The following is a 72,089-nucleotide window of genomic DNA, read 5'->3' on the forward strand; positions in this document are numbered from 1 at the left end:
CTCTCTGGTTAAGCTTGTACTGAACTATGTAAGGGTGTGTATGAACCATGGTGTATATATAGCAGTTGCTTGTTACCATGTTGTTCGGATATTCATTTCCGCATTCCGTGTGTTCAGTACATTCTTAATCCATAGCTAGTATTGATATGATATTGGTCTAAGCTGTGAGTTTGTTTGTTAGGATGGTGTTCACCAGGTTGAACCATGCCCCTACTCATGAGCAAGGCGAGGGTAGTCAAGCGTCGCAGGAAGACCTGCCTCACCCGCCCTCTCTAGCGGAAGTTATGCTTGAGGCAGAGAGGAACAAAAGGGAGACCAACCGACTGTTAGAGCGTATTGAGCAGAATATGGCTCGTCAGCCTAGGAATGTTGGAGTGTCCCTCAATGACTTCGTGAAGCTGAATCCTCCAAAGTTCCATCACTCTGTTGATCCCCTCGACGCTGATGACTGGTTGTGCAGCATCTCACGCAAGATTCGCTGTGCGAATGTTTCTGAGGCCGACAAGGTGACCTTCGCGACGTATTTCCTGGAAGGACCCGCCAATCTGTGGTGGGAGAACTTTGAAGCTATGCGTCCTGCTGAACCAGCAGCTACATGGGCAGACTTCAGTGCAGCCTTCCGTCTACACCATATTCCAGAGGGCCTGATGGACAGAAAGAGAGAGGAGTTATGTTCTTTCACCCAGGGCAAGTTGACCGTGGATACCTATAGTCGCCAGTTCGGTAACCTCGCCCGCTATGCAACAGAGGAGGTGTCTACTGACGTCAAGAAGCAAGCAAGATTCCATAAGGGTCTAAGCCCTGAGCTTCGTCGTGATCTGCGCCTCCACGAGTGTGCAAGTTTCCAAGCCCTGGTCAACAAGGCGATCAGTGCCGAGACTGGCCATACCGACTTTGAGCCACAAGGAAGCACTCCCGTGACTTTGGCTCGTCATTTGGTTCCGCGTTTCCAAAATGCAGGTTGTGGGTTCCGAACAGTTCTCTGCCGCCAAGATATACTCCGAGGCCATCCTACATGGCGCCTCGGACGAACCAGACCAACCCTCCAGCAAAAACTTACGGTGGTCCAGCTAGCAATGCTGCACCACGTGCCAACCAAGTGATATGCTACAAGTGTGGAGAACCAGGGCACTATTCCCGTGAGTGTCCTCAGAATGTGGGTGCCAAGCAACCCGGAAAGTCCGTCGGGCAAGGCAAGTCGGGCAAAGCTTACTATGTAAAGCCAACTCCTGCACGTGGCCGTGTGAACTATGTCTCTGCAGAAGAAGCTGCAGAGGATCCCGACGTCATACTGGGTACGCTTCTTGTTAATCATCACCCAGCGTCTGTTCTCTTTGACACTGGGTCTTCTCATTCCTTCATTTCAGAAAGTTATGCACAGTTGCATAACATGTCTTTTTGTGATATGCCAATTCCATTGGTTGTCCAAACTCCTGGTAGTAAATGGCAAACCTCTAGGATAACCTATGACAATGAAATTCTAGTAGACAGGCTAGTTTTTCTAGCCTCATTGATAGCCCTGAAATCTTCGGATATTAATATCATCTTGGGTATGGACTGGATGTCAGCTCACTATGCCAAGATTGATACTCATACTAGAAATGTTCAGCTTACCCATCCCTCGGGTGAGATAGTCAATGTCTCTACTCGAGTTGCCAAATGCCAACTCTATTCCCTAAATGCCAACCCTCTTCTGGAACTTGAAGACATTCCGGTAGTCCGTAACTTCCCGGATGTTTTTCCAGAGGAACTGCCAGGAATTCCACCAGAGAGAGATGTAGAGTTTGTGATAGATCTTGTTCCGGGAACTGTTCCAATAGCCAGAAGACCATATAAGATGGCACCCTTGGAGCTAGCCGAACTTAAGAAGCAACTAGATGAGGCCTTGAATAAAGGTTTCATTCGTCCTAGCTCTTCTCCTTGGGCTTGCCCCGTCCTCTTCGTCAAGAAGAAAGACGGAACGGATCGGGTGGTTGTAGATTACCAACCAGTTAATCTGGTCACCATAAAGAACAAGTATCCGCTCCCCAGGATCAACGACTTGTACGATCAGCTCGCTGGATCCTCAGTCTTCTCCAAAATGGATTTGAGGTTGGGATACCATCAAATCAAGATCAAGAACGGGGACATTCCAAAAACGGCCTTTGTTACTCGTTAAAGCCAATACGAGTACACCGTCATGTCCTTGTGTTTAACCAATGCTCCGGCCACCTTCTCTCGTCTGATGAATTCAATCTTCATGGAGTATTTGGATAAATTCGTCGTGGTATACCTCGATGATATTCTCATTTACTCGAAGAACGAACAAGAACATGTCGAGCATCTAAGGCTGGTGTTGATGAAACTTCGAGAGCATCGCCTTTATGCCAAGTTTTCAAAATGTGAATTTTGGTTACCAGAAGTGACCTATCTAGGTCACGTAATCTCTGGTAAGGGTATTGTTGTCAATCCCGAGAGAGTTCAGGCCGTCCTTGATTAGACTCAACCTGAATCGGTTAAGCAAGTTAGGAGTTTTCTTGGTCTAGCGAGCTATTGTCGCCGCTTTGTCGAGAATTTCTCCAAGGTTGCAAAGCCTCTAACTGAACTCCTCAAGAAGGATAAAAATTTCGAGTGGAAACCACAGTGTGAGCATAGTTTTCAGGAACTGAAAAGACGCCTGACTTCCGCACCTGTGTTGCTACCACCAGATTTTTCTAAGGACTTTGTTATCTATTGCGACGCCTCGCGACAAGGATTAGGTTGCATTCTCATGCAAGATCATCATGTGATCGCATACGCATCTCGACAATTGCATCCACATGAGGATAATTATCCCACATATGATCTTGAGCTTGCAGCTGTGGTCCATGCACTAAAAACCTGGCGACATTACCTTCTGGGTAATCATTGCGAAATATTCACTGATCACCAACGTCTGAAATATATCTTCACCCAGCCGGATTTGAATCTCAGGCAAAGACGATGGGTTGAGTTGATCTCGGATTATGACTTAGGGATAACTTACACCCCGGGGAAGGCCAATGTTATGGCTGATGCACTAAGTCGTAAATCTTATTGTAACAACTTGATGTTACAACAAGGTCAACCACATCTCTATGAGGAATTTCGGAAGTTGAATCTTCATATTGTTCCTCAAGGATTCCTTTCTACCCTGGTGGCAAAGCCTACTCTTAAGGATCAAATCATAGCCGTGCAGGCTTATGATAAGGGTATATCCCGGATCAAGGAGAATATTGCTAGCGGTAACGCTAGGGATTTCTCCATCAATGAGAATATTGCTAGTGGTTCCTAAGAGCAAACGTCTGCGGCCATTGATCCTTAAGGAGGCTCATGATTCTCCTCTCACCATTCATCCCGGTAGTACTAAGATGTATCAGGACCTACGCCAGAGGTTCTGGTGGACTAGGATGAAGAGAGAAATTGTTGAGTTCGTTGCTAACTGCGACGTTTGTCGTCAAGTTAAGGCAGAACATCAAAGGCCTGCTGGCACCCTTCAACCTTTAGCTATTCCTGAATGGAAATGGGATAAAGTTAGTATGGATTTCATTACCGGATTTCCCAAGACCAAGAAAGGAAATAATGCTATCTTCGTGGCCATTGACCGTCTTTCCAAAGTAGCTCATTTTCTTCCAGTTCGTGAGAGTATAACAGCTAGCCAGCTAGCAGAATTATATATCTCTCGAATAGTGTCTCTCCATGGTGTTCCCCTGGAGATTAACTCAGACCGTGGGAGTATCTTTACTTCTCGATTCTGGGAAAGTTTTCATAATGCTATGGGGACTCACTTATCATTTAGCACTGCTTTCCATCCTCAATCAAGTGGTCAAGTAGAAAGAGTGAATCAAATCCTAGAAGATATGCTCCGAGCTTGTGTTATATCGTTCGGTATGAATTGGGAGAAGTGCCTTCCATTCGCCGAATTCGCTTATAACAATAGTTATCAATCAAGCTTGGGCAAAGCTCCTTTTGAAGTTCTCTATGGATGAAGATGTCGAACACCTCTTAATTGGTCAGAAGCCGGAGAGAGGCAACTCTTTGGCCTGGATATGATCCAGGATGCAGAAGAGCAGGTTCGCATTATTCGTGAAAAGTTGAAAAGAGCCCAGTCTCGTCAAAAGAGCCAATATGATCGTCATCATAAGGCTGTAACCTTTGAAGTTGACGAGAAGGCTTACCTTCGGGTTACACCTTTGAAGGGTACCCATCGATTCGGTATCAAGGGCAAGTTGGCTCCTCGTTACATTGGTCCTTTTCGCATTCTTGCCAAACGAGAAGAAGTTGCCTACCAGTTGGAACTTCCTCTGCATCTTTCCAAGGTTCATGATGTCTTCCACGTCTCGCAACTCAGGCGTTGCTTTTCGGATCCTATCCGTGAAGTGGACCACGAAACGCTTGATCTCCAAGATAACCTTTCATACCGAGAATACCCCGTGCGTATTCTTGACCAAGCAGAGCGTACTACTAGACGTCGGAACATTAAGTTTCTTAAAGTTCAATGGTCAAATCATTCTGAGAAAGAGGCAACATGGGAAAGAGAGGATGGTCTTCGACAAGAGTATCCCGCGCTATTCCCGACGACTTCTAAATCTCGGGACGAGATTCTTTTGAGTGGGGGTGAGTTGTCACATCCCTGGAACCCTAACCAAGGTTTAGCATTGTGCTCATATTTTCTTTGCATTGCGTCCAAGAAAATTGCAACAATATCAAAGTAAGTGGTGAAGGAAAACTCAAAAACCCTAGCCACTTCTCAAATTCAAAGGAATTATAAACTTATTCAAATCAATGAACCCAAAATGGCCTCAAGAAAAGTTCAACTTTTCTGATAACTCTTGAAAACAAATAAGCAATGAAGGAAACCATTTCCTTAATACCTTTGGCATTTTAAATAAATGCAAAATACTACTCGTTTCAAGTTTTAAATTTGAATTCAAAGATATATAGCTTTCAAAAATACTGAAAACTTTATGGGTGATTGGAAATATCCCAACTAACACCCCAGCATTTTTCAAACTATTCATAGTTTGATTGTGAAGCCAAAATAAATGGAAAACAATGTCAATAAATAAAATAGAAACAAAATAGAAGAAATAAGAGAAAAGAAAAGCATACCTGCTATCTGTCGCCGGCCCAGCCCACGAGGGGCTCCCTGGTCATCTTCCTCCTCCTGCCAGTAGGCAGAGGGGAAGATGAGCACGGCGGCCAGCCCCGGTCACCTCCTGCCTACCTGCTCGCCGCTGGAGGCCTCCAGGAGCGCCAGCGCGACACCCGGTGCCTTCTTCTCCTCCTCCTCCCCTCTGCCTTATCTCCTCCTCTCTTCCTCTCGTTCCCCTCCCCCTCTCGGATCTCTCTCTCCCAGGAGCTCCGGTCGCCGCCGATTCATCGCCTCCCAGTCCTCCCCGACCCTGTCGTCAGCCTCAGAAGAACCGCCGTGAGCCCCTCTTCCCATTCCCCCTCTTCCCGATGCCATTCCCCTCCTCTAACCCCGTTAGCCGCCGGAGCCCGAAGGTCCTCGTCGTCGGCCATGTCGTTGTCGTCGTTGTGGTACCCCGTTCGCGAGACCGAGCTCAGAAATGAGCTCCTGGAGCTGTGTAGATGCCGTAGAGCCCCTCTCCCAGCTCGCTAGTGTCCCACAACGCCACTCCCAACGGTGCTCGAGCCGCAGCCACCGCTGACCTCGTCACTGGCGTGGATTCCGGTGACCACTTGGTCCAGCTCCTTCCCCTTTGGATGCGGTGCTTCGCTAGCTAGCCGTAGAACTAAACCATGCCCAAAACTGATGCATGTAACGCGAGTTTGATCAACTCGGGCGAGAACTCGCCACTGTTTTGGTCGTCGCCGGCGAAATTCCGGTGAGGTCCGACGTGGTCAGACTAATTAACCCACTAACACCCCCCCCCCCTAGCCGCTGATAGTGGTCCCCAGGGTGGGTCAAACCCCAGTTAGGGGCTGGTCAACTCGGGGATTAGCCCGTGGTCACTAACCAGTGGACCCCACTGGTCAGGTTTGACCTGGCCCAGCCCCTGTTGACCAGAGACGTCACTGTGACGCAATAAAGGATTTTCTAATATAAAAATAATTCCAGAAAGGTCTAAAACTTCTAAAAATCATAGAAAATAATCTGTAAGTCCAATGAAAATAATTTATATATGAAAAAGTATCAGAAAAATTCAAGGAATCTGAATATGTCATTTTCAAACATGTTTGAAAATGTTATTGAACCCAAACATATAGATTAATGAATAAGTTAACTCTTATAAATACTTTGTAGATGGAATTTGGAAATTATTCAAATTCCACTTCAAATGATATGATCAAACATTGTCCAAATCACAAACCAGCAACCTAACATGTCATTTCCAGGCATATTAAAAGCAAGTTGATCTGAGCATCATGTCGAATCAATTGAAATGGTATCTGAGAATACCTCGTTTGAAGTGATATTTGAATTTGATTCAAATCAACTTCAAACCTAATAAATGTTGGCCATAATAGTATACCACTATGCATCCTCATGCCATGCTCATGCATCATCTTGTTGCATATGCTTGTTATTGATTGTTGTCACTCTTTTCGGTAGGATCCGCTCCTCCGGATTCCATCGAATATCCGACTGACGGATATTGTCCCTCCTCTGAGCAACAAGGCAAGCAACCATTTTGATCATCCCGATAAATCCCATGTTCTCGCTCCTGCACTTACTTATTGCATTAGGATCAAATGCTTCAAATGCTTTTGCCACGTTAGTTGAACCCACTTCCTTTGCATGACCTATCCTTGTCACAGTAAATAGCTGAACCTTGCAACCTAGCATACCTGGTAGTTGCTTGAGCCATGATGTGCCTTATCCTGCTATGCATGCTATGCTTAGAGTTGTGTATGGTCTGTCATCTGGGAGATGAACAGAATTGTGAGAATGTGTTCAGTAAGTAAAGGTTGTGTGTTGAACCTGATTTGGTAAAGGTACCGGTGAAAGGCTGTGTAGGAGTACATGGCAGGTTTTTTCATTGGAACCGTCCTTAGGAACTGAGTTCCGTGTATGTAATCCAAGAGTATATACTACCACACGTTGGGATACTTAATTGACCCTCTCGAGTTATTAATCGCTTAATACTCGGTCCAGGAGTTGCAAGTAGTTTCTGGTGTTTATAGTCATGCTGGAGGCCGTGCATAGCGCTGACCTGAGAGGTGGGCTGTGATGCGGTTGGCAGTGGCACGGTGTACCAAGTGGCACCCGGATGGTGGGCTTGGGAACCCTGTGCACATCGTTTGAGGCCATGGCGGAAACATCAGCCGGACTTCCGTGCGGGTTACTCTCAGATAGGCGATAAACCTGGACTAGGTACTAGTGTGGTTAACGGTCGTGGCCGACTCCCTCGCTGGGCTTCCGCTTGAAGGTTGCCGAGGTGCATGACGTGCACATGGTGATAAGTGGCAAGAGCGTGTGTAACGAAGTACACCCCTGCAGGGTTATGATCTATTCGAATAGCCGCGTCCGCGGATATGGACTACTTGGAGACATATGTTGTTCATAGATAACTTCAATGGCTACTCATAAAATTGTCAAGATAAGTGTGAGTGTCGTGGATGGCATTTTCGTATGGAGACAGAATGATTCCACGATAGAGTATTGTTGTGGTGATAGTGGACTCGTGTGCGAGAAATCAAGTTGTCAAAAATTGTTTTAAAATGCAAGTTGTCTAGCCACGAGTCAAATGCTGGCTTTCCGCATGAAACCCCACAATTCCTTATTGATACATTGCATGAGTAGATAGTTATCCTAAAGTCTTGCTCAGTACCTCCGTACTCATGTTTGTTTAATAATTGTTGCTCAGGTTGTTAATGACCCTAATGGAGGGTTCTTCCTAGACATCGACGACGACGAGTAGCTGGTGTCCCAGCTACGATCTGGCCCTAGGTTGGGTCTGTAGTATAGTCAGGCCATGTGCCTTCTAGTCTCACATGTCTGTACTCAGACAGTTTAATCACTTCCGCTGGCTTGTAACTGAATGACTGCTATGATGGGTCGTGAGACCCTTACTGTGTAATATTATGTGTGTGGCTCTTCCGAGCCTCTTAAATAAAGCTTGTATGTTTATGGTTATGTTGTGATGCCATCGATGTATCTATACATATCGGTATGCCATGCGTACGTGTGTCGTACTTGATATGTATGGGGTTCGATTACCTAGCCGTAAACTTTAGTAGCACTCCTTAAAGGGAAATGCCCCTTTGTGATCCAACGAGCCATGGTAGCTCGCTACTGCTCCGGACACATTGGTTGACTGGTGTGTGTCCTTCTTAGCTGTTGTGTCTGTCCCCTTTGGGGAAATGTCACGCGATGTAATGGAGTCCTTGTAGCTTGCTACGACTCGTCTACATTCGCTGGTGACCGACACCTGCTTTGCTGGGTCATGTATGTCTGTCCCTGTGCGGAACTGCCACTTTGGTTTATGACTAGACATGTCGATCCGGGTTCTTTGTCATTGGAATGCTAGCGACACAATTGCATACGTGAGTCAAAAGGCGCAAACGGTCCCGGCTAAGGTAAGGCTGCAGCCGTGGGGTTAACCATGCGTGAGACCGCAAAGGGATGCGATGTGTTACAGGCTGGATTCCTATGGCTTAGGATCGGGGTCGCGACAGCAGGAGGCCCACAGGGGGGCCACAAGCCATGTAGCCGGGGGCCAGGGGGCCGTGGCTACAAGGCTTGTGGCCCCCCTGGAGCTCCCCCGCCCTAGCTCTTTGGCCTATATATTCCCTAAAATCCCAGAAAAAATAAGGGCGTCCACGAAACCACTTTTCCACCGCCGCAAGCTTCCGTTTCCGCGAGATCTCATCTGGAGATCCTTCCCGGTGCCCTGCCGGAGGGGACTTTGGAGGTGGAGGGCTTCTACATCAACAGCATTGCCTCTCCAATGACTCGTGAGTAGTCTACTTCAGACCTACGGGTCCGTAGTTAGTAGCTAGATGGCTTCTTCTCTCTCTTGGATCTTCAATACAAAGTTCTCCATGATCTTCATGGAGATCTATCTGATGTAATCCTCTTTGGCGGTGTGTTTGTCGAGATCCGATGAATTGTGGATTTGTGATCAGATTATCTATGAATTATATTTGAGTCTTTGTTTATTTCTTATATGCATGATTTGATATCCTGGTAAGTCTCTCTGAGTTTTGGGTTTTTTTTGGCCAACTAGATCTATGATTCTTGCAATGGGAGAAGTGCTTGGTTTTGGGTTCATACTGTGCGGTGACCTTTCCAAGTGACAGAAGGGGCAGCAAGGCATGCATCATCCATCTTGCTTAAGGCGTTACTCTTTTCTTATGAACTCAATACACTAGATGCATGCTGGATAGCGGTCGACGTGTGGAGTAATAGTAGTAGATGCAGAAAGTATCGGTCTACTTGTTTTGGACGTGATGCCTATATGTATGATCATTGCCATAGATAACGTCATGAATTTGCGATGTTCTATCAATTGCTCGACAGTAATTCATTCACCCACCATCTACTTGCTTTCATGAGAAAAACCACTAGTGAACACTACGGCCCCCGGGTCTACTCACAATTATTATCTCAGCTTTTACTTTTACTTTGCTTTGTTTACTTTTTGCTTTCAGTTCTCACTTTGCAAACAATCTATAAGGGATTGACAACCCCTTCATAGCGTTGGGTGCAAGCTCTTTGTGTTTGTGCAGGTACTTGTGACTTGACACGATCCTCCTACTGGATTGATACCTTGGTTCTCAAACTGAGGGAAATACTTACCGCCGTTGTGCTACATCACCCTTTCCTCTTCAAGGGAACACCAACGCAAGGCTCCAAGGCCGCGGGGGAATCCTTTGCATACTTGCCAAGGAAATCCCTATAGGCGTCGCCAGCAGCAGAAAGATTTCTGGCACCATTGCCGGGGAGAGATCAAGTCAAGATCTATCCAAGTAAGTGACACAAACTCATCTCTTGCATTTACCTTTTTTGCCAGTTGCCTCTCGTTTTCCTCTCCCCCACTTCACAATTTGCCTTTTTCGTTTGCCCTTTTCTTCATTTTCCTTTTTCGTTCGCCTTTTTCTTTCGCTTGCTTTCTGTTCGCTTGTGTTGCCATGTGCCTTCAATATGCTTGCATCTTCACTTGCTGAAAATCTATTGATATGGATCCTCATCCACTTGCTAATCTCTTTAAGAGATCCACTTATGTGGAACCAATTGCTAGTGAGTTGAGTGCACTTGACTTTCTCTATGGAGTTTTGCTTGAGATGCGTGAATCTGAAAATCGTGATGAGGAAATTTATGAAGTGATTCACTTGACTTTCTCTATGGAGTTTTGCTTGAGATGCGTGAATCTGAAAATCGTGATGAGGAAATTTATGAAGTGATTCACAAGGGCTCTTTGAATTAAAAGCATGATTGCAATGGTTCAACTATAAATCCTATTAGTGTCAATCATGCTAAAAATATGCAAAACCCTAAGCTTGGGGATGCTAGTTTTGCTATGTCCCCTACTTGTTGCAATGATCATCATTGGGGTGATGATTTTTTTTATGATCTTGAAAATTTGTTTAAGCCTCGTGATGAGTATGATATTTGCAACAATATTGAAAGTGGGATTGGAGAAGTCATCACTTTATTTGATGATAATCCCACTATTTTTGAAGAGTGTAAACTTTGCATGCATGTGGATCATGAAAAGAATATCCTATGTGATAGTTACATTGTTGAATTCGAATATGATCCCACATGTCATTATTATGAGAGAGTAAAATATGGTGGTAGAAACTTTCATATCACTAAATCACCTCTCGTTATGTTGAGATTGCTATTGTCTCTTTCTTCTTCCTTGGATATGGTAACTATTGGTTGTCTTGAAAATCTGTTTTCCTATAAAATGCCTATGCATAGGAAGTATGTTAGACTTAGATGTGATTTTCACATGCTTTATGATGCTCTCGTTGTGCTTCAATTCTTGTCTTTTGTGTGAGCATCATTGAATTATCAATGCCTAGCTAAGGGCGTTAAACAATAGCGCTTGTTGGGAGGCAACCCAACGAATCTATCCTTTTTCTTTCTGTTTTGTGTTTTCCACACTTTCATAATTCTGTTATGATTGTGTTTTTTGTGTTTCTTTTGCGTTCGTGCCAAGTGAAACCATTATGATTAGTCTTGGGGATGATCGTTTGATCATGCTGGAAAAGACAGAAACTTTCTGCTCACGAAAGGAATTTTCGTTTTGTTTTCTGCGAAAGCTTTTGAGTTGATTCTTTTTTCTTCTGATTGCTACGCAAATTCTTCAGACTGTCATAACTGTTCAGAATTTTTGAAGTACCAGAAGTATATGAAGTATACATATTGCTACGGACTGGTCTACTGTTAACAGATTCTATTTTTGTTGAGTTGGTTGCTTATTTTGATGAAACTATGGATAGTATCGAGGGGTATTAGCCATGGAAGATTGAAAATACAGTAACCCAACATGAACATAAGTAGAATTTAAGTTTGCTAAAGTACCTAAGGAAGTGGTGATTTGCTTTCTTATACTAATGATATCACGAGTTTCTGTTTAAGTTTCGTGTTGTGAAGTTTTCAAGTTTTGGGTGAAGTTCTTATGGACAAAGAGATAAAGAGTGGCAAGAGCTCAAGATTGGGGATGCCCAAGGCACCCCAAGTTGATTCAAGGATGCCGAAAAAGCCTAAGCTTGGGGATGCCCCGGGAGGGCATCCCCTCTTTCGTCTTCAATCCATCGGTAACGTTACTTGGGGCTATATTTTTATTCACCACATGTTATGTGTTTTGCTTGGAGCGTCTTGTATCGTAGGAGTCATTTATTTTTGTTGTGTCACAATATTCCTTGATGCACACCTAGAGAGAGAGACATGCACTCACCGTGATTTTGTCGAGCTTCACTTATATCCTTTGGTTAGGCAATTCAGCTCACATGTGTTTCACTTATATCTTTTGAGCTAGTTGATTTTGCTCTATGTGTTTCACTTCTATCTTTTAGAGCACGGAAGTGCGTGGCATGGTAGTTGATCTATGCTATGAAAGTAGTCTCAAAAGGGGTAGTTATCCAAAGGGATATGAAAACTTCCACCTTCATGTGCATTGAGTAGTTAGAGAAGTTTGATTCATCTCAATTAGTTTTGAGTTGTGGTTGTGCTAATATTGAAGTTATACTAGTAAGGTGTTGTGGATCTAGAAATACTTGTGTTGAAGTTAGTCATTCTCGTAGCATGCACGTATGGTGAACCGCTATGTGATGAAGTCTGAGCATGATTAGTTTATTGATTGTCATCCTTTGTGTAGCGGTCGGGATCGCACGATGGTTTATACCTACCAACCCTTCCCCTAGGAGTATGCGTTGAATGCTTTGTTTCAATTACTACTAAAACTTTTGCAACAAGTATATGAGTTCTTCATGACTAATGTTGAGTCCATGGTTTAGATGAACTTTCACCTTCCACCATCACTATCTTCTTTAGTGTCGTGCAACTTTTGCCGGTGAATAAAACCACCATTAGCCTCCCTCAAAACAGCCACCATACCTACCTACTATGGCATTTTCAAAGCCATTCCGAGATATATTGCCATGCAACTACCACCATGACATGGGCCACCACTTCTACATTGCCATTGCAAGATCATAAGATAGCTAGCATGATGTTTCCATTGATGTCTATGCCATGCTAGATCATTGTCACGGTGCACTACCGAAGGCATTCCATATAGAGTCATCATTTCTCTAAGTTTTGACTTGTAAGTGTGATGATCATCATTGATGAAGCATTGTCCCATGTGATAAAAGAGGCCAAAGATGCCCACCAAAAAAAAGAGGCCAAAGAGCCCACTAAAAAAATGATGAGAGAAAAAGAGAGAAGGGACAATGCTACTATCTTTCCACACTTGTGCAGATTAAGCACCATGATCTTCATGATTGAGAGTCTCTCGCTTTGTCACCACCATATATCTATTGATGAGCATCTCCATAGCTCATTGATATGCCTAGTCAATGTGACCATCTTCTCCTTGTTTGTCTTGCAACCTCCACCACACTCCACACCATTATAGTGCTAAAACCATGGTTCACGCTCATGTATTGCGTGAGAGTTGAAAAAGTTTGAGAAAGTAAAGGTGTGAAAACAATTACTTGGCCAATACTGGGGTTGTGCATGATTTAGATTCGTTGTGCAAGGATGATAGAGCATAGCCAGACTATATGATTTTGTAGGGATAACTTTCTTTTGGCCTTGTTATTTTGAAAGTTCATGATTACCTTGCTAGTTTGCTTGAATTATTATTGTCTCCACATCAATAGCAAACTATTGTTTTGAATCTAATGGATCTGAACATTCACGTCACATAAGAGGAGTTACAAAGAACATCTATGCTAGGTAGCATGAAAGCATCAAAAATTCATTCTTTATCACTTCCCTACTCGAGGACGAGCATGAGTTAAGCTTGGGGATGCTTGATACGTCTCAAACGTATCTATAATTTTTGATGGTTTCATGCTGTTATCTTGTCAACTTTGGATGTTTTTTTTACCTTTTATATCTTTTTTGGGACTAACTTATTAATTCAGTGCCAAGTGCCAGTTCCTGTTTTTTCTGTGTTTTTTACTCTTTTTAGATCTGATTTTGGAACGGAGTCCAAGCGGAATAAAATCCCCAAAATAATTTTTTCTAGAACGGAAGAAGATCGGGAGACTTGAGGGCCAAGGCAGGGGGCCCATAGGGAGCCCACAATCCATGTTGCCGCGGCCAGGGGGCCCACGGCAAACCAAGCTTGTGGCCTCCCTGGCGCTTATATAGAGTGTACTGCACCAGTGGGGGAGGGCGGCTTATATAGAGTGTGCTGCCCTCCACAACGGTTCGGTGCACATGGGTGGAGTAGTGGCGAATAAATGCCCACGTTACAGGTAACGTATGTCTTAAATGCTAATAGACCGTTTCCCTCCAGGGGGGTTACGATGCGCAGAGTGGAATCCAGTCGGTTAGTTTGATATACTCCGAATGCTCATCTCCGACTGGATGGTGGAGGATTCATTACCGACTGGATGATGGGATATCCTTAATTCAGTCGGAACTGACTAAGGGTCTTATCCCTTATGAAGGGTAGTCCTTGGGTAGGACTTATAGGGCAGGCTTATTTGTCGACTGCTACCAACAGATGTGTGTATCCCCCTTGGCCTGTCCTGAATGGACCGACTGTATCTAATCCCCATACTGCAAATGGCCAAACAAGAGTGATTGTCTTCAACGCAGATGTTGGCTTGTGGGACTTGTTGGAGTAGAACTGACAGCCTTCACATTGGTCGACCATATCTTTAGCCATTTCGTTCGCCTGCAGCCAGAAGAAGCCAGCTCTGAATGCTTTGGCGACGATTGCTCTTGAAGAGGCGTGATGATCGCAGGTTCCCGAATGAATTTCTTCCAGGATCAACTGTCCCTCCTCAGGGGAGATGCAACGTTGAAGGACGCCTGAAATGCTTTCCTTGTACAACTGGCCGTCAATGACAGTGAACGACTTTGACCTGCGGACGATCTGTCTGGCTTGGACTTCGTCTTCCGGTAATTCTTGCCCCAGGATGTACGCAATGAATGGCACATTCCACTCGGGGATGACAGCAAGAATCTCCATGATCAAATCAACCACGGCAGGTACTTCGACTTCAGTTGGGTCTGTCAAGCTCTTTAGTTGTACGGGTTCCGCTAGGAACACCGAATGAACACTTGGCTGGGTTGAGCTTGATATCGTACGTACGAAGGTTGGCGAATGTTTCTGCCAAGTCAATCAGCAGGTCGGAACCTTTGCGTGACTTGACTACGATATCATCCATATACGCCTCCACATTTCGACCGATCTGGTCGAGAAGGCATTTTTGGATCATGCGCATAAAGGTTGCTCCTGCATTCTTCAAATCAAATGGCATAGTGATGTAGCAGAAGCACCCGAATGGGGTGATGAAGGCTGTTTTTAATTCATCGGGGCCATACAGACGGATCTGATGATAGCCCGAGTAGGCATCAAGAAATGACAAACGCTCGCAACCCGCAGTCGAATCGACAATTTGATTGATGCGGGGGAGCGGAAAATGGTCTTTCGAGCAGACCTTATTGAGATGCTTGAAGTCGATGCACATTCGGAGCGACTTGTCCTTCTTGGGCACCATGACAACATTGGCGAGCCACTCGGAGTGGTGAACCTCGTGAATGAAGTTGGCTGCCAAAAGCTTGGCCACCTCTTCCCCGATTGCCTTCCTCTTGTGCGCGGCGGACCGGTGCAGGCGTTCTCGGACAGGTCGGGCAGCGGGATCCACGTGCAGTCGGTGCTCAGCCAACTCCCTGGGTACACCTGGCATGTCAGAAGGCTTCCATGCGAAGATGTCCCAGTTCTCACGGAGGAATTGGATGAGCTCGGCTTCCTATTTAGGATCGAGGGTGGTGGAGATGTTCGTCAGGGCAGCGGTGTCGTCCGTCGGGTGGATGCTGACCTTCTTCGTCTCTCCCGCCGACTGGAATACGGACTCCGAAGCTGGTTTCTTCGAACGCATCAAGTCAGCGGGGTCGACTGTTTTCTTGTACTCGTCAAGCTCGAGGACGGCCATCTGTTGATCGGCGATTCTTGATCCCTGCTGCAGACACTCCTCGGCCCGCTGTCGATTGCCTGTGATGGTGATCACACCTTTCGGGCCTGGCATCTTCAGCTTCAGGTATACGTAACATGGACGGGCCATGAAACGCGCATACGCCGGGCGGCCCAGAATTGCGTGGTAAGCGCTCTGGAAGTCTACCACCTTGAACGTCAGCTTTTCCTTGCGGAAGTTCTTGTCGGAGCCGAAAACGACATCCAACGCGATCTGGCCGAGTGACTTGGCCTTTCGTCCAGGGACGACTCCGTGGAACTGCATGCTGCTCTCGCTGAGTTTGGACATCGGAATACCCATCCCCTTGAGAGTGTCGGCGTACATGATGTTCAAACCACTGCCGCCGTCCATGAGGACTTTGCGCAGTCGGACTCCTTCTACCACCGGGTCGACGACCAGAGCTTGCCTCCCTGGGGTGGGCACGTGTGCTGGATGATCCAACTGGTCAAAGGTGATCACAGTCTGAGACCATTTGAGGAACGTGGGGTTGGTCGGCGTGGCCATGTTCACCTCCCTGTTCACCAGCTTCAGTCGACTCTTGCTCTCAACTTCAGCAAAAATCATCAGTGTTGCATGGACTTGGGGGAACGGATCCTCCTTGTCCTCCTCATCTTGCTCATTGCCCTTTTCACTCGGTTGCCCTTCGCCAAACCCCTGGATCAGGAGGCGACATTGCCGAGTGGTATGCTTCGGATATATGGCGTTGCCCTCTTCATCCATCTTCGTGTGAATCGGGCATGGCTAGTCCAGGATGGGGTTGTTGAACTGCTTCTTCTTGGGGGTGAACTGAGTCTTCCCCTTGCCCTTGAACTTGGCATTGGTAACAGCTGCGGCTTCTGCCTGCGGAGTGGACGGGGCTTTCTGCTTCTGTTTCCGAGTGTTATTCCCATCTCCGTTGGCGACTGTTTTGTGCTTGCCGCTGCGGATGCGGTCTTCTTCTTCGCCATTTGCATAGCATGCCGCTATCTCCATCATCTTGCTCATGGAGATATCGCCTGTTCGACCGAACTTCAGGTACAAATCTCTATACTGCACGCCTGCCTTGAAGGCGCAGACTGCTTGGTGCTCTGTGACGTTCTCCACCGTGTGGTAGAGGGTCGTCCAACGCTGAATGAAATCGCACAGGGGCTCATTCTGCTTCTGGACGCAGTGCTGGAGCTGCACGAGGCCAGCAGGGCGTTTGCACGTCCCTTCGAAGGTCCTGATGAATACTCGGGCCAGATCTGCCCAGCTGTAGATGCTTGAGGGGGCCAATTGATTCAACCACGCTCGCACCAAGCCGTCGAGCATCAGAGGGAGGTGCTTCATGGCGACGTGGTCGTCCCCTCCTCCGATCTGGACTGCCACTCGGTAGTCATCTAGCCACATTTCTGGCTTGGACTCTCCTGTAAACTTGCTGATCCCCGTCGCCAATCGGAAGTTGGGAGGGATGTCAGCCGAACGGATTGCTCGACTGAAACACTCGGGACCAGAAACGATGGTCCTGCTTCCACTCGGATGGTCAATATCGCGACCATCGCGGTGGGCTCGGCCCCTGTCGACCCTCCGCTGGGCGATATGCCCTCTCGCGTCGAGTCTTGGGTCGTAAGTGTCACCGACTGAACGCCGATCATCATGATGTCGGGACCCGTAGGGCCCACCCCGCGGAGGGGTGCGTGAACGGCGACGATCTTCGGGATTTAAGGAACGGCTGCCTCCCCTGTGCCGCTGATGAGAACCAGGGTTGTGAACTGACCGATGCATGTTCGCATGAACAGGACTATTGTGGATCCTGTTGTGCGACTGGGAGACTGTCGAATTTTGCTGCTGCGCCGTGTGCAACAGGGCGTGGATTTGCTCGGTCCCCCTGCCAGCCTCTGAATCAGTCGGCTGAAGGGAATCGGCTATCTTGGCGGCGGCAGCCAAGTTGAGGATGGGTGTGCGGAACAGCTCCACGTTGCTCCACCGAGTCTGCCGACTGGTAGAACGGCGAGGTGGACGGCGAGCGCCGGATGTTTCGCCGATCTCGCGCTCGTTCCGGCCAGTTTGGCGGGGACTTTCATGGGAGTTGGCCATGTGTACTTCTGCTGCAGGCCCGCGACCCACGCACTCAGAAGAAAACTCAGTCGGAACCGAGTCCGAGCGCTGGGACGGCGGAGCAACCACAACCGACTCTAGGACCGTCACTTGTGAAGACACGTTCTGGCGCGCCGGGGCGTGTTGCACCCAACGTTGGAGCCGCGGACGGCGGGACCGCTTGTTGCGGCGCGTGACGGCGGTGTAGGTCGACACCGGAGCCGACTGCTGGAGAAGAAGAATGCCGCGGGCACCGGCACGGAAGTGCGTAGCCCCGCGACGGGGAAGCGCCTCGACGTCGAGAGGGGCGTCCAGAAGCCATGCCGAATCGTCGACGATGAAGGAGAGAGCGCCGAAGAGGATCTCGTGACCCATGGTCGAATCTCCGCCGGATGACATGACGAAAAGATGTAGTCGCAAACTCGCCAAAAGTCGCTTAGACGCCTGCCCCACGGTGGGCGCCAACTGTCGTGGGTATAAGTCTGACAGTAGATGTGTAGGGTACGAAAGGATGGGCAGAGCCTTAGCTACGGCGAGGTTGTATGAGTTCAGGCCCCTCTATGGTGGAGGTAATAGCCCTACGTCTCAGTGCTCTGGGAGCTTGTTGTCGAGTGGAATGTGGATTACCATGAGTTGCTAACCCCTGCACCAATGAGGGAGGGCGGCTTATATAGAGTGCGCTGCCCTCCACAACGGTTCGGTGCACAGGGGTGGAGTAGTGGCGAATAAATGCCCATGTTACAGTTAACGTATGTCTTAAATGCTAATAAAGGTACGTGGAAACGTACGACCGTTTCCCTCCAGGGGGGTTACGATGCGCAGAGTGGAATCCAGTCAGTTAGTTTGATATACTCCGAATGCTCATCTCCGACTGGATGGTGGAGGATTCGTTACCGACTGGATGATGGGATATCCTTAATTCAGTCGGAACTGACTAAGGATCTTATCCCTTATGAAGGGTAGTCCTTGGGTAGGACTTATAGGGCAGGCCTATGACCCTACCCTAGGACTATAACCCCATCAGCTTGGTTTTGGGTTCATACCATATGGTGACCTTTCCAAGTGACAGAAGGGGCAGCAAGGCACGCATCGTGTTGTTTCCATCAAGGGTAACAAGATGGGCTTTTATCGTAGATATGAGATTGTCCATCTACATCATGTCATCTTGCTTAAGGCGTTACTCTATTCTTTTGGACTTAATACACTAGATGCATGCTGGATAGCGGTCGACGTGTGGAGTAATAGTAGTAGATGCAAAAAGTATCGGTCTACTTGTTTTGGACGTGATGCCTATAGATATAATCATTTCCTTAGATAACGTCACGACTTTGCGCGGTTCTATCAATTGCTCGACAGTAATTCGTTCACCCACCGTCTACTTGCTTTCATGAGAGAAGCCACTAGTGAACACTACGGCCCCCGGGTCTATTCACAACTATCGTTTCCACTTTCACTTTTACTTTGCTTTGTTTACTCTTTGCTTTCAGTTCTCACTTTGCAAACAATCTATAAGGGATTGACAACCCCTTCATAGCGTTGGGTGCAAGCTCTTTGTGTTTGTGCACGTACTTGTGAACTCTCCTCCTACTGGATTGATACCTTGGTTCTCAAACTGAGGGAAATACTTACCGCCGCTGTGCTACATCACCCTTTCCTCTTCAAGGGAACACCAACGCGAGGCTCCAAGGCCGCGGGGAAATCCTTTGCATATTTGCCAAGGAAGTCCCTATAGGTGTAGCCGCAGCAGCAGGATTCCTGGCGCCGTTACCAGGGAAGGTCTGTTGTCGCAGTAGCAGAGCCCTACACGAGTAGATCATCACCACCACCGGAGCGCCGTCACGCTGCCAGAGAACTCATCTACTTCTCCGTCTTGCTTGCTGGATCAAGAAGGACAAGATCATCGTCGAGTTGTACGTGTGCTGAACACGGAGGTGCCATCCGTTCGGCGCTAGATCGGAATGGATCGTGGGACGGTTCGAGGGACGTGAAGAAGTTCCACTACATCAACCGCATTTCTTAAAGCTTCCCGCTGTGCGATCTACAAGGGTACGTAGATCTAATCTCCACTCATAGATGGACATCACCATGATAGGTCTTCGTGTGCGTAGGAAATTTTTTGTTTCCCATGCAACGTTCCCCAACAGCGGCAGCACCCCGAGAGTGTGCCTGGTGGGGATGTTGGCGATGTCGTTCGTCCAGACCCAACAGGCGAAGGTCTTGGTGTGGCCGCGCTCCAGCATCCTGCTGTCGAGGCGGTCGACCCTGACCCTCTTCCCCAGTATCTCCTCCGCCCCTCTACCGACAAAAATTGCATCGGTACCTTCTCGATACTACGCAGACATGCAGCAGGAGAGAGTCGAAGGAGGCGTGGTCGTGCTCGTGCCAATATGCTATGTTAAAGACGACGCCGTCGACCCGGATGGACCCTCGCCGCACGGCATTAACATGGTGCGCCGACTGAGTGAAGATGACGAAGTAGTGCTCCGGGTGGTGAGCCGTGACGCGCAGTGAGTGCACCGGGACGGAGAGCTGCACCTACAAGGCCCTCCTCACTGCAATGGGGGACGTGGCATTGACCCCGTCGGCGGTAGAGAGAGTGACGGCATGGCTCCGAAGGAAGAAGACCGCCTGGTCGACCGGCGGAGAGGGGATGGTCACTGAACGGCTCTCCCTAGGGCGACGCGCAGGATCGACGTGGTGCAGCATGGCCGGTGCCAGCGAAGACATGGCGGGAGCAGGCGGCGGTGGGAAGCGAAGACGGGCGTGTAGCGGCTGTGCAGGGGGTGCTGGGCCTAACCGGCTCCTAGCAGAGCTAGTTCTACCTCGAAGCCGTGGATTCTGTGGGCAGAGCCTGCCGATGTGCCCAGCCCTTCTGCAGATGATGCAGTGAACTGGGTCGCGACAGTCGGCAAGGTGGTGGCGTTTGCTCAAGCAGCGGTAGCAGCGGCCGCGGAAGTGGCTTAAGAAGGACGCGCGCAGCAGCTCGACATTGAAGTCTCCAGCGCAGTCCGGTCGGTGCCCCCCCGGGTGCAGGTGCGAGACCAGCGGATCAGCAGCGTTGCGGCGGTTTCTCTGGTAGCTGACTTCGGTCCAGCTCCTATCCACAACCAAAATGGCAATCTGTGCCTCCGGTGATGGGGGGACGACGATGGATTTGAGGCGAGGTGCCCGCAGCAACACTGGATCCGCAGGGTCGTAGGAGGGTGCGTCAGGCGGCGACGCGTGCTGCGGGAAGCAGAGCGCCAGTGCCGAGACCGCGGGGCGCTCGGGAGCCGGCCCCGGAGTTGCGGACGGACCGCAGGATATCAGGTGAGCCCCCGCTGACGCAGAGTTGGAGCACTCTCCCCTCAACAGGATCTGCGACGGAGAGTCTGGATCTGAAGTTGACCATGGCGAGGGCACCTCCGACGGACCGTCAGGCGGGAGGCCGCGCGAGCCGCTAGCGCGAGGACCCGACGACGGACCAACGGATCTAGCCGGAGACCGGCGGGCTGCTACGTCAACAAAAGTCGTTCCCCGGCAGTGGTGCCAGAGATCCTTCTGTTGTCTCTTGAGCTTGCGTTGGTTTTTCCCTTGAAGAGGAAAGGGTGATGCAGCACAGGAGCAGTAGGTATTTCCCTCAGTTTGAGAACCAAGGTATCAATCGAGTAGGAGAATCTCGTCAAGTCCAGAGTACCTGCACAAACACAAAGAGCTTGCACCCAACGCTATAAAGGGGTTGTCAATCCCTTCAAGATTGTTTGCAAAGTGAGATCTGAAGGCGAAAAGTGCAACAAAGTAAAAAGTGTAAGGCTGAAAATATGGTGTGGAGTAGACCCGGGGGCCATAGTGTTCACTAGAGGCTTCTCTCAAAATAGCAAATATCACGGTGGGTAAACAAGTTATTGTCGAACAATTGATAGAACCGCGCAAAGTCATGACGATATCTAAGGCCATGATCATACATATAGGCATCACGTCCGAGACAAGTAGACCGATACTTTCTGCATCTACTACTATTACTCCACACATCGACTGCTATCCAGCATGCATCTAGTGTATTGAGTTCATGACGAACAGAGTAATGCCTTAAGCAAGATGACATGATGTAGAGGGATAATCTCAAACCAATGATGAAAACCCCATCTTTTTACCCTTGATGGCAACAACACGATGCATGCCTTGCTACCCCTTCTGTCACTGGGTGAGGTCACCGCACGGTATGAACCCAAAACCTAGCACTTCTCCCATTGCAAGAATCATAGATCTAGTTGACCAAACAAAACCCACAACTCAAAGAGAATTACAAGGATATGAAATCATGCATAAGAGAGATCAGAAGAAACTCAAATAAGATTCATAGATAATCTGATCATATATCCACAATTCATTGGATCTCGACAAACACACCGTAAAAGAAGACTACATCGGATAGATCTCCATGAAGATCATGGAGAACTTTGTATTGAAGATCCAAGAGAGAGAAGAAGCCATCTAGTTACTAGCCATGGACCCGTAGGTCTATGGTGAACTACTCACGCATCATCGGAGAGGTCATGGTGTTGATGAAGAAGCCCTCCGTATCCGAATCCCCCCTCCGACAGGGCACCAGAACGTGCCCCAGATGGGATCTTGCGGAGACAGAAGCTTGCGGCGGCGGAAAAATACTTTCGATGATCTCCTGATTTTTTGTGGAATTTTTGGGGATATATAGGCGCAAAACCTAGGGCAAAGGAGGTCGAGGGGGCCCACAAGCCTGAGGGCCGCGGCCTCCCCCTGGCCGCGGGGTGGGGGCTTGTGGAGACCCCTGGGGCCCCCTGCCTTGGCTCTCAAGTCTCCTGATCTTCTTCCTAATCTTTTCGGGGATTTTATTCCGTTTGGACTCCGTTTCAAATTCTCCTCTGAAAGGGGTCAAAAACATGAAAAAACAGGAACTCGCACTTGACACTGAGTTAATAAGTTAGTCCCAAAAAATATATAAAAGACATGCAAAACATCCAAAGTTTGACAAGATAATAGCATGAAATCATCAAAAATTATAGATACGTTGAAGATGTATCACGGGCCATAAAGCTGGTGGGTGGCCGCCGCGTCCGGAGAAGCCCGCGGCGCGAGGAAAGGTGGGTGGCCGCCGTGGCCGGAGTGGCCCGCGGTGCGAGAAAGCTTAGTTGCTCAACGTGTTTTAAGTGTGCAGGTAACAGAGGCTGAGCAAAATAAGAGTCCATGTTGTGAGAGTCCGCGTCCGGACTCTTTCAAATCTCCTCTAGTTTGATGTCGGTTTTTTATGACCAACTCTAGATGAGTAAAAATGCGTGAACGTTTAATCCATACATTTTGTGGGAGGTTTGGTCCGGACCGGAGCTGCCCTGAGGGCTCTAAGCTGGAAAATAAAAGTAGTTTTGTCCAATCAAAATCAAGACTTGCTCACAGGTAACTTTGTCCAATTCAAAAGGGAAAATAAAAGTAGTTTTGCGGTTGTGGGTTATACGGTGGTTTGTTGCAAACGAGACGTTTCACTCAAACGCAACACACCCCAACTAACCCCAAAACCGATCAGCAGCTATAACAATAAACAAAGAAGAAAAATAAGCCAAAAAGCATGGGCAGCATGGCGCGCCTCCTCCCCGACTCCCGCTGCGCCTCCGCCTCCGCCTCCTGGACCTCTTCCCTCTCTTGCGACCTCGCAACTGCCGCCACCACCGTAGTCACCGCAACCTCCTCCTCCGCGATGCCGCTCGCGGCCCCATTCCCCGGCCTCGGCGTGCCGCTCTCCGACGCCGACCTCCGCACCACCGCCTACGAGGTCCTCGTCGCCGCCTCCCGCGCCACCGGCGGCAGGCCCCTCATCTACATCCCCCAGTCCGCCTCCACCGGCGCCCGTTCTACATCCTCCACATCCACCTCGACGTCCTCCTCCGGCCTGCAGCGTTCGCGGACGTCGACGGCGGCCAGCAGGGTGAAGAGGTCGCTCGGGCTCAGTCCCTCGGCGTCGTCTAAGGCCGGGACGGCGGCGCCGCGGAGGCCAGAGACGGTGATGGAGCTGGTGCGGGTCAACTTACGTGTCACGGAGCAGGCCGACTCCAGGATCCGCCGCGGGCTTCTCCGCATCGCCGCCGGCCAGGTCGCATATCTCGCTTCCTAAAATGTAGCTTCCCTTTATTTATTTTCGGTTGCTTGTTTCGCTGGTTGTTGCAGTGTCGGTGGGCTTCATAGCTGTGTTAGATCTCTCGTCTCGTCTGGGTTCGTGTTAGCCTGTTAGTGGTGTGTGATTGGTAGGCCAATACGTACTGTGATCGTTCAGCGGCCAGTGGCTTGTCTCAGTCTGGTCATCTTGAGAGTTGGGAGACCATATGGAATTAACTTTCCTTGAGTTATTCTATATGGTTAACATCGCAACTGAAACGTACGTGGTGACCAGCTGCTTTTTACAAGATAAGTGGAAGGGAATTTACTCAATCCTTCTTGCTGCACAACAATTTAATGCAGTGATTATTGCATGAATCAGTGATGCATGCAAGTACCTATTCCCTCGTCCTGGTCTCTGTCCTTTGTCAGCCTGCACTTTATGCTCCAATGGTTGCTTAATGATGGTGTTTTCGTGCTTTCACATGGGGCTTGAGTGCAGACGTATGCTCCAATTATGGGCTGGGTTGTCCATCTCAACCTGGTATTCTGAGTATATGATTCTTTTTTGATAATGCTGTGCGTGTAATATGTAAAAATAAGCAGGGTTCTCTTTATTTGATATTCTTTTCTGTGACCTCGTCAAGCTCTGAGTGTAAATTTGCTAGTTGTGTTTCCTATGGTGAGGTATTCAAACTTCAGTTGTGGCGTTTGGTAGTTACGACATATATTATCTGATACAATCTCTGTGAACTATCTCTGCTTAATTTCTCATTGGATATTTTCATGGACTTGTATCAGTCGTTCATTTTTATCACTGTCAAATGTCGATACTTCAGTCATTCACCGCTCACATGGCAAGACAATAATAACCTGAATAGATTAGCAGAAACTGAGCATTGAAATCATAATCAATATATGCTCTACCTGTGACATGTGTACACACTGAAAAATGGAATTTAATATTCATATCATGTTCGTTGAGATTTGTTTGGGTACCTTTGATTCTTATTTTATTGCAATTTCAGGTCATTATTGACATGGAGAACCTGAAATGCATGTCTCCTTTTAGACATATCAGACATGAACTGTATGTTAGCCGGATTTTTTTCGAGATAGAGGAAGTTGGTAGGATGGTCCTCAAAAAAAAAAAAAAAGTTGGTAGGACATTCTTGTCTGTTCTGAATTTGCAATCTCTAACACTGGCAATCATTCTATTTCAGCAAGTGAATTGCTTAGAGCACCATTAACTTGTATAGTTGAGCCACCATCAGCTATGCTGTGAACTTATTCATGTAAAACAATAGAAATCTCTGTCATGTACAAAAATAGTTTGACCATTAAGATTAATTTCACTTTTTCTTCTTCAAGCAGCTAGGTAGACGTGCAGAATCAATGATTTTGCCCTTAGAGTTCCTGCAGCGATCTAAAGCATCAGATTTCCCTGATCCACATGAGTACGAGGCCTGGCAGTGTAGGAACTTGAAGCTTCTTGAGGCTGGTTTGCTGGTTCATCCACTTATCCCCTTGAGAAAATCTGACATTTATGCACAGACATTGCGAGAGATAATAAGTAGAGCGTATGATAAGCCACTTGAAACTGGGAAGAACTTGGAATCGATGCAGGAACTATGCAGTGCGGTGAAGTCCCTTGCTGGTAGGTCCCTAGGTGCAAGTTCTGATGAATGTCATTGGGCAGATGGCTTTCCATTGAATCTCCATATCTATCAAATGTTGGTAGAAGCTTGCTTTGATAGTGAAAACGGTACTGTGGTTGATGAAATTGATGAAGTGATTGGGTTATTGAAGAAGACTTGGGTTATTCTTGGGATTAATCAAATGCTTCACAACCTCTGTTTTACCTGGGCGTTGTTCAACCATTTTGCCACATCGGACCAAGTAGATATTGAGTTACTTTCTGCTGCAGAGAATCAGTTAAGTGTAGTTGTAAAAGATGCAAAAACCACAGAAGATCCAGATTACTGTGACATACTGGTCTCCATTTTGAGTTCCATAACAGGTTGGACAGAGAAAAGATTGCTAGCCTACCATGAAACTTTCAATGCTAGCAATATTGTTTCGATGCAAGGTATTGTCGCAATAGGAATCTCAGCTGCGAAGATTCTTCTTGAAGATATATCTCAAAAATACCCCGGTAAAAGGAAAAAAGAGACTGATGTGGTGCGTGGCAAGATTGAAACCTATATACGGTCCTCGCTCCGTACTGCTTTTGCTCAAGTAAGTTTGAACTGTGATTACTCAAAGGATGAATAATGCAAGTCTCGTACTCATTTATTGTTACTATCAACATTTTCTTTTATCTCAACATGCTGCAAAATTGGACATTAAACATCGCTGATCACTCTCAGTAATATTGATCTGCTCATCTATAGTTTTAGGAAGCGTCATAAAATGCTTGATCTTAATATTGACCTTTTGATATTCGTTCTGGTGTTTATGTCAGTAATGTTTATTGATTCTGACACTGTTGATTTGTGCAGAGAATGGATGAGGCAGACTCAAAGCGATCATCAAGGAATCCCGTGCCAGTTCTTGCAATCCTCGCAAAGGATATTAGTGACCTTGCTTCGAAGGAGAAAAATATCTACAGTCCAATACTGAAGAAATGGCACCCACTTGCTTCAGGTGTTGCAGTTACGACCCTTCATTCTTGCTTTGGTAATGAGCTGAAGCAATTTACGGTTGGGCGTACAAAGTTCACACCAGACACGGCTCAAGTGCTTGATGCTGCTGATAAGTTAGAGAAGAATCTGATTAATATTGCAGTTGAAGACTTTCTGGATAGTGATGACGGAGGCAAGTCATTGATTAGACAGATGCCACCGTATGAAGCTGAAAATGCAATTGCTGCTCTTGTCAAAGATTGGATGAAAGAACGAGTGGACAAACTTAAAGGATGGGTTGACCAAAGTTTACAGCAGGAGGTGATCCTACTCAATGTCCCATACCGTATTTATAATATAGTAGCCATGCAAATTCAGTAGCCATGCAAATTCAGTTATTTAGCCTTTCACAATGTTATCCATGGATTTAGCACGTTGTATCATTTCATCAACCGTTAATTATTACCTTTGCAAGCTTTTAATTTATTCATAGTTGCTATTAGATCAGATTAGCCTATTTCTTCAGCTGGCTGATGCACGTAACTACTAGTGCTGTACTTTAATATGGACAATAGAAGGTGCATTTTCCTATGTTGCAATTGCAATCGCTGCATGCTTATTGATGTGCTTAACTGTTAATATCTAACTCGAGTGATTAGCATATTAGATATGCAGCCATTCTCAACCATCTATTGGATGATAGCTGATGTCATTGAATGCCAAGAGCTGTCACATTATTTTGTGCAATGTTGTATAGTCTGATATCACCATAGAATAACCACTTACCAGTATTCCACTAATTTTGTGAATCCGTATGCAGACATGGAATCCAAAAGCTAACAGGCAGAGCTTTGCTCCTTCTTCCATGAAGATGCTACGGATGATTGATGAAATTTTGGATGCGTTTTTCCAGTTGCCAATATCAGTGCACTCTATTTTGTTTCCTGATTTAACAGCTGGGCTCGATGGGATCATACAGTATTATGTCTCGAAAGCAAAATCTTGCCATGGTATGTCTGAGCATGAAGATTCTTTTCTCATACAATTATTTCAGTATTTACCCAGAGTGGATTCATTTAGTATTGGTGCACAGGGACCCAGAGTACTGCTACTCCACAACTGCCTCATTTAACAAGATGCGATGTTGGATCCAAATTATTCAAGAAAAAGGAAAAGCCACATGCTCTTCTGAATCGCGGATCGCAAGTTGGATCTTCTACTGGAAAGTCGGAAGGATGCGATCTTCCTGAACTCTGTGTACAAATAAATACACTCCACTACATCCAAACTGAGGTGGAGAATCTGAAGAAGAAGGCGAAAAAATGCTTGAGGAACTGTGAATTATCTCAGGATGGTAATGGTACCACTGATGGAATGAACATCAAGTTTGAGCTATCTCAGGCAAGTTGCCAAGACGGCATCCGTCAGCTGTGCGACGCAACAGCGCATAAGGTGGTATTCAATTATCTGAGTCATGTCCTTTTGGACACCCTGTATGTTGGTGGTACTGTGTCAAACAGGGTGGAGCCTTTGTTGAGAGAGCTTCACTCTACCCTTGGGGTGATATCTGGCATAATGCATAATGAGTCGCGGGACCATCTCATAACGGCGTTGATGAAAGCTTCCTTTGATGGGTTCCTGCTGGTGCTTCTTGCTGGTGGACCTACACGTGCCTTCACACTTCAAGACGCTCAGATCATAGAGAATGATTTCAGAGCTCTCAGAGGATTGTACTTAGCAAATGGTGATGGCCTGCCACATGAACTTGTTGACAAGGCTTCACTGGAGGTGAAAAGCGTTCTGCCACTATTAAGAACGGACACAGAGTCCCTCATCCAGCGTTTCAAGCAAGCGATTACTGAACTTCAGGGATCTCCAACCAAATCTAGCTTCCCGAAGCCTCCTCGTGTGCCCGCCCAGTGGAGTGCAAATGACCCGAACACTATCCTGCGAGTTTTGTGCTACCGGTACGATGAGGCGGCCACAAAGTTCCTCAAGAAAACATACAAGTTTCCAAAGAAGCTTTGATTTGTGTATGTCTGCTGCCTATCGCCTATGCAAAATTGAGGTAATAAGGAAACGCTTCCAGTTCTCATGTTTGTGCTGCCACCGCGTGAAGAAAAAATTAAGTAGTCAGATTGTGTGTGTGTGTGTGTGTGTTCATAAGACGAGTTATTTTTGCCGATCCTGGAGTTTTTGTAGGCGTGTCAGCTTGCTTGCGGGTATCTTGGAATAAAGCATATACTCATGTGTGAATAAAGCATATACTCATGTGTGAATAAGCACAAATATGATCATACGAGTGCAGGGCATAAACTACAGAATAAGGATTATATGTTTGCGCTGCGCACCTGTAATATCTGGGCTGTTTGAAATCGTTGCTACTTGTGTGTTCGTTTATATGCTGGGCAAACATAACATGAGTTACTTATTGACTCCTATGAAGAAAGGCATTCTGATAAGAGCTCTAAATTTACCACAAGACAGAAATAGCATTATTCTGCAAGTACAAGACATCTAATCATCGATTACATTGGGTGACTAGCAAATACTAGTATGTTGGAACTAGTGGCTGGAATTATGTCCTGGCCTTGTGGTTCAACTTGGCATCTGCTAACCAACATCACACCGTCCCATCCACTGAAACCTCCCACTGCAATCATCTGCAAACCAACTCCTTTTTGGCTTATTTTTGTTCTTGTATGCTGTTATTGGCGACGCTAACGGAATGGTTGCAGTGAGAGGGAAACTGGCAGGTAGGTTAGGTAGGTACCTAGAGAAATGGCGCTGACGAAGATCATGGAGGACAGTATGAAGATGATAAATGATGCCCGCTCTAACACCAATTGATCAGCTTCCTTGCGACCCTCTAGCCAACAATCGCCGCAGCAAATGCCAGGTTGGTGAAGAAGAGAGCTGCACAAATTTCAGACAAAGGTAGAAGAAGAAGAAGAGAGAGAAGAAAAAAAAACAGATAGGGTTCTCTGAATACGAAGATAATATCATACAATAAATTGTGAGGACCATCGCTCCAGCTACCGCTCGGGGCGCAGCGGCTGGCGACACGTCTTCACCTACCGCCATTAATGGCAATTACCACCACCCACCGCCCGCCCCCGAGCTGCCCCACCGCAAATCCCCTCCATCACCGCTCGGCCTCGAGTCTCCCCTCCATTCCCAGCCACCAACGCGCGGCGACGAGCCCCATCCCCGTCCGCCAGAGTGCCGCGACTACCTCGGGTGCTCTTCCCCTCCCTCGGCCTCTCCTCTTCCTCAACATCTCGATGGCGGGCGAGAGAAGAAGGATCCGAGTGCGGCGACTCCGTGCGGAGATGGTGTCGCCACCGCGGGCCCTCGGCGCTCCAACTCCGATGATGCTTCTGACATCAGCAGAGCTTTGTTCGGCGGAGGCCCGCGCGGAGATGCTGTGGGTGGTTCGAGGGAAGTTCCCGGATCGGACAATCTGGCCGGGGATTATGGTGGAGATAATCCGCATGGCGACCTTTGCGGAACGAGCACTTTCTGCGGCGACGACGGAGGCATGGACTACGAGCTCGTGTATTGGGTGATGCGGGAGGCAGAGGATTCGGATCCAGGAGTGGCTAGGAAGTGGAGCCGATTCAAGTCATCGATTCCGTTCCTCCTCAACATCAACCCGTCGCCGGTGCTGGAGCTATCCCAGATTCCTCGCGAGGAGCTGCCGCCGGGGGTCAACCCTCCTCAAGCCAGTTGATCCCGCGGGCTCCCGGCGGGCGTGCTTCGCGGCGGACCACTTCGCGACAAGGACATCAGGCGGGGAAGGAGCTGCGTCATCGCTTCGAACCGCCGCCATGGCCGGGAGATCGAGGGGAGATTCATCCGCGTATTAAGGTGTGTGCTCCTCTTCCTGGTTCTGTTCATGGCTCTCTGGTTCCTAGTTGGAGTAGGGATAGGGACAGGGAAGTTTCGAATAATCAGCAATCCAATATTATTTTTGTTGTTGATGTTCGTGAGGTGTTGCCTGAATTTTTGCCAAAAGTAGCCGAGCCCAGTGTTAGGATTCCATCCCGAGACGCTGGCGAGGTTCGATTTCTGTCGAATACAGGGGATTTGTTAGATAGTTCTAAGAATGGAGTTTCTACTCCTGACACTGTAGATCTGTCAAATAATAACTCTGAACAAGTTGACAGAGGAAATAGAAGTGGAATTTCTACTCCTGTGGTTGTTGTTGGGTCGGTAGGATCCTGTAGTGATCGGGTTTGCAATTCCTTAAATCAAAAGAATGCACCCCAGCAAACGGAATACAGTATGGATGTTCCTGATCAGTTTAGTTCAGACATTGTCACCTGTTTAGGTTGTGTAGATGGAGTTTCTACTTCGAAACAGCATGGGGTGCTGCCCATGAAACCCCTAATAGGTGGGCACATCCAGATGCCATATAATAGTGCCAACCCATCAGGAAATATTGTTCCTGGTGTGGTAATTATGTCAGGTGACTTTTCTGTCTTAAACACCAGGGATTCTGCTTTAGGAGTTTGTACTCCTACTGGTGCTCTTATGTCTGATGGACATAGAGTCGAACCAGATCAGTACAGATCTAGTTGAGAGCTTGGAGATGGAACTGTGGGTCCAATTAAAAATGGGGCACTGACGGTGGGGTCCTCTGAGGATAGACGCAGCCACCCACCAAAAATCCCTACCAGTGGGCCCAAACCAGTTCCCCCTCCCCTCATAAGTGGATGTGTGGTTGGGAGGAAAGCGCAGTCTAGGAATACGTCTTCCCTTGTGGGACCCAACTGGGATGAAACAGTGGAGGAGTACTTTGGGCAACTGTGGGTTATTCCTTCCCCTATATCCCGTCGTCCCTCTCCTCCCTCCCAGCCGCCCCCAGTGAACCCTAACCCTCCCTTCCCAAAAACATTCTGGATCAGGAAGGATCTTTTTAGATCCAGAGTGTTCTCTAAGGATGACTGTTTCCCTGTTAAGAGATTAGGCAGATTTGATCCTGTCCCAACTCTATTCAAGATCTCGGTGGAAGGAGTTGGCCCTGGATCTCTCTCCTTTGCTGAGGTGGTGAAGGGGAACATGGATCCACGTCGTCAACAACAGCAGCGACCTCCCCGTCGCCAACCCAGCAAGAAGGCTGCTCCTGAGCAGAAAGATCAACCCCTCCCTCAACAACCTCCTCCCCCTGTGGCTGCTAAGCCTGTTCTGAATAAGGGGGGAGGGGGGGGGGGGGCGGGAAGAACCAAGCAGGTGGGGGTAACCCTGCCCAGACTGCTCCTTTGGTCCCTGTGATCCCAGCTCCTCCTCCTGTCCAAGCATTAGATCCCAGGTATAAGGAGATGACTTGCTTTAATTGCAGTTGGGCGGGTCACTATATTGGCAATTGTGTTGAGCCCAAGAAATGCTTTATTTGTGTGGGTGGACATAATGTCAATAACTGTGCTGCTTGGGCTCGTCAACATCCTACAGGCACATACTTTGGAAGTGTTGCAGTTGGGTTAGGTTTTTATCATGTGGATGTCCCTGTGGCGGTAGAATCTAGTTGGATGAACTACAAAAATTGCGCTCTGCTCCATGTTGTGAGAGGTGAGGTTTCTGCCTCTGAGTTATTGATGCAACTAAATGGTATCTTCTACAAAAACAAGGAATGTCCTTGGCAGATGAGGGAGCTTGAAGAGAAAAAATTTCTCCTAAGGTTTCCTCCGTGGAAAAATGTAGAGGACCTGATTGAGTTCCCACCTTTTGATCTGCCTATTGATGGGGTTTCTGTAAAGGTGGCTGAATGGCAAGGTATGCTAAATCCTTATGGAGAATTGATTGAAGCTTGGGTGTAGATAGAAGGCATTCCACCTAAATGGTGTGCGTGGAAAGTCTTTGCTCAAATTACCTCTTGCTTTGGCATCCTTGTGGATGTGGACTGGAATGGTATTTTTAAGAGCTTTTATGAAACTATCCGTGTGAAAGTTGCATGTAGAGACCCAGCCAAGATTTCTTTTGAGAGGTTAGTAGAAATGAAGAAGAAGCTCTATGTACTTTTCTTCACGGTGGAGGGATTTGATCAAATTGGAGATGAAGGAGGTGATGGAGATGATCCTAATGATGATGGGTTAGACAATGATAAGGATGAGGAAGAAGATCTGGGAGGTAATGACCTAACTGACAAGGATAGTGTGGAGGATGAAGCTGATCCAATAGATGAACTAGATATGGCCAACTTTACTAAGAATAATACCTCAGGTTCTGCTACTAATAGCAAGCAAAAAAGTGTTGTTTCTGAAGTGGTTTCCCACCCCCAGCCTATGTTAGATGGTGAACATGCAGCTTCTGTTCAGAGTTGCAAGCCAGTTTATTCTACTAGTAACAAACAGATTGGAGTTGTTTCTGCAGCTGAGTTCCATCCTCAATTTATGTGAGATGGAGACCATGAAAACTTTCTGAAAGAAATTAAATCTAATGATATTATGGCCAACAACCCAGATGACATTGTGGAGGACATGGTGGTCTCTCCTATGAGGATATCCACTTATCCTGGTGTAATTCCTATGTCTGCCCATATGGACTACTGCTCTGAACAGTTAATTTTTTTGATATGGCTGAATCTGATGAGGAATGTATGGACAAATTTCCACAGATGCAATGCCTCCCTGATGAGATGATTAAAATCTTCAGCTCCACTAAGAGATCTCTTCTTGATACCTTGGAACAATCTGAATCAGAAAAGAAAGGGAAATTTCACGAGGAATCTTCTAAATGGGGTCCAGTTCTATCCATCAGGCCTAATACTAGAGGACATGGGGACATCAGTATTATGGATAAAGCTAAGGAGTATCAAAAGAAGAAAAATCTGGAGATTCCCAAGACTTCAAAAGGTAACTCCTTATCCTGTCTTGATAAGAATGTCCTTGCTGCTTATGCTAAGAAAGTGGATGTTTGTCTAGGTAGTAATGATAATGAACTAGATTTTATTATTAACAACATGATAGATGAGGAGAAGAAAAGATGTCTTCAATTTGCGGATCATAACCCGAAGATTGTTCTCCCGGACAATCTAGATGTGGAAAACCAGTTTCAAAGCTCTCCTACGGTTACTATCCCTAATGCTAAAACAGGGGGCACTGCTGTTTTAGTTTTAGATAGTCGAACTCTTCTTACTAAAGGCAAGCCTTGTGGCTTATCCCATCCGTTTAAGATCTCATGATTGGTGCCTTTTGGAACATTAGAGGTCTAGGGCAGCATGGCAAATTACAGTGCCTAGGAGACTTTATTAGTAAACATAGAGTTGATTTTGTGGGTTTCTTTGAAACCAAAAAAGAGATTATTGAGAACCACATGCTGAAGACCATTGCTAGTGGGGGGGGGGGCTTTTGCTGGCACACTCTCCGTGATGTTAACACTGCCGGTGGCATCCTTGTGGGCCTTAGGAATAGTATTTTTGAGATAGTAGGTGTTATTAATAAGAAGTTCTGCATGATTATTACTGTTAAGAATAAAGATGATGGTTTTGTTTGGCAATTGATTGCTGTCTACGGTACTGCCTACAACGATAAGAAAAATTGAGTTCATTGCTGATTTACATGATATCATGTCCCAAATGTCCTACCCGTGTTGTTTGGTGGGGATTTTAACCTTGTTAGATCTAACATGGACAAGAACAATGGGCTGATTAATAATCAATCTTCATACTTGTTCAATGATTGGATTAGCAAATGGGGCCTCATGGAGATCAAGATAGCTAATAGGAGTTTTACCTGGAGTAACAACCAAATTGATCCTATTTTTGCGACGATTGATCGGGTCCTTGTTTCCACTTCTTGGGATACTCGTTTTCCCTTGTCTGTGTTATCTGCTCTTCCTCGGGTTGGAAGTGACCATACCCCTCTTTTATTAGATACGAAAGATAGGAGGGTTACCTCCCCCAAACCTTTTCGTTTCGAGAAATGGTGGTTAGACCAACCCGACTTCAAAGATCTAGTGTATAAGACTTGGACTAACACTACTGATTGTAATGTGCCTGTTGAGAATTGGTTGTATAAAACCAGAATCCTCCGGAAAAAGATTAAGGGCTAGAGCATCAATATTGAGGCTGCCCTTATGAAGAAGAAGAAAAATATTCTTCAAGAATTTGATATCCTGGATGTGTTCTATGAAACTAACCGCTTAAATGAAACTGATAGGATTCGTATGGAAGCTATTAAAAATGAACTGGCTGATATTTGGAAAAAAGAAGAGACTGCCTTGTGGCAGCGGTCCAGGGATAGAAAGATCTTAGATGGGGATAAGAACAACAAATATTTCCATGCTTTAGCTAATCATCATCATAGGAAGAATCACCTCTTTGAGCTTATGGGAGACAATGGCCGTGTACATTCTACTAAAGAGATGTTGGGGATTGCCACATCTTTCTACAAAAATCATTTTGGTTTTGAAGAAAGATATAATATTAGTCTGGGTCCTTCCTTTTGGAAGGATGATGAATTAGTTACTCAGGAGGAAAATGATGTGCTCCAGCAAGATTTTTCTGAAGAAGAAATTAAGAATGCCATTTTCAGTTCCTATGCACATGGTGCACTAGGTCCTGATGGCCTTTCCTTCCTGTTTTATCAGGTTTTTTTGGGATCTGATTAAAAATGATTTTATGGCAATGGTTAGGGATTTTGAAACGGGAAAACTGGATATTTATAAACTGAATTTTTCCATCATTGTTTTAATTCCCAAAGAGGTTGATGCAAAAGAAATGAAGAAGTTCAGACCTATTAGTCTTGGGAATTGTGCAGTTAAGATCCTAACTAAGGCCATGACTACCAGATTATCCCCTATTGGGGATAGACTGATCTCCTCAAACCAAACTGCCTTTATTAAAGGAAGATTTATTTTGGAGAGTGTGGTTTTGGCCCATGAAGTTATCCATGAGATCAAGAGATCCAAAACCCAAGGGCTTGTGCTCAAACTAGATTATGAGAAAGCATATGATAGGGTAAGCTGGGAATTTCTTTTTGACATGCTCAGATCTAGGGGTTTTGGGATCAAGTGGATTTCCTGGATCAAAAGTGTTATTCTTAAAAGTACTTTCAGTGTCCGTATTAATGATGAAACTGGCCCATATTTTGTGGGTGATAAAGGTCTCAAACAAGGGGATCATATATCTCCTCTTCTTTTCAACTTAGTGGCTGATGTGTTTTCCAAAATGCTGTTTAAAGCTGCTCAACAGGATTTGATTTCGGGGCCTCTACCTCATGTGGTTAATGGAGGGATTGTCAGTCTACAGTATGCGGATGACACTCTTCTATTTTTAGCTAACTCAAAAGACAAAGCTAGAAATTTTAAATGGTTTCTGTCCTGTTTTGAAAACCTTTCTCGTATGAAGATTAATTTTCATAAGAGTGACCTTCTCACCATTAATATTGAGGAAGAAGTTGCTAAATCTTTTGCCCAAATTTTTAGTTACAAGATTGGTTCTTTTCCCATCAAGTACTTGGGGGTTCCCCTTCATTTTGATAAATTACGTAGAGAGGATATACAACCTATCATTGATAGAATTATCAGTTGTATTTCTGGTTGGCTCGGTCAACATCTATCTTACAGAGGCAAATTAATACTACTTTGCTCTTGTATAGTTAGTATACCTGCCTATTTGATGGTGGTGATTAGGTTCCCTAAATGGGCGATATATGCTATTAATTCCCAAATGGCACATTTCTTCTGGGGGAATGTAGGTGACCAACACAAGTATCATTTGGATAATTGGGGCCTGATTACCAGGAAGAAAGTTTTTGGGGCATGGGGATACCCAACTTAAAAGAATTTAATATGGCCCTCCTAGCCTCCTGGAGGAGAAGGTTTTTGGACCCACAACCTAAAGACTGGAAAAAAGTTATTTCTTTCAAGTATAACACTCTTGCCCCTAATATCTTTTGGGCTAAAGCTGAAAATGGCTCCTCCTTTTGGAAGAGTGTCATTTGGGCATTAAATGCCTCAAAGAACTTTTACAAGTGGATTGTTGGCAATGGGAAAAATATCAAATTTTGGCATGATATATGGTCTGGAGATTCTTCCCTCAAAGTGCAGTTTTGGGATTTGTATTCCATTTGTAACCAACCTGAATGCACCATTTCGCAAGTATGGGATGGGGTTACTCTCAAACTCTCTTTTAGGAGATGTGTTGATTACAATGGGTTGTTTAGATGGAATCAGTTGCTCGAGACTATGCAAGCTGTCCACTTATCAGAGGCTCCAGATACCCCCATCTGGATGTTAGAAAAAAGTGGTATATATTCAGTAAAATCTTTCTATCATGCGATAAATTTTGGGGGTGTGGTTTCTACCATTGGAAAAAATATGTGAAGAATTCTTTGCCCTCAAAAGATCCATGTGTTCCTGTGGCTGTGTGTGTATAACAAGGTGCTGACTAGGGACAATTTAGCTAAGCGTAGGAATATTAATGATCCTACTTGTCTGTTTTGTAATGAAATGGAATCGGTGCAACATCTATTCTTTGATTGTGTGGTGGCTAGATGTGTGTGGAAACTGTTCTCTGTTTCTTTTCCAGAGTATGATATTTCCTGTTTTAAAGACGTTTGTGCCTTGTGGCAACTAAACAAGAAAATACCTGTGCAAAATATGATTGTTGCGGCTTCCTTGTGGAGCTTATGGAGATTGAGAAATGATTTTTGTTTCCAGGGTCGTTCATGGAGAAGTCTAGCCTGCATCCTTGTGAAACTGCGAACTTTTCTTCGCCATTGGGCTGTGCTTTGCGACGACACACAGGAGGAGCTCCTTCGCCAATTCGTCGCTAAGCTGGACAAATTCAAGGGAGAATTGTTGCGCATCGCTTGGTTGTAGCCTCTAGTATTGGAACTATGAGTTCGTTGTGTCTCTAATATTTGGTGCTAGCCGCTGTAGCTGGATTTCCTGCGTTCAAATGCTTCGCTTTCTAGTTTTCTGGTAGTTTCCGAGCTGAGATACTATGCTGGTTTTGTGGTCTGTATGAAACTTTGTGTGCTCCGATGCTTCAATAAAATGGAGCAGGGGGAACCCCTTTTATTCAAAAAAAAAAATTCGGACAAAAGACAAAAGCAATAAGATAGCAGCAGCTGCCGTAGTAGTACATGATTACTCCACCATAGGAGAAGTAGAGAAAAAGAGACAGTACCGTATGGTACCGGGAACCGTTTCAGGAGGTAGTATTCCACAGCGGCCATGGAAGATGAGAACATCATCGCAAAGCTGGCCGTCACACTTGAGACCTGCACCAGTGTAATGGATTTACCAACAGCTCAAAGATGCGATGAATATATGAACAGTAAAGTAACACTTTTTTTTAACCTGCGGATGGATTCCAGGAAGAGAGGCCCCATGAGGACAAATTCACTGTTTTGACCCTTTTGCCTAACTTCAGCCGGATCTAACCTCAGTCGTATTTTTTTTCCGGTTCTGACCCTTTTTCTACCGTTGGACTCTTTGATGGTAGCGTATGACAACCTATCGCCGAGGTCCCTGTCAGTAGGAAAATAGCCTACCACCGCATGTGTAACCCTAACGCTAGGAGATCGGACGGTAGGCAAGACGTGCACTGTGTTTGTAACTTAGAATTTTTTTATGATAGACGTGCAACCCTTCCTCTAGGGACCTTAATGATAGATTGTTATACTTTACCGTCAAAAGATCCGACGATAGAAAAAAGCTAAATTCAAAAGAAATTTACAGGTCAGATCCGACTGAACTTAAGCAAAATGGTGAAAACACGAAAATTGACAGCCCCATTACGGTGCCCCCGCCGACCCAAGCAGACCGGCGAGGACGCCGGCGGTGACACCAAAGAAGCAGTATATCAATATTTTGTGAGCTTTGGGGCTGGCCTGGTTGTTTGCTCTTGATGATAGCACCCTCTTCCCCTGCACCACTGCAAACCTGCTGCCTGGTACATATGGACACTCCACCTGACACCGGGATTTGCTTACATATCCAACAGGTAAAGGAGTTGTGTTAATGTAACACGCGATGATCCTGGTGGATACGAGATGGTACAAGATGACAACAATATGTACTCTGTACAAGTTTACACTTATGTTAAGACGGAAGAAGTATGTTTTTTCTGTTTCAGCGAAGATGCAAATCGAAAGTGGAGAAAAGAAAAGGATGATGGTTGCAACCTAGAAAGTCGTTTCAAGTTATGCTAGATAGTGATGATATGTTCAGGCAATTTAGCCAGTGACATGGAACATTGAATTCCAGAACCATTAAAGTCCTTACTACGGAATAATATTTTAGGGTTCCGATATACATCACATGTATAACATATTAGACATTCGTCCACACATCATGTGTGGTGTACGCAGGAGACAACCCACACGTTCGTGTTTGAACGAACATTGGAATTGTCCACACGTATGGGTGCAACTACTTCATGCCATACGCCCATCCCCATCTCGTGCGTGTGGCACGAAGCAAATCCGCCTATGCGTCTTGGCGCAACTACGTTAGTTACTCGGGAGATGACACTTTAGTTATCCCGAGGATGGCAACTTTAGTTACCCGGTATATGACAAATGTAATTGTAAAAGCATGGAAACTTTTTCTGTTTTGGTTAATTATAGTTATCGTTGGATGAAACTTTAGTTATCTGGGGATAGTTGTGATGTGCGTTTACCTAGTTGCCATGTATATATGGTTCAACAATAGTTGTCATGTACAATTATTTTTGTGGTGACATGCTAACACACATATAAGAACTTCAAAGTAAAGCAAGTAAGATATGCAATTCAATTCAAGACTATACCAAGCAAGAGTTAATATCTAATATTGAAATTAGCAAAGTAAGAACATAAAGGTGCAAGAGCCCTCGCTGTCCGTGACTTGAATGTCTTCAAATGATGTTTGCGTGCAAGAAGTGGGAGATGGGTTGAGATCATAAAATATTTTTTTAATTGAGAACTCAATCTACTAAACTTCACACTTAGTCTCCAACCATAATTGTCATGTATGATTAATCATAGTTGTCATGTGTGTTTACCTGGTTGTCACGTACGCGCAGCTGTAGTTGTCATATAGCAACGAATCATAGTTGTCATGTATGTTTACCTAGTTACCACATACATATAATTGCAGTTGTCATCTAGCAACGTACGAGCCCGTATGTGCGAAGAGCAGTTCACCCATATGCGCGTGGACTAGGTGATGATTGTGTGGGCAGAAACTCGTTCGCTCACACGATGCAACTGGCAACTGCGCGCTACGGGTCGTGTGGGCGAACTCTCCAACGCCCATATACATGATGATGCTTACGTGATACTGAAATTTTAACATGGATCGACACGTGTAGGTGAAATGTAAACATGCCATATGTATAAATATTATCATTTGGACATATAATTGGCGGCGAACAGCCTCACAATGTGCAGGTAGAAGAGCTAATGAATCTTGGGGAGAAGGGCTTGGCAAATTGTGTGCGATGATCTCCGAATGGTGTTGTTTCAAATCAGACGCAAAACAAATTAGATGCATTTTGACCCCTTCAAGTGTTGGGAACTGAGAAAAGAAAAATGAAAGCATTGGAAAAAGAAAATGACATTGTAATAAAAGTGCATATGGGTGGATGTCATTTTTACGAAGCCAATCTTAAAAATGACAATGTTGTAAAGCCCAATATTGAAAATGACAAATAGTCGATTTTCTCCCAAATTTCATGGGCTAGCGTACAACAAAATGCATCAAATTAGGGAGCACATAAAGGTCAGACGCCTCAAAGTTATTTTACTTTTGGTTGATTTTCTTTATCTCCTGATTGGAGAACGAACGCTTGGAGGCTGAGCTTCAAGGAGCTTGAAATTTTTGAAAAAATCAAATTTTAAATTTTTTGGTTTCAAAAAAACTAAAAAAATATAAATAAAGAAGGATGTTATGTGTATGTGTGTAAAATTTTTGGATGAAATACCTTGAAATACGATCTGCATAAAAAAGATAAATTCATGGCGTGAAACGATGAATAGTATCATGTGTTAAAAAACTTTAGATTTGTTTTTTTTGTACAATCCTCATTGCAACGTATTTTTTTAAATTTACACACATGTGTGTTACACCCTCACTTATCTCTGTATTTTTTAAAATGTAAAAACATGAATTTCTACAAATTTTGAATTACAAATTTAAAGGCCTCCATAGAGGCCGAGCTCCAAAAGCAATTTCCGTCCCGATTGTTGGATTAAAACCCAACGGCACATGTTCTTCTCCCTCCTTCAGCCTGTCTTCTTCCTCCCACCCCACCCACCCCTCCCTCATACCCCCGCCTCTCCTCTACATATCCTGATGAGGCCTCACCAGCGACGCTGCTGCATCCCCGTCTCAAGCTCGGGCTCTGCCTAATCTGAGCGGCACGCAAAACAAAAAAGCCCCTCTCTCACCTTGTGAACCATCATTTCTTCTCTTCAAGAATCGTCCAACGCTCCCAGATTTCTCACGCAACTGAGAAATAGCAAATCCGACGAAATTAACACGACATGCATCCCAGATACTGGCGATTCACGCGTCAGAGGGGAAGTGCATACATAACGGGTCACAACCGTCACAGCCAAGCTAGCTTACAACTTAAATTCCCCGGGACAAAATAGGTAATATCACTAGGAGTCATAGAACTTGTTGTGGATCTTCAATTTGATGTTAAAACTTTAAAAATACGGATTTATGGTCACCCAACTTGCATTCTCGTCCAAATACGGTCACTTCATCCGTATCATGCACTTCGTGATGTGCCAACATGACTATGGCCCGCTGTGAGTAACCAGACTGACGCGTGTTTATTTTTGGAGAAAGATCCCTGCATTATATTTAATTGTGTGAATCCCCTACCAAGCATGTGTGGGCCCCGCTTGACAGCATGATAGATGTATAAATCTATCCTTGACATGTGGGTCCCACGTGGTGGTGTGAGAGAAATATGATGGAGTGAGAGAAGTGAGATTAAAAAAGGACATTGGAGAGGCTCGAACTCACGACGCCATCTACGCACATGCCAACCACTGCAACAAGCACAATATCACGTCTATGAAAAGATTGTCCTCTCTTATTGCACAATGAAAGCAGGATTTAGCTGATATTTTCACGTCATTCTATGGTTTCCACCATTATTCTTTTTTACAATTTTAGCTGATATCTACTCCCTCCATTCCTAAATTTAAGTTTTTTAAAGATTTCATTAAAAATGAAGCAAAATAAATGAATTCATACTCTTAAATATATTTATATACATATCTATATAGTATATTAGTTGAAATTTTAAAAAGATTTATGTTTAAGAACAGAGGAAGTATATGCAAAAAATGCACTAGGAAGAGACTCAGAACTCGCAAGACGAGGCACCTAGCGGATGTGCAGTACTACATTCTGTCAGGTGCACAAATTTTGTTCTTTTCTAGTTTCAAATTTCTATATTTTAATGCCAAATTTTTTTTAAAATACGTTTGAATAAATTCGGGCAAAAAACCCCGCTCATCCTCGAGTAGTCATCCTTTTTTGCGGGAACGAGTAGTCGTCCTTGCCCGCATATAAAATTATGTGTTTCTCCTTAGACACATAAACAAGTATGTATTTTGAAATGACAAAAAATCTGCTCACCTTCGAAATGGTCGAAAATTCTCTCAGACAAATCAACGGATATTTTGTTTGAATTCAAACAATTTAAAATCTAGATGAAAGAAAAGAATGAGCGGAGTGAAAAATTCTCCACCCCCTAAATTCGTTTAGATAACTCAATATTGGAGCAAGCTTATAGCTAACATCATCGATGTCTTTATGTATGGTTGAATTATGGTTTTCCCGGCTAGAAAACAAATTTATTTGTTGGTTTATCGATACAATAGCGTATACATTTACGTACTACACATCAAAGGACATGTACTGTGGTATTTAGCATTAGCGACGGGGTTAGGAGGTTGCTAGTTTGAATCCTCATGATGCCATTAATTTTTTGCATTTACCGGTGCTTATTATGTGTGAATCATTAGTACATAATCATCAAAAAGCTCAGGGTGTTTTCGCAAAAAATAAACGTCACACCTAACGTCTCTGTGATCAACCGTCGTTTCCAATGGGACCACATGAGTGGTGGATACGCCCGGATACATGCTTTGTGACCGTATTTGCATGAAAACGCTTAAATAATCATAAATTCATATTTTTAAAGTTTTAGCATCAAACTGAACATCGAGAGCAAGTTCTATGACTCCGGATAATATTACCTCGGGACAAAACACATAGTTGAACAAATTGTGCATATAAAACTTGAACATACAATAACAACATGAAAGGCTTTGTAATCTCTATCGATCATTACCGGCCACACATGGTGATAAGTGGTTCCGTGGATCCCCCGGCATGTGAGAAGTTGGACCTCACGAGCTCCTCGCCCCTAGCTAGCTCCCCACCCAGCGCAGTCGGCCACTCCGACCGCGGCGGACACTTAGCCCCAGCCGCTGCCTGCTCCGGGCAGGGGCTCCTCCTGGTGGCATGGGTCCGTCGTGCTCTCCGCGTTGCAGCACGGGCGGTAGTCCTCATGCACCCCCTCCGACGCCTGCTAGTCCGGTCTCAGCGCTGGATCCTCAGCTGCGTCTCTCGGAATCCGAGACAAATTTGGCTTCTCCGCCACATGTGTTCCTCCACGACGAAGGATCTGGCTGCATCCCATCCCCACCGCAGATCCCGCCCCCTTCAGCTCTCCATTGAGGGAAGCAGCGACAAAATTGACAATTCTAACCCCCGCGTTGAAAGAAATCGAATGCTAAACCCTCCGCGAAAGAAATTCACCGTGCTGACCCTTTTGTGTGGCGCTCGACGCCTAGGCGCCACACTACACTATGTAACGCCTAAGCCGTCGGCGCCACATCCCCGTCCACGCTGGCACTTGTGGCCCCACACCCCGGAAGTGCGGCGCATAAGGCTCAGGCGTTGCACACATTGAAGAGTGGCGTCGAGCTCTTAGGCGCCACACATGCACTTATCCAGCCACGGGCCGGCCCCCTCCCCCACCCACTCCCATTCGTTTTCCCCCAACCGACAGCAGCGACGGCTGCCTCTTCTCCTCATCTCAATCCCCTCTTCGAAATGCTTCAGATCTGTTGATTTCTTCCGTGGATTTGTCCCACAAACTTGTCAAGGAGGTAATCTCTTCCATTTCCCATCTTTCTATCCAAAAAGTATTGCATATTTTTCAGATTTGTATTAGTTAGGTTGAGAGCCATGTTTTAATTGGATTTTAAATATGGATGAGGAGTTATTTCTATTTTATGAATCCTAGATGAGTACTTTTGGTATATGACTATTCCTATGAGTAGATGGTGTGGATTTTATGAGGAAATGAGTACATGACTTTTTTTTGAAGATGAGTAGATTCTTATGAGTATTTGTTTTAGTAATATGTAGATGAGTGGATTAGTAGATGACTATTTCTATATGTAGATGAGTACATTACTATTCTTATATGAGTAGGATGAGTAGATGAATATTCCTATTCCTATATGTACATGACTAGATTCATATTCCTATATTAGTAGATGAATATATATGAGAAGTTAGTTGAATTATTTTTTTGTGATATGTAGGATGGTGTGGCTTTTGGATGATGCATATGACGTTGAACACCGGGCCTACTTGATGTCAGAGAAGGGGATGGTAAGTACAACATATTATTATGTTCAAAAATCATGTATTTATTTAATAAGATCAAACCTTAATCATATCACTCCTCTATGTTTGCAGAAGCTTATGCCGTTGAAGATTCGGTCTCACAGGGCATCGACTGTCATGTCGTATGATGAGCGGTACACACCATACATCGAGATGACACGACTCCTTCCATTCATTCAGCTTGTGAGTCAGTCAACGCCCAACCTGAATGATGCGGCAATCAGTGCACTTACTGATCGATGGAGGCCGGAGACCCATAATTTTCACCTCCGAACCGGAGAGATGACAGTGACTCTTCAAGATGTTTTCATGATCACCGCACTTCCGATCTAGGGGAAGCCTCTTTCTATGAGCACCGATTCTGAGGGATGGCGGCAACAAATGGAGGCCCTTATTGGTACGTCACCTCCAGAGCCGGAGGTAGAAGATGGACGGAAGAAAGATAGTGTTCCGACTGGCGCTCCTTTCACTTGGATTGCAGCCAACTTTGTTCATTGTCCCGAGGACGCGAATGACGAGGTGATCCAGACTTATGCTCGCTTGTACATGTGGTATGTTATCTCTAGGACTATATTCGCTCACGGCATTGGCAAGAATGCTCAATGGATGTGGCTGAAGGCATTGACTGTTTCCGACAACAAGTTCAACTAGGGGTCGGCCGCATTGGCCTACTTGTACCGGCAGGTAATACATTTTTAATAATAAGTTTTTGTTTGTCTTTTACTTTTGTGCTTAACTGATCCATGCTTGTCTTTACTTGTAGTTGGACGAAGCTTGTCGCAGGTCCACAAAATACGGCGGAATTGTTGGTTGTATGCTCCTACTTTCGGTATGGAGCTGGGAACGCCTTCCTGTTGAACGCCCTAAAGATGCAACCTTCAAGCCCTAGGATGACCATGACAACCATGTACGGCTTCCTACCTGGGCTTACAAGTGGGACGTGGTATCGGAGGTGACGAGCGATGTGAATCTCTTGTACAAGCAATACACGAACGAGATGGATTCTCTTACCGCCGAGCAGGTAAACATCACAGAGCTGACTCCTTAAATGTAAGGAAAAAATGAATTGTGCCTTTTTGTTGTGTTGTAGGTGGAATGGCAGCCATATGGTGTCGAGCCAAGCTTTGGTGATGCACACACGTTCCATCTCAATCCAATATGCTTGCAGGAAAAAGATCTTTGGCTAATGCGTTGTCCATTGATATGCAACACAATAGGTTCAAACATACATAATAGGTTGAACAACACAATAGGTTCAAACATACATCATAGGTTCAAAGATACATAATAGGTTCAAAAGTACATAATAGTGGAGTTTCATAGTAAGATCCTCGAACAATGGTGTCCGGTGATCCCGCCCTAATACCTTCCTGAAAGCTTCAGCCTCCTTTGCCGTGAACCCTTCCTCATCAACTTCTTCATCGGGACCCTCATCATCCGACTCGGATGCATAGCCATGTGAGTACGGAATAGAATGGTTCATTGTCTCTGCAAATTATATTTTTCCAAATCACCAAGGCTGTTGTCATGGAGAACAATATCATCATTCTCATCATCATCATGCTCATCATTCTCCTCTAGCAATGGTTCATGTTGGATACTCAATTGTTGTGCTGAAAGAGGTTTAATGTTGGCCTCTTCGTTGATGCGTGGAGGACTTGCTTCAACAATCGGAGAGGCAACCCAAGTCAAATCCAAGTGCAAGTTAGGAACATTTATTTTGATGGAAAATAACCCAAGAGCCTTGTCTAGTGATTCGGCCTCCGTATCCTTGTATGCAAGCCAACGTTGCTCGGAGTTGACACGCATGGTCTTCCAACAAATGTGCATTCCGAATCCCACATTATGCCTACCATCAAACTCAACAAAATCACTTGGTTCCATCCAATTCAAATCCTTTCGGACTTGTTCCAACAATTCAGCATAGCTAGGACAGAAATCGAACACCATGTCAAGCTCATCCAGGTCTGGATCAATATTTCCTTTTAAAAAGGCATCCTTGTCCACGTGATGAACATAAACACATGTTCTTCCCATCCCTAAACAACACAACATACAATATTTTCTATAAGCAATCATCCAAATACTACAAAATCTACAAAATACCTATTCCTAACATCCAAACATACATAATCCTAACCCCATCTTACCCCTAACCCTAACACAACCATAATGAAAACATCCAAAAAACCCTAATCCTAACCGCATCATACCCCTTATCCTAACATACAAACAAATGCAACAATATCATATACATCCCAAATTTCATGAAGAACTAGGGTTTCCTCACATTTGCAAAAAAGTCACCAAATGAGATTTTTTTTGGGATGAGAAGGAGGGGATCGGGGGAGGGGGGATTAACTTAGGGGAGGGATTGGACACGAAATGCCTGAACCAAACCTTCAAATTTGTTGATTTGGAGAGGGATTTGAGGAAGGGGCGATTTCAACTCGAGCTGTGAAGACTCTGGTGAAGGGGGTGAACGGGGAGGGGGTGGGGAGGGGGCCGACCTGTGGCTGGATAAGTGCATGTGTGGCGCCTAAGAGCTTGGCGCCACACTGCAGCGTGTGCAACGCCTGAGCCTTAGGCATCGCATTGCCGAGGTGTGTGGACACCAGTGCGAGCATGGACGTGTGTGTGGCGCCAACGGCTTAGGCGTCACACAGTGTAGTGTGGCGCCTAGGCGTCGGGCGCGACACAAAAGGGCCAGCTCGGTGAATTTCTTCCGCGGAGGGTTCAATATTCGATTTCTTTCAGCGTAGGGGTCAAAATTGTCCATTTTGCGGGCAGCAGCACCCCGACCCGATGGATCTGGCTGCGCCCCCTTACCCGCGCCTTAAATCCATTGTTGTCGCCTCATCCCCCTTTGTTGATCTTGCCGTTTCAGGCATGCATGGGGATTGGACCGAGGTCAATCACCAGAAAGGCCGGCGCCCAACCTACGGACCGTCGGATCCGAGCTCGCACCTCCAGGAGCTCCCTCCTTCACGCCGCGAAGTATTCAATGGAGACCCTGCCCGACAGGCCTTCTTAAGTCGCTTCCGTGGCCGCTGCTTGAGATGTCTTAGCAAGCGCCACTGTCGCGTCGACTGTAGAGACCCAATCCACTACATCATCTGTGAGCAGCCAGGACACATTGGCAAGCAGTGCCCTCAAACTCCATGCAATCGGGGCAGGGGTGGCCGGCCAAGAATCGTCTTGGTCCTATTCCCACACAGACCTCGGTCCACTCCCGCCTGATCTACCCGGCGCCCTCGGCTTCCGTAGCCATGCTGGACTCCGCCTCCGCCGCCCTGCTCCACCATGTTGGTCCGTCACGCCGTCCTCGCTCAAGCAATTCCATCGCCATGTGGACTCCAGTGGCTGAGCAGGCCATTTTCTTACCCCGACACCATGCCGTCACCCTCCGTGCCACAGATAGAGTGACTGCCACGTCCCCTGCTACCTCTTGAGCTTCCATGGGTTTTTCCCTTGAAGAGGAAAGGGTGATGCAGCATAGTAGCAGTAAGTATTTCCCTCAGTTTGAGAACCAAGGTATCAATCCAGTAGGAGTATCAATATGATGCACCAATGTACCTGCGCAAAAACAAAGAAACTTGCACCCAATGCTATAAAGGGGTTGTCAATTCCTTCATGATTATTTTCAAGGTGAGATCTGAAGGTGAAAAGTGCAACAAAGTAATTTTGTGGAACTGAAAATAGAATGTGAAGTAGACCCGGGGGCCATAGTCTTCACTAGAGGCTTCTCTTATGATAGCAAGTATTACGGTGGGTGAACGAATTACTGTCGAGCAATTGATAGAATCGCGCAAAGTCATGATGATATCTAAGGCAATGATCATACATATAGGCATCACATTGGAGACAAGTAGACCGATACTTTCTGCATCTACTACTATTACTCCACACATCGACCGCTATCCAGCATGCCTCTAGTGTATTGAGTTCATAACAAACAGAGTAACGCCTTAAGCAAGATGACATGATGTAGAGGGGTAGATTCACGCAATAGATATAAACCCCATCTTTTTACCCTTGATGACAACAACACGATGCATGCCTCGCTACCCCTTATGTCACTGGGTGAGGACACCGCACGGTATGAACCCAAAACCAAGCACTTCTCCCATTGCAAGAATTATAGATCAAGTTGGCCAAACGAAACCCACAACTCGAAGAGAATTACAAGGGTACGAAATCATGCATATAAGAGATCAGAGGAGACTCAAATAATATTCATAGATAATCTGATCATAAATCCACAATTCATCGGATCTCGACAAACACACCGCAAAAGAAGGTTACATCGGATAGATCTCCATGAAGATCATGGAGAACTTTGTATTGTAGATCCAAGAGAGAGAAGAAGCCATCTAGCTACTAGCTATGGGCCCAAAGGTCTGTGGTGAAATACTCACGCATCATCGGAGAGGCAATGGTGTTGATGAAGAAGCCCTCCGTGTCCGAATCCCCCTCCGACAGGGCACCAGAATGGTCCCCAGATGGGATCTTGCAGAGGCAGAAGCTTGCCGCGGCGGAAAAGTATTTTCGTGGCTCTCTCTGGTGGTTCTGGATTTTTAGGGAATTTATAGGCGAAAGAAGTAGGGCAAAGGAGCCATGTGGGGCCCACAAGTCTGGTAGGCGCCCCCCCGTCCGCGGCTAGGGGGCTTGTGAGCTCCCCCCGGGTCCTTTGCCTTGGTTCTCAAGTTCCGTGCGTATCTTGTGTTACGGAAAAAAATCATTCCGCAGGTTTTATTCCATTTGGACTCTGTTTAATATTCTTCTCTAAAAAGGGTCAAAAACACGGAAAAATAGAAACTCGCACTTGGCACTGAGTTAATAGGTTAGTCCCAAAAAATATATATAATAGCATATTCATGCATACAAAACATCCAAAGTTGACAAGATAATAGCATGGAACCATAAAAAATTATAGATATGTTGGAGACGTATCAAGCATCCCCAAGCTTAACTCCTACTCGTCCTCGAGTAGGGAAGTGATAAAGACCAAATTTTTGATGTGAAATGCTACCTAACATATTTCTCCTTCGTAACTTCTTTCTTGTGGCATGAATGTTCAGATCCGTAAGATTCAAAACAATAGTTTACTATTGACATGAAAACAATAGTACTTCAAGCATAGTAGCAAAGTGATCATGAACTTTTGAAATAACAAGGCCAAAGAAGTTATCCCTACAAAATCATATAGTCTGGCTATGCTCCATCATCCCCACACAACGAATTTAAATCATGCACAACCCCGGTATTGGCCAAGTAATTGTTTTCACACTCGTACTTTCTCAAACTTTTTCAACTCTCACGCAATACATGAGCGTGAGCCATGGATATAGCACTATAGGTGGAATAGAGTGTGGTGGAGGTTGTGAGGCAAAAAGGAGGAGATGGTCACATTGACTCGGCATATCAACGGGCTATGGAGATGCCCATCAATAGATATAAATGTGAATGAGTAGGCATTACCATGCAATGGATGCACTAGAGCTATAAGTGTGTGAAAGCTCAAAAGGAAAACTAGTGGGTGTGCACCCAACTTTCTTGCTCACGAAGACCTAGGGAAATTTTGAGGAAGCCCATCATTGGAATATACAATCCAAGTTATATAATGAAAATTCCCACTAGCATATGGGGGTGTCAAAACGAGAGACTCTCTATCATGAAGAACATGGTGCTATTTTGAAACACAAGTGTGGAAAAAGATAGTAGCATTGTGCCTTCTCTCTTTTTCTCTCTCTTTTATTGTTTGGGCTCTTTGGCCTCTTTTTTTGATTTTTTTGGTGAGCATCTTTGGCCTTTTTTTCTCACATGGGACAATGCTCTAATAATGATGATCATCACACTTTTATTTACTTACAACTCAATACTTAGAACAATGACGACTCTTTAGGAAATGCCTCCGGCAGTGTACCGGGATGTGCAATGATCTAGCTTAGCGTTTGACGTTGAAACATCTTGCTTTCGATCTTACGATCATGCAATGGCAATATGAAAGTGACGGCACAAGTCATGAGACGGAACGGTGGGAGTTGCATGTCGATATATCTCGGAATGGCTATGAAAATGCCATAATAGGTAGGTATGGTGGCTGTTTTGAGGAAGGTATATGGTGGGTTTGTGCACCGACGAAAGTTGCGCAGCACTAGAGAGGCTAGCAATGGTGGAAGGTGAAAGTGCATCTATACCATGGACTCACATTAGTCATGAAGAACTCATATACTTATTGCGGAAGTTTTATTAGTAATCGAAACAAAGTGCTAAACGCATACTCCTAGGGGAAGGGTTGGTAGGTGTTAACCATCGCGTGATCCCGACCGCCACACAAAGGCTGACAATCAATAAATCAATTATGCTCCTAGTTCCTAACATAGCGGTTCACCATACGTGCATGCTACGGGAATCACTAATTTCAACACAAGTATTTCTAGATTAACAACACCCTACTAACATGACTCTAATATTACCATATCCATATCTCAAAACTAATTGAGAGGAATGAAACTTCTCTTTACTAATCAATGCACTTGAATATGGAAGTTTTTATTATATCCTCTTTGGATGCCTATCATCTTTAGGACTACTTTCATAGCACACGCCACTTACCAAGTTACTTAGAGAGAGCACTCTCAAAAAGATATAAGTGAAGATCGAGAGTTCTTATTTCTTCAAAATATGACACCGCCGTGCTGTAAAAAGATCTAAGTGAAGCACCAGAGCAGAGTTATCTAGCTCAAAAGATATAAGTGATGCACATGCGAGCTAAATTGCCTAACTCAAAAGATATAAGTGAAGCTCAATGAGTATTCTAGCAAATTCACGATGAGTGCATGTCCCTCTCAAAAAGGTGTGCAGCAAGGATGATTGTGACAAAATAAAAAGAAAAGACTCCTATAAAACACGACGCTCCAAGCAAAACACATATCATGTGGTGAATAAAAATATAGCTCCAAGTAACGTTACCGATGGATTGAAGACGAAAGAGGGGATGCCTTCCCGGGGCATCCCCAAGCTTAGGATTTTTGGTGTCCTTGAATTTGGATTGGGATGCCTTGGGCATCCCGAAGCTTAAGCTCTTTCCACTCTTTATCCCATTGTCCATGAGAACATCACCCAAAACTTGAAAATTTCACAACACAAAACTTAAACAGAAACTCGTGATATCATTAGCATAAGAAAACAAACCACCAACTCTTTAGGTAGTGTAGTAATCTTGATTTCTATTTAGATTGATGCTATATTACTGTATTCTAAGTTTTCCATGGCTAGTACCCCTCGATACTATCCATAGTTTTATCAATATAAGCAATGAACACAACAAAAACAAAATCTATCAAAAACAGACCAGTCTGTAGCAATCTGTATACTTCGTATCCCTATGGTATCCCAAAAATTCTGAACAATTAAGACAATTAGGGAAATTTTTATATCAACCAGAAGAAAAAAGAATCAACTCAAAAGCTCTTTCTGGATAGGAATGAAAAATAATTTCATGAGTGCAAAGTTTCTGTCTTCTTCAGCACGATCAAACAACCATCACCAAAACGGATCATAAAGGTTCTACTTGGCACACACAGAAAAATAAGCATAAAAAACACAATCATAACAGAATTATGATGGTGTGGACACAAAAAAACACAAAGCAAAAAAGCAAAGATAAATTCATTGGGTTGCCTCCCAACAAGCGCTATTGTTTAACGCCCTTAGCTAGGCATAAGGGGATAGAATCAAGTATCGTCATCTTTGGTGATCAAACCATAAGTAGCCCTCATCATGGATTCAGAAGGAAATCTTATTTTCTTTCTAGGAAGGTGTTCCATGCCCTTCTTTAATCTAAATTGAAATCTAATATTCCCTTCCTTCATATCGATGATAGCAACAATAGTCCTAAGGAAAGGTCTACCAAGAATGATGGCACATGTCGGATTGCAATCAATATCAAGCACAATGAAATCTACGGGAACATAGTTCCTATTTGCAATAATAAGAACATCATTGATCCTTCCCATAGGTTTCTTAATAGTAGAATCCGCAAGATGCAAATTAAGAGAGCACTCATCAATCTCATTGAAGCCTAGAACATCACATAAAGACTTTGGAATAGCGGAAACACTAGCACCCAAATCACAGAAAGCATTGCATTCATAGTTTTTAATCTTGATTTTGATAGTAGGTTCCCACTCATCATGAAGTTTTGTAGGAATAGATACCTCCAACTCAAGTTTCTCTTCAAGAGATTTCATCATAGCATCAACGATATAATCGGTAAAGGCTTTATTTTGGCTATAAGCATGTGGAGAGTTTAGCATGGATTGCATCAAGGAAATACATTCAATCAAAGAGAAACTATCATAATTGAATTCCTTTAAATCCAAAGTAGTAATTTCATCACTACTCAAAGTTTTGATATCCTCTACTCTACTTTCAGTGCTTTTAGCATCAAGGTAGATAGACTCCGTATTATTGGGGCGTTTCTCAACCAAAGTGGATTCATATCCAGCCCCATCATCATTAGGATTGACATTAGAAAACAAGGATTCAATAGGAGTCACACCAAGCACTTTAAGATCTTCGTGATTCTCATCACGAGAACACGCCTTTTTAAGCCATTCATGGCTAGCACGAATTTGGGCGGTCCTTTCTTTACTCTCATTCATGGAAACACACATAGCTTTCAAAGTTTCATCCATATTAATATTGGGAGGAGCACATCTCAATTTCAAAGCATCAATATCAAGAGACATTCTATCAACGATCCTAGCCAAGTCATCAATTTTGAGCAGTTTTTCTTCTATGGACGCATTGAAAATCTTTTGCGAGTTGATAAAATCTCTAATATTAATCTCAAGATAAGAGGGTAATTTATTGTAATTTCCATGAGAATTGTTGTAGGAATTTCCAAAGTTATTAGAGGGATTACTAGGAAAAGGCCTAGGATTAAAGTTACCTCTATAAGCATTGTTGTTGCCAAAATTGTTCCTACCAACAAAATTAACATCCAAGCTCTCATTGCTATTCTCAATCAAGGAAGACAAAGGCATATCATTTGGATCTAAAGGAGCACTTTTACTAGCAAACAATTTCATTAACTCATCCATCTTAGCACTCAAAGAGTTAATTTCTGCTATAGCATGCACTTTTTTACTAGTAGGTGATCTTTCGGTGTGCCATTGAGAATAGTATGTCATGATATTATCCAAGAGTTTTGTGGCTTATCCTAGTGTGATTTCCATGAAAGTTACATCGAAGGCGGAATCCAAGATATTTCTAGAAGCAAAATTCAAACCAGCATAGAAGATTTGCATAATCATCCAAAGACTCAGGCCAGGAGCGGGACAATTTCTAATTATCAATTTCATTCTCTCCCAAGATTGTGCAACATGTTCATGATCTAGTTGCTTAAAATTCATGATATCATTACGGAGAGAGATAATCTTAGCCGGTGGAAAATACTTGGAAATATAAGCATCTTTGTACTTGTTCCAAGAATCAATACTATTTTTGGGTAAAGATGAAAACCAAGTTTTTGCTCGATCTCGTAATGAGAATGGAAATAGCTTCAACTTAGTCATATCATTATACACATCTTTCTTATTTATCATATCGCATAACTCAATGAAGGTATTAAGATGGGATGCGACATCTTCACTAGGAAGGCTGGAAAATTTCTCTTTCATAACAAGATTCACCAAGGCAGCATTGATTTCATATGATTCCGCACTAGTGGCAGGAGCAATCGGAGTACTAATAAAATCATTATTATTAGTATTAAAGAAGTCACACAATTTGGTGTTTTTAGTCATGGTGACTTAGCAACCAGACAAGCACACAAGCAAACAGAAGCAAGCGAAAGAAAAGGGCGAACGAAAAAGGCAAATATTTTTGTAAATTTTGTTTTTTCAAAAGTGGGGGAGAGGAAAATGGGAGGCAAAAGGCAAATAATGTAAATGCAAGAGATGAGTTTGCGGTAGTTACTTGGATAAGCTTCACTTTGAATACTCCCCGGCAACGGCGCCAGAAATTCTTCTTGCTACCTCTTGAGCTTGCGTTGGTTTTTCCCTTGAAGAGGAAAGGGTGATGCAGCACAGTAGCAGTAAGTATTTCCCTCAGTTTGAGAACCAAGGTATCAATCCAGCAGGAGTATCAAGATGATGCACCAATGTACCTACGCAAAAACAAACAAACTTGCACCCAACGCTATAAAGGGGTTGTCAATCCCTTCACGATTATTTGCAAGGTGAGATCTGAAGGTGAAAAGTGCAACAAAGTAATTTTGTGGAACTGAAAATAGGATGTGAAGTAGACCCGGGGTCGATAGTGTTCACTAGAGGCTTCTCCCATGATAGCAAGTATTACGGTGGGTGAACGAATTACTGTCGAGCAATTGATAGAATCGCGCAAAGTCATGATGATATCTAAGGCAATGATCATACATATAGGCATCACGTCCGAGACAAGTAGACCGATACTTTCTGCATCTACTATTGTTACTCCACGCATCGACCGCTATCCAGCATGCATCTAGTGTATTGAGTTCATAACAAACAGAGTAACACCTTAAGCAAGATGACATGATGTAGAGGGATAGATTCATGCATACAAAACATCCAAAGTTGACAAGATAATAGTATGGAACCATAAAAAATTATAGATACGTTGGAGACGTATTAAGCATCCCCAAGCTTAACTCCTACTCGTCCTCGAGTAGGGAAGTGATAAAGACCAAATTTTTGATGTGGAATGCTACCTAACATATTTGTCCTTCGTAACTTCTTTCTTGTGACATGAATGTTTAGATCCGTAAGATTCAAAACAATAGTTTACTATTGACATGAAAACAATAGTACTTCAAGCATACTAGCAAAGTGATCATGAACTTTTGAAATAACAAGGCCAAAGAAAGTTATCCCTACAAAATCATATAGTCTGGCTATGCTCCATCATCCCCAAACAACGAATTCAAATCATGCACAACCCCGGTATTGGCCAAGTAATTGTTTTCACACTCTTACTTTCTCAAACTTTTTCAAATCTCACGCAATACATGAGCGTGAGCCATGGATATAGCACTATAGGTGGAATAGAGTGTGGTGGAGGTTGTGAGGCAAAAAGGAGGAGATGGTCACATTGACTCGGCATATCAACGGGCTATGGAGATGCCCATCAATAGATATAAATGTGAATGAGTAGGGATTACCATGCAACAGATGCACTAGAGCTATAAGTGTGTGAAAGCTCAAAAGGAAAACTAGTGGGTGTGCACCCAACTTGCTTCCTCACGAAGACCTAGGGCAATTTTGAGGAAGCCCATCACTGGAATATACAAGCCAAGTTATATAATGAAAATTCCCACTAGCATATGGAGGTGTCAAAACGAGAGACTCTCTATCATGAAGAACATGGTGCTATTTTGAAGAACAAGTGTGGAAAAACATAGTAGCATTGTGCCTTCTCTCTTTTTTTGTTTGGGCTCTTTGGCCTCTTTTTTTGATTTTTTTGGTGAGCATCTTTGGCCTCTTTTTTTTTCTCACATGGGACAATGCTCTAATAATGATGATCACCACACTTTTATTTACTTACAACTCAATACTTAGAACAATGACGACTCTTTAGGAAATGCCTCCGGCAGTGTACCGGGATGTGCAAAGATCTAGCTTAGCGTTTGACGGTGAAACATCTTGCTTGCTATCTTACGATCATGCAATGGCAATATGAAAGTGACGGCACAAGTCATGAGACAGAACGGTGGGAGTTGCATGGCAATATATCTCGGAATGGCTATGAAAATGCCATAATAGGTAGGTATGGCGGCTGTTTTGAGGAAGGTATATGGTGGGTTTGTGCACCGGCGAAAGTTGCGCAACACTAGAGAGGCTAGCAATGGTGGAAGGTGAAAGTGCATCTATACCATGGACTCACATTAGTCATGAAGAACTCATATACTTATTGCGAAAGTTTTATTAGTAATCAAAACAAAGTGCTAAACGCATACTCCTAGGGGAAGGGTTGGTAGGTGTTAACCATTGCGCGATCCCAACCACCACACAAAGGATGACAATCAATAAATCAATTATGCTCTAACTTCCTAACATAGCGGTTCACCATACGTGCATGCTACGGGAATCACTAATTTCAACACAAGTATTTCTAGATTAACAACACCCTACTAACATGACTCTAATATTACCATATCCATATCTCAAAACTAATTGAGAGGAATCAAACTTCTCTTTACTAATCAATGCACTTGAATATGGAATTTTTTATTATATCCTCTTTGGATGCCTATCATCTTTAGGACTACTTTCATAGCACACGCCACTTACCAAGTTACTTAGAGAGAGCACTCTCAAAAAGATATAAGTGAAGATTGAGAGTTCTTATTTCTTCAAAATATGACACCGCCGTGCTCTAAAAAGATCTAAGTGAAGCACCAGAGCAAAGTTATCTAGCTCCAAAGATATAAGTGAAGCACATGCGAGCTAAATTGCCTAACTCAAAAGATATAAGTGAAGCTCAATGAGTATTCTAGCAAATTCACGATGAGTGCATGTCCCTCTCAAAAAGATGTGCAACAAGGATGATTGTGACAAAATAAAAAGAAAAGACTCCTATAATACACGACGCTCCAAGGGAAACACATATCATGTGGTGAATAAAAATATAGCTCCAAGTAACGTTACAGATGGATTGAAGACGAAAGAGGGGATGCCTTCCCGGGGCATACCCAAGCTTAGGATTTTTGGTGTCCTTGAATTTGGATTGGGATGCCTTGGGCATCCCGAAGCTTAAGCTCTTTCCACTCTTTATTCCATTGTCCATGAGAACATCACCCAAAACTTGAAAACTTCACAACACAAAACTTAAACAGAAACTCGTGATAACATTAGCATAAGAGAACAAACCACCAACTCTTTAGGTAGTGTAGTAATCTCGATTTATATTTAGATTGATGCTATATTTCTGTATTCTCACTTTTCCATGGCTAGTACCCCCCGATACTATCCATAGTTTCATCAATATAAGCAATCAACACAACAAAAACAGAATCTGTCAAAAACAGACCAGTCTGTAGCAATTTGTATACTTCGTATCCCTATGGTATCCCAAAAATTCTGAACATTTAAGACAATTAGGGAAATTTGTATATCAACGAGAATAAAAAAGAATCAACTCAAAAGCTCTTTCTGGATAGGAAAGATAAATAATTTCGTGAGTGCAAAATTTCTGTCTTCTTCAGCACGATCAAACAACCATCACCAAAACGGATCATAAAGGTTCTACTTGGCACACAAAGAAAAAGAAGCATAAAAAACACAATTATAACAGAATTATGATGGTGTGGACACAACAAAACACAAAGCAAAAAGCAAAGATATGTTCATTGGGTTGCCTCCCAACAAGCGCTATTGTTTAATGCCCTTAGCTAGGCATAAGGGGATAGAATCAAGTATCGTCATCTTTGGTGATCAAACCATAAGTAGCCCTCATCATGGACTCAGAAGGCAGTCTTATTTTCTTTCTAGGAAAGTGTTCCATTCCCTTCTTTTATGGAAATTGAAATCTAATATTCCCTTCCTTCATATCGATGATAGCACCAATAGTCCTAAGGAAAGGTCTACCAAGAATGATGGGACATGTCGGATTGCAATCAATATCAAGCACAATGAAATCTATGGGCACATAGTTCCTATTTGCAATAATAAGAACATCATTGATCCTTCCCATAGGTTTCTTAATAGTAGAATCCGCAAGATGCAAATTAAGAGAGCACTCATCAATCTCATTGAAGCCTAGAACATCACATAAAGACTTTGGAATAGCGGAAACACTAGCACCCAAATCACACAAAGCATTGCATTCATAGTTTTTAATCTTGATTTTGATAGTAGGTTCCCACTCATCATGAAGTTTTCTAGGAATAGATACCTCCAACTCAAGTTTCTCTTCAAGAGATTTCATCATAGCATCAACGATATGATCGGTAAAGGCTTTATTTTGGCGATAAGCATGTGGAGAGTTTAGCATGGATTGCATCAAGGAAATACATTCAATGAAAGAGCAACTATAATAATTGAATTCCTTTAAATCCAAAGTAGTAATTTCATCACTACTCAAAGTTTTGATATCCTCTACTCTACTTTCAGTGCTTTTAGCATCAAGGTAGATAGACTCCGTATTATTGGGGCATTTCTCAACCAAAGTGAATTCATATCCAGCCGCATCATCATTAGGATTGACATTAGAAAACAAGGATTCAATAGGAGTCACACCAAGCACTTTAAGATCTTCGTGATTCTCATCACGAGAACACGCCTTTTTAAGCCATTCATGTCTAGCACGCATTTGAGCGGTCCTTTATTTACTCTCATTCATGGAAACACGCATAGCTTTCAAAGTTTCATCCATATTAATATTGGGAGGAGCACATCTCAATTTCAAAGCATCAATATCAAGAGACATTCTATCAACGGTCCTAGCCAAGTCATCAATTTTGAGCAGTTATTCTTCTATGGACGCATTGAAAATCTTTTGCGAGTTGATAAAATCTTTAATATTACTCTCAAGATGAGAGGGTAATTTATTGTAATTTCCATGAGAATTGTTGTAGGAATTTCCAAAGTTATTAGAGGGATTACTAGGAAAAGGCCTAGGATTAAAGTTACCTCTATAAGCATTGTTGTTGCCAAAATTATTCCTACCAACAAAATTAACATCCAAGCTCTCATTGCTATTCTTAATCAAGGAAGACAAAGGAATATCATTTGGATCTAAAGGAGCACTTTTACTAGCAAACAATTTCATTAACTCATCCATCTTAGCACTCAAAGAGTTAATTTCTGCTATAGCATGCACTTTTTTACTAGTAGGTGATCTTTCAGTGTGCCATTCAGAATAGTTTGTCATGATATTATCTAGGAGTTTTGTGGCTTATCCTAGGGTGATTTCCATGAAATTTCCACCGGAGGCGGAATCCAATATATTTCTAGAAGCAAAATTCAAACCAACATAGAAGATTTGTATAATCATCCAAAGACTCAGGCCAGGAGCGGGACAATTTCTAATCATCAATTTCATTTTCTCCCAAGATTGTGCAACATGTTCATGATCTAGTTTCTTAAAATTCATGATATCATTACGGAGAGAGATAATCTTAGCCGGTGGAAAATACTTGGAAATATAAGCATCTTTGCACTTGTTCCAAGAATCAATACTATTTTTGGGTAAAGATGAAAACCAAGTTTTTGCTCGGTCTCGTAATGAGAACGGAAATAGCTTCAATTTAGTCATATCATTATCCACATCTTTCTTTTTTTGCATATGGCATAACTCAATGAAGGTATTAAGATGGGATGCGGCATCTTCACTAGGAAGGCTGGAAAATTTCTCTTTCATAACAAGATTCACCAAGGCAGCATTGATTTCATATGATGCCACACTAGTGGTGGGAGCAATCGGAGTACTAATAAAATCATTATTATTAGTATTCAAGAAGTCACACAATTTGGTGTTTTCAGTCATGGTGACTTAGCAAGCAGACAAGCACACAAGCAAACAGAAGCAAGCGAAAGAAAAGGGCGAACGAAAAAGGAAATATTTTTGTAAATTTTGTTTTTTCAGAAGTGGGGGAGAGGAAAACGAGAGGCAAAAGGCAAATAATGTAAATGCAAGAGATGAGTTTGCGGTAGTTACTTGGATAAGCTTCACTTTGAATACTCCCCGGCAAGGGCGCCGGAAATTCTTCTTGCTACCTCTTGAGCTTGCGTTGGTTTTTCCCTTGAAGAGGAAAGGGTGATGCAGCACAGTAGCAGTAAGTATTTCCCTCAGTTTGAGAACCAAGGTATCAATCCAGCAAGAGTATCAAGATGATGCACCAATGTACCTGCGGAAAAACAAACAAACTTGCACCCAACGCTATAAAGGGGTTGTCAATCCCTTCACGATTATTTGCAAGGTGAGATGAGAAGGTGAAAAGTGCAACAAAGTTATTTTGTGGAACTGAAAATAGGATGTGAAGTAGACCTGGGGTCGATAGTGTTCACTAGAGGTTTCTCCCATGATAGCAAGTATTACGGTGGGTGAACGAATTACTGTCGAGCAATTGATAGAATCGCGCAAAGTCATGATGATATCTAAGGCAATGATCATACATATAGGCATGACGTCCAAGACAAGTAGACCGATACTTTCTGCATCTACTACTGTTACTCCACACATCGACCGCTATCCAGCATGCATCTAGTGTATTGAGTTCATAACAAACAGAGTAACACCTTAAGCAAGATGACATGATGTAGAGGGATAGATTCATGCAATAGATATAAACCCCATCTTTTTACCCTTGATGGCAACAACACGATGCGTGCCTCGCTACCCCTTCTGTCACTGGGTGAGGACACCGCATGGTATGAACCCAAAACCAAGCACTTCTCCCATTGCAGGAATTATAGATCAAGTTGGCCAAACGAAACCCACAACTCGAAGAGAATTACAAGGATACGAAATCATGCATATAAGAGAACATAGGAGACTCAAATAATATTCATAGATAATCTGATCATAAATCCACAATTCATCAGATCTCGACAAAGACACCGCAAAAGAAGGTTACATCGGATAGATCTCCATGAAGATCATGGAGAACTTTGTATTGAAGATCCAAGAGAGAGAAGAAGCCATCTAGCTACTAGCTATGGAACCGAAGGTCTGTGATGAACTACTCACGCATCATTAGAGAGGCAATGGTGTTGATGAAGAAGCCCTCCGTGTCCGGATCCCCCTCCGGCAGGGCACCAGAACGGTCCACAGATGGGATCTTGCGGAGACAGAAGCTTGCGGCGGCGGAAAAGTATTTTCAAGGCTCTCTCTGGTGGTTCTGGATTTTGGGAATTTATAGGCAAAAGAAGTAGGGCAAAGGATCCACGTGGGGCCCACAAGCCTGGTAGGCGCCCCCAGGCCGTGGCTCGGGGGCTTGTGACCTGCCCCGGGGTCCTTTGCCTTGGTTCTCAAGTTCCCTGCATATCTTCTGTTACGGAAAAAATAATTCCGCAGGTTTTATTCCGTTTGGACTACGTTTAATATTCTTCTCTGAAAAGGGTCAAAAACACGGAAAAAACAGAAACTGACACTTGGCACTGAGTTAATAGGTTAGTCCCAAAAAAGATATAAAATAGCATATTCATGCATACAAAACATCCAAAGTTGACAAGATAATAGCATGGAACCATCAATAATTATAGATACGTTGGAGACGTATCATCCCCCATGGCGGTGGGACGCGCACTAGAGACGCAACTTGCGATGCCAGAGCACCAGCTGCAGGTCACCGCTCACCACCTGGAGCACTACTTCGTCATCTTCAACAAGCGGGTGGACCACCAGAATGCCATTCGCCACGACTCCATTCACGTCAATGATGCCACCTTCAAAATTGCACCGTGGCACGAACACGACCATGCAAACTTAGGAAACAACAACCTCCACGTTAGGTTCGTCATTGAAAAGGTACCCATGCAGTACTGATCGGTGGAGGGTGCTGAAGAAATCCAGGGGAAAAAAAGGTATGCATCGACCGCCTCGATAGCATAACACTCGAGCGCGGCCACACCCAGCAAGCACAAGCACGGGGTGCTGCTCTGCGGTATCGGGTGCTTCGAGGAGATGCAAGGCTTCTCGCCATTGGATCAAAGTGTTCCTCCCCCACCAGGCACCACAGACTACTACATTCTCATGCACATGGACCGCATCAAGGACTGAACGCCGCTCTCCCCGCGCTCTTCGCACTGTCGGCAGAGTGGCCTCCCGTTTTCTGAGTTCGACCAAGACGACCGGCCCTTCGCCCATGTGTGCTCGGTCACATGGACGATGGAGGTCGAGGACGGCCAACACAACAAACGCCTCCTGCACCGAGCGTCGGTAGCCAACACCGGCTGTCGTGGCCTGCCCAGAGGTGGCCTCGACGGGACTAGGATGGCGAGGGCGGGGCTGGCGGCCACAACCACTGCTCACGGGAAGACGCCCTCCTGGGCCACGGTTGCAGAGCCCAACCACCGGCCCTGGCTGCACATGTCCCCACCTCCGGTCCGTGCAGACGCACGCGTTCGCCTCCGGCAAGGTGCCGCTCCAAGGCACCTGCAGACCGCCGCTATGGTGCTGCAGAAACTTCTGCCGATACCCATGAGATGCCTCCTCGTCGCCTTCATTCCCCTTCCCTATCTCCACCCCATCCGATCATCACGGCTTTGGAGAACGAGGGGACTGAGATCACCCTCCCAGGGTGATGACCTTGTCAAGGCATTCTTCTGCACTACAAAGCGGCCATTGGTGAAGCGAATTGTCGTCGACTGCATGGCGGATGACACACAACATGTGGTGGCTGCACCACTGGACTTCACTAAGAGCATCTCTAACATCTGCCCTATATAGGGCAACCTCTTTTCAACTATAAGACATGCAAAATCGAAATTTGGGGCAGCACAACATCATCCACTTTACCGGCAGCCCAACATAGGGCACCTCTTTCCGAGTAGCTGCCCTATATAGGGCACGACCGCACAAAACTTTCTTCCTATTTTCTACATCTTTGCACTTATATCTCATAATTTTTTTGATAAATAAGGTAAAATGAAATTAAAACAAATAATAATTCAATAGTACTAATTATTACAACAATAGTTCATCAAATGGTTCACGAAGTTGCTCACAAATCATCACACAATAGCAAGTTTCATCACATACAAGCACATAATAATCAAGGGCATGGCGTTGCCCTTTGACGTCCATACCATGTCCACCATTCTTCCATAAGATCTTTCTCAAGATCTATGTGCACATCGGCATCACGGATGTCGTGGTAGGCATCCATGAACTGCCCAACTCGGTCTCCACCTCTCCAGGGATGCACCAGATGTCCCATCAACTCATACGTACCATAGACCACATTCTGGCCACGCTCATCTTGAGTAATCATGTTATGCAAGATTATACATGCAGTCATGATGTACCAAAGCATCTCCTGGTCCCAAAACCTTGCCGGTCCCCTGACAATAGCAAATTGGGCTTGCAGAATCCAAAATTGGGCTTGTCGGTCCTGAGCATTGGGAGCTCTCGAAAACTCAGGGCCAAAAGCTTCAACCATTGCAACCACAAACTGTTTGACACATTTGATGCCCTGACTCTCACTCATGGCCAAATGGCCATCCACGAGATCAGCCGGTAAACCATATGCTATATGCCGCAATGCGGCAGTCACCTTCTGAAATGTGTTGTGCCCGAGCTCTCCGGAGGCATTCCTCTTTTGCGCGAAGAACCTATCATGAACCTTCAAACGCTCGGCGATTTGCTTGAGAAGTCTGAGAGACATCCGAAACCGGCGTTGGAAGAAACGCTCGGGGTAAACCGGATTGGGATTGAAATACTTGCGCATGAGCTTGTTGTCGGCATCAATGCGTTCCCTCCGAATCACCTCACGACCATAGACCAACCCTCCATGCTTGGGCTTCTTCCTCTTGTGTAATAGAAAAATCAAAGCAATGTCTTCTTCATCCTCCAAATCGTACACCTCATCGGATGAATCATCAATAAAAACCATTTACAAACAAACTACACCGTATTAAAAGTGTAATCCTAAAACTACAACAAAAAACATGAAAAAAAATTGACAACACATTACCTCGAACACCTTGCGGGCGGCCGGGCCGGTGGGTGGCAGCTGCGTCGCTGGAGCAAGCCACTCCTAAGTGTCGTTCCCATCGTGGGGTGTTGCAGGCCGGCCAGGGGATGCGTAGGAGCGTTGGTGGGGTCGCGGCGGCGACAGAATCGGCGTCAGTGTACCGGAGTCCAACAGCGACTGCTGCGGCGGCAGATCGGCGATTTTGACGACGGGCATCGATATAACGGTGGCATCGAGGTGTGGGAGGATCCGGCGGTGGAATGGCGGTGTTTTTGAGGCGGAGGCGCGGCCTACGGGAGGCGGATTCGCGGCGGCGGTGGCGCAGTAGTTCGGCCGGGTCGGGGGCGGGAGCAGGGATGAAGCTTCTGGATGGCAGTTGGGCTGCGCATGCACGTGGTTTCAGATTTGGGGTAGGCATGCGAGTGTTGCAAATATGCCACAGTTGACCCAAATTTGAGGCAGTGTTGTAAAAAATTTGGGGCAGTTGATGAAGATGGGGCAGCCGTTGGAGCTTGTTTTTGGGCCAAAACTGCCCTATTTGACAGTTTTTATGCAACATTGCCCTATATAGGGCAGTTGTTAGAGATGCTCTAACAACATGTGGAACGACGATGTCTCCCTTCCACTCTAGCCGGACGGGTTCGGAACCACTCTCTCCGGCCCGTAGACCAGGCCCGACCACTTCAACCGCCATACTCCCTTGCCGGCGGACACCGTGGAGGTCCACCTAGGTGCGGTCACTCAAAGGGTGTGTCAATTCGAGATTGTCAACAACCCTAGAGCACCTGCGCCTTACCCTCTGTCCCGCAGCAACCCTGCTCTGGTCATCGCCAACGCCCCAGCGCGCCGCTACTCTGCCCCACCCAAATCCCACATGCAAGTGGCCCCGACTCGCCAGAGCACACGTCAAGGTGCAAACCCCTCCAAGATCCCGGTGACCCATCGTGCATCCCTTCACATAGTCAAGGAACTGGGACTCCTAGGTCTAAAGGAGAAGATGAAGATGGAGGTTGCAAAGGCACTGATTCGACGCTTCGAAGAGCCCTTGACCGACAACGACATCGATGTGATTGCCAAGCTCACTCGCCTAGAAGCCGAGGCGCTCCGCGTCATGGTGGGTCTTGTAGGTCCTGATGCAACTGTCGAGGAGGCAATAGTTTGATTACGTTAGGTCCTCAAATATGTAACCTCTGATGGCGAACGATTGCTTGCCGGTTCGAGATAGGTTTAGTTTCTTTAGTCTACTGTATGAGGTTAGCTCAACGCCGGCGAGTCTTGGGGCCTATTCATGGACATCGGCGCTCTCATACTAGTTCAGCTGTGTACTGTTTGGGCTAGAGGCCATTTAGTGATTTCAGTCATCGGAGCACCTCTCTGTTTCCACCATGAATGACACAATATGTCCGATTATGTGTTGGAATGTACGCGGCCTAAACAATCGAGCCAAACATGCTATAGTCTGCAAATTAGCTGTTGCACATAAGGTGCTCGTCCTCTGTCTACAAGAGACTAAAATAAACGCTTGTTCCTTGTCTTTATTCCATGAAATAGGAGGTTCATCACTGACGGACCGCATCGTCCTCCCGACAATAGGCTCCTATGGAGGCGCTGAAATATTCTGGACCAATGACCTTGCATCATCGACTCCCATGCGGTTGGGATCTTTACGATCACTGCCAAGGTGACCTTGCTACACTCCTCCTCTATTTTTTGGCTCTTCATGGTTTAGGGCCCGACGGACGAGGCCAGAAAAGATATGCTCATCGGCGAGCTAGCTAGATCACCACCACCATGGTTGGAACCGTGGCTGATCAATGGAGACTTCAACCTAATATACGAATTTAGAGACAAAAATAACCTCAACATCAATCGTAGGCTGATGGGTAAATTCAAGGCTACCAATTATCAAGAAAATTTAAAGGAGATCAAGTGCAAAACCCGGCAATTTACTAGGAGCAATGAGAGGGAAGACCCCAGACTTGCCAGTATCGTTAAGTTCATTTGCAACTACGCCTCGGAATCTTTATTCCCCTCCTTCACGCTCAAGGTTGCATCCACCGCATGCTTCGACCACTGCCCCCTTCTGCTAGATCATGCCTGTGCCCCGCCTCGCTGAGGTCGATTTGGATTTGAACAACTTCTAGCCAAACTTCCCCCTCTTCCGTGACACTGTTGAGCATGCGTGGAACAGACTCGTACAATCCTCTTGTGATTTCTCCAAGCTCTCGACAAAGATGGCTAGAAGAGCTTGGGACCTAAAAATCTAGAGTAAATCCCTCTTCAATGACGCCAAGCTGCAGTTTCACATCGCTATGGAGCTCATCCTCCTGCTGGACGTTGCCACGGAATCGTGCCGGCTATCCCCTGCTGAATTCAATCTATGAAAGCGGTTGAAGATGCATTTGCTTGGTCTAGCTGTGACCAAGCAAGCGAGAAAAGACAGACTTCGTGCCCCACTTGGCTGAAGGTGGGTGATGCCAGCACCAGATTCTTCCATGCCAAGCTAAGCTCCCGGCGTTGAAAAAATTCCATCCATAGTCTACAAGTAGGTGACACTTTTTCCACGTGCCATGATGACAAAGAAGCTGCTATTTTCAACCATTTTGATGGCGTCCTCAGCTCGAAAGCCCCTCGAGCAATTTCTAGAGACTCGCATCATCTAGACTTACCCAGGATCTAGGAAGGGGGCCTGGACAACCCCTTCTTTGAAACTAAAATCTGGGAGGCAATCAAAGCATCTCCTGCAAAATTTGCTCCCGGGCCGGGCGGATTCACTTGCGTTTTCTTCCGGTCTTGCTGGCACATGATCAAGGGTGACATTTTGTAGGCTTTCTACCAGTTCTACCATCTTGCTGGTGGAAATTTCAGTAGCCTAAAGTCTGCAGTGGTTGCATTGATACCCAAAAAGGATGGTGCCACTAAAGTTCAGGATTTGAGACTGATTAGTCTGATCCACTCGATCGCAAAACTTATTGCAAACATGCTTTACATGCGACTTTCTGCGGTGATTCACACGATCATCTCACTGGCACAATTGGCTTTCCACAGCTCCAAGTCCATTCAAGACTGCTTCCTATATGATCAAACAACGTTAGAGCCCTCCAAAGAAAGAAAATCCCGACGCTCCTCGTCAAAGTAGCCATAGCTAGAGCCTTTTACAATGTTTCCTCGGAATACCCGCTTGAACTTCTTGAGAAACTGGGCTTCCCTGCTAGATGGCGTGACTGGATCGCCCTTCTTCTATCATCGGCCTTGCCATCCTTCCTGCTCAACGGCACCCCGGGCCGAGCCATCAGACACCGGCTAGGACTTTGGCAGGGTGACACACTGTCTCCACTTCTCTTCATCATCGCCATCGACCCCCTCCATAGACTTCTTAGAGCGACAGAGCTAGACCTCATCGACCCCCTGTCGGGTAGGGACATCTCCCTGCACCTTAGCCTCTACGCCGATGACGCAGTTATCTTCACAAACCTGATCATGGAAGAAATAGATATCCTTCTCAGTATATTATATGATTTCGGTGCGGCCTCCGGCCTCCACATCAACCTTGCAAAATCAACCTCGGCTATCCGCTGCGAGGAGATCGACCTTCACCTATTTTCCAAAATTTTGGTGAACAAATTGTCGCATTTCCCCTCAGATACCTTGGTGTGCTGGTGATGCTTTCTAGGCTTCGAGTAGTCCATGTCCAGTTCATCCTTGATCACATCACGACCACACTAGCCGGATGGAAAGGCAAGCTACGTTCGATCGCCGGCACGCGTGTCCTAGTTTGGAGCGTGCTCACCGTGCTACCAACTTTTTCCATGGCAGTGCTTCAGGTGCCAAATAAGTTCTTCTCTAAATTTGACAAGGCTAGTCGCCGATTCCTTTGGGCTCAAGACAACAAGATCATGGGCGAAAATTGCAAGATTAGTTGGCCAGTGGTGTGCAAACTAATTAAGAATGGTGGACTGGCTATCTCCAACCTGCAACGGTTTAGCAGAGCGCTCCATCTATGATGGCTTTGGCTTTCGTGGACGAGCCCACACATGCCATGGGTGAGAGACTGCCATGCGATGACGATGACCGAGCTTTATGCAATGCCTCAACCACTGTCGCCCTTGGCGTTAGAACTGTAGAAACGTTCTGGAACTGCTCCTGACAGACTCAGGCAACCTCAAAACAACCTTCGCCTCCTTATTCAAGCATTGAAGAAGGAAAAACTGATCAGTGAGAGACGCCCTTCGGAACCAGACTTGGCTCATGGACTTCTCCCGCGGTGGCACACAAGAGATATGGAGTGAGGTTATCAGACTACACCGATGGCTCCAGACTAATATATCCACCTAGATGAACACGCAAAAGACACAATCAAATGGAAGCATGAAGCCTCTGGTGTATACTAGGCCAGCTCTGCATACAACTCCCAATTCCATGGCTCCATCAAATCTAGCCTCAAGCACCTTTTTTGGAAGAATTGAGCACCAACTTGGCTCAAGATTTTCGCTTGGTTGCTGCACAAGAACATGCTATGGTGCAACGATCGCTTGCAGAGAAGAGGTTGGCCGAATGGATATTTCTGTCATCTCTGTTTCAGAAACCTCGAGTCAGCCCAACACCTATTCTGGGAATGCTCCATTTCCCTGTCAGTTTTGGCTAATGCTGCAATGATACCAGGATGCATCTCCGTCCACCCAAATCAGTGGCAGCACCTCAAGACGACAATAGAGATCACACAAATGGTGGTTGAAAAAAGCAAGCCGGAGCATAGAAATGTAATTAGATCCTTGACCCTCCTGATTCTGTACAAAATCTGGAGCGAGCGCAATAGTTGTATGTTCAAGGGAGCAACTGCTAGCCAGACCAATATTGCAACAACCATAAAAATCAATTTGGATCTTTGGCGACAAGCAGGAACCAAGTGTTTCGAGCACCCATTTGGGCAGCCACCATGAGTAGCCAGACTACGACCCCCCACACCCCTTTAGTGGGAGAAATTTTTATGGTATTATTTTTATCTCCTTGATATTTTGATCACCAACCCATCGGCTTTGTATTAGCATTTGCTCCCTGTTATCAATATATGCAAGCCAGTGTTCAACTGGATCTTTCAAAAAAATAAGTGGTTTCGTACAAGTTGGTTAGCTTGCGCGGGGATCTTGCTTCCCCTGATGCTACAATGGTGCCGGGGAAGGAGAGACCCATGTCTGTAGCGATGACCGTGTATGCTATGCTCAGTGCCGTGATGACATGCCATTTCCTTCCCATTTCACGCCCCTAGAAATCCAAAGAAAGGCGCAATCCGTGAGTTTGTGTTTTTCTTTAAAAAGGAGGATTACCCCAGGCCTCTGCATCTTGGCGATGCATGCAGCCATATTATTAATTATTCACAAAGACCTTACAAAGAAGTACATCAGGTAATCTGAAGCCACCATCTTAGCAAGAAGTGTCGGTACTTCTTTCCACTTGATGCAGGGATGGCGATTGTCTGAACCTAATAACAAGCAGACATCGTACGGAACTCTGACATCTAAAGACGGAGACCCCAACTCAGCCACCTGCTAGGTTAGGGGTACGAGCCGGTCCGATGCACTATCCTGTGTCATCACCACGTATTTCATCAATCCATCTTCAAATAAGACTAACGTACCAACCTTGCCAGGCCTCCTGGTCATCAATGCAACCATGATGCTAGACATCGTCCTCCTCCTACGCGAGTCCATCTCCGCACATCGGACGTCGAGTCTCCACTGCGCCAAGCCGTCGAGATCTGTTGCCATCACTGTGTAAGATGAAGCACCACTCCACCAAAGAAGTCATCCACCGGTCCCTCGAGCCTATATACACCTCCAAGAATGATGCCCCTAAGGGGAAAATGACACCAGCGCATCGCTGCCATCCGATCTACCGATACAAGGTTTCCCCGCAAGGTTGCAGATAGAGGTCTAGAGTTTCTCCACATTGATGCCTTCAAGAAGGTAACTACACAAAAGAGTACTGCCATCGCTGGTCTTGGCAACAAGCCGAGAATGAGATTTTAAGATGGATCCGCTCAACGAACCTTCATCAAGCATTGTGTGCGCGAGTCGCCACCTATCCGAACCACCGCACAACGACTAGGACGCACCAGCCATATCAGATCCGCCTGGAGGGAAAACCAGGCATGTCGACGAACCATCCATCATGCCCTCTATGCCACCGCCGTTGATCTGGGGCCAAATGGCTCGTCGCCGCAGATTCGGTAGCCACCACCAAACACAGCCAAAGTCGTTGCCCGAAAGGCCGACCGTTGTGCCCGCAGCCATTGTCACTCGAGCCAGAGCTGACCGTCGCGCTACCTCCGGTCAAGGAAGGGACACATGTCACATCGTCAAGGCCAGATCGGCCGCGCATCCTCATGCTGCGGGGCTCCACATCATCCCCATAGCGTAGGACAGACTGAGACCCCCTCCATCGTTGTCGCCCCCGGGCTATAGACCGGCGGCTGTGACACCCTGGTTTTTGCCCTTTTTGTTTTATTTGATTTTTTTGAATATTTGATTTGAAAATAAGTTTTTGAATCATCTCATGGGGCTTTCCACTTGGGTATCCTTTTGATTTCCACCCAAGTGACTCCTAGTTCCCTCAAACCATCTTGAGACATCATCTCTCCCCTGGTATTGCGATTTAAATATTTTTCTTTTAAATATAATATTCATTTTCTCCCCGAAAATGAGTATTTCTCTCTTATGCTCCAAAGAAAATCTGAATAAATTCCATGGTATTCTTGAGGTCATGCCTCACCTTTTTATGCAAAAATATCCTATAGTCATGTGAAGAATTTTGGCTCAATAAAATATTTTCTTTTCTGTATAGAAAGGTCACTTTGTGAAGGAAGTGCACTTTTTATTGCTCCATTTGAGCTGAAGTTTTTTAGCATGGCTACCTTCCTACCCAAGCCGGGGCCTCCAAGTTCCAGCTCTTAACTCTTTCTAGATTTTTCTCAGTAAGTTGCTATAGTTTCTGTCCAGAAACTTGCCAGCCCCTTAATTTCTTGTCCAAGCAGTCTAGGGATGAACCAAGACCACGAATGGGACTGCCCATGAAGGGACTTGATCGCAAACGTGGTCTGGTAGCCTAGGCGCGCACGTAGCCGAAGTGCACGTGGTGACCACGTGGCACCAAGGTGTTCGACACGCACTTAGCATGCTCCATGCGTCGGCCAGTGTCGTGTCTCGCCCGTGAGCGTGCCCCGTGACGCCCCGACGTGTCCTCGACCCCCTGCTGCGTTGTCCCGATCCTCCCCATCTCTCTCTTTCGCTCCTCGATGCTGGTGGCAGGCTCAGCAGACACGGACATGGCAGAGCACGGACAACAGTGACTGCATGATCGATTCGTCTCGCTTGCGCGTCCCGTGCTTGGCCCGGCTTTGTCACTATGCTTGGAGGATCTCCTCTGAGCTCTCCCATCTGTCTGAGCCCTTCTCGTCGCCTCTTGCCGCTCCAAAAAGCTTGCCGGCGGCCGAGAGCTCTACCCTGTCCTCCCCTATAAATAGGAACCACCCTGAGCCACCTCCTCTAGCCTCAAAACCTCTATAGTAGCACCGCGGCATGGCCGTGCGGACCTCCAACAGCCGAATAATCTCCAACCCCTTAGTCATGCTCGTGACATTCTGTGGAGCGTGACAGAGCTGCTGGACCCCCTCAACCTCGCCGGAATCCCCAACTCCGACGAGCTCCACTGCCCACCTTCTTTGGAGAAGGTCATTGTGACGCCATCTGATTGCCCCTGCTTGACTTCCTAGTACATACATGCTCGACAAGATGAGCTGCGTCCATTCCCCTCCTTGCCAACAACAGCCGTGCCCCCTGGCCGGAGAATCATCACCGTGTGAGCTGCCGTCCCTGTCCCCCCTCTCTCTCTTACAAACTTGTCAGGAGGGCCCCATGTGTCAGGCTCTCCCCTTGCTCCTGAAGCGGTATAAGTGGAGGTGCATTTTGAAAATACGACTATGATGTGGTCGTCTCTCAAATTTCCTATTTTCTGTTTAATTCATATATTTTGACTGCAACTTTGACTAGCTCTGATTCCTAAACCATAAGCCCAAATGAGATGATTCCTTTTGCAATAGTTTTGTATTAAGATCCTTTGCCAACATGCAAAAATTGAGATTTTTCCTTATTGTACATATTTTATGGTGCATTAAAATGCTTTATATGAAATTTGCTTTGTGTATTTTAATTATTTTGAGAAGGTTAACCATGCCTTAAAGAGGACCAGAAGTTTTGTGACCCTCCTCTGAACTAAGGCAAGCCATCGCAAACATTTTAAAGGATGACTTGCAATGACTATGATCTTTGCTTGAA

The 72,089-nt window shown here is 45.2% G+C and overlaps 1 protein-coding gene across 1 annotated transcript; it reads left to right on the plus strand.

The window, feature by feature from the left end:
- The first annotated feature begins 23,240 nt into the window (after positions 1-23,240).
- LOC123448965 (protein unc-13 homolog) lies at positions 23,241-28,673 on the plus strand. The gene is made up of 5 exons (XM_045126025.1): positions 23,241-23,791; positions 25,168-26,031; positions 26,295-26,738; positions 27,238-27,427; positions 27,511-28,673. Exons 1-5 carry the CDS (start codon positions 23,270-23,272, stop codon positions 28,443-28,445), a joined length of 2,955 nt encoding a protein of 984 aa, XP_044981960.1. The 5' UTR covers positions 23,241-23,269; the 3' UTR covers positions 28,446-28,673.
- Positions 28,674-72,089: the final 43,416 nt, after the last annotated feature.

The sequence above is a fragment of the Hordeum vulgare genome, chromosome 4H (genome assembly GCF_904849725.1).
Source record: "Hordeum vulgare subsp. vulgare chromosome 4H, MorexV3_pseudomolecules_assembly, whole genome shotgun sequence".
NCBI lineage: Eukaryota > Viridiplantae > Streptophyta > Magnoliopsida > Poales > Poaceae > Hordeum > Hordeum vulgare.

Excerpts from the sequence above, each read along its gene's own strand:
- LOC123448965 (XM_045126025.1), top strand. The coding sequence starts at position 23,270 with ATGGGCAGCATGGCGCGCCTCCTCCCCGACTCCCGCTGCGCCTCCGCC. Across the intron at positions 26,032-26,294 it reads TCCGTACTGCTTTTGCTCAA|AGAATGGATGAGGCAGACTC; the intron begins GTAAGTTTGAAC and ends TGATTTGTGCAG. Across the intron at positions 26,739-27,237 it reads ACCAAAGTTTACAGCAGGAG|ACATGGAATCCAAAAGCTAA; the intron begins GTGATCCTACTC and ends ATCCGTATGCAG.